Source organism: Oncorhynchus kisutch, linkage group LG12 (assembly GCF_002021735.2).
Source record: "Oncorhynchus kisutch isolate 150728-3 linkage group LG12, Okis_V2, whole genome shotgun sequence".
NCBI classification, from domain to species: Eukaryota; Metazoa; Chordata; class Actinopteri; order Salmoniformes; family Salmonidae; genus Oncorhynchus; species Oncorhynchus kisutch.
The window spans coordinates 44155749-44216696 of record NC_034185.2 but is presented as its reverse complement, the minus strand read 5'-3'; the positions used below and the strand labels follow the sequence as shown (position 1 = coordinate 44216696).

The 60948-nt window shown below is 40.2% G+C and overlaps 2 protein-coding genes across 3 annotated transcripts; both read right to left on the bottom strand.

The window, feature by feature from the left end:
- Window positions 1–2667: 2667 nt before the first annotated feature.
- Window positions 2668–36500, bottom strand: gucy1b1 (guanylate cyclase 1 soluble subunit beta 1). Of its 2 annotated transcripts, none has more exons than XM_020497030.2 (13): window positions 36205–36500; window positions 35753–35826; window positions 33909–34009; window positions 33599–33717; window positions 30825–31022; window positions 29224–29454; window positions 28869–28985; window positions 28505–28638; window positions 26370–26567; window positions 20178–20415; window positions 11924–12064; window positions 4467–4621; window positions 2668–4224 (listed from the first exon to the last, which is right to left on the bottom strand). In XM_020497030.2, the coding sequence occupies exons 1-13, from the start codon at window positions 36205–36207 to the stop codon at window positions 4092–4094; spliced, it is 1842 nt and encodes a 613-aa protein (XP_020352619.1). In that variant the 5' UTR covers window positions 36208–36500; the 3' UTR covers window positions 2668–4091. The 2 variants fall into 2 exon arrangements, with proteins under 2 accessions (XP_020352619.1, XP_031693469.1); XM_031837609.1 differs by having other exon boundaries at window positions 36277–36500.
- Window positions 36501–43410: 6910 nt separating this feature from the next.
- gucy1a1 (guanylate cyclase 1 soluble subunit alpha 1) lies at window positions 43411–56503 on the bottom strand. Its single transcript, XM_020496021.2, has 8 exons — window positions 56011–56503; window positions 55682–55743; window positions 55206–55300; window positions 54156–54940; window positions 50513–50998; window positions 48500–48643; window positions 45565–45719; window positions 43411–44344 (listed from the first exon to the last, which is right to left on the bottom strand). Exons 1-8 carry the CDS (start codon window positions 56251–56253, stop codon window positions 44149–44151), a joined length of 2166 nt encoding a protein of 721 aa, XP_020351610.1. The 5' UTR covers window positions 56254–56503; the 3' UTR covers window positions 43411–44148.
- Between the last annotated feature and the right edge of the window lie 4445 nt (window positions 56504–60948).

The window sequence follows — 60948 nt, the reverse complement described above, 5'->3', positions numbered from 1 at the left end:
CCTTTAATGAAATAAGCCATACTAGCAAGAACAGTGTGCTGGTTTTTATTTTCTTTGAAGTTATCACATTATTCCCATGTAAACCTGCAACGAGGCTTTTTTAAAAACACTCCTAAAATAATTATACTTCAATTATACTGAATGTTTGTAAAGATGATAAAACTGCACATCTGGTGTAAAACATTTTACTCTTTTTTTTACATTTAATTTAGTTGCTTATTGAGATATTACAGCCGCTATTCAATCCAATAGTGTTTTTTCGACAACACGCAATTTAAAGGTAATTTCCGATTTAGCCAACATCTGCAGAATTGACCGTGAGTGTGGTCTCTGCAAACACGGGAGCATTGCCTTCAAAGGGTTAATTGTCAACAAGGCATGAACGGATTGAATCATGGCCTGAGTTACATTATAAAAGTATAATGTCTGACATCCTATTTGGAATTTAAAGAAGAGAAGAGAAAGTAAACCTGCTAGGCTAAAGGCAAAGCAATATGACTGAGAGAGCACTCAGGCTCTCTTTGCTTGCTGATGGATAACATCAGATACTCAACTTCAAAAATATGTGACCCTTTCAGAAAGGCCCCTCTATGTCTATATGTACGGTGCCTTCGGAAAGTATTCTGACCACTTTACTTTTTCCACATTTTGTTACATTACAGCCTTTTTCTAAAATGTATTAAACATTAAATGTTTTCCTCATCAATCTACACACAATATCCTATAATAGCAAAGTGAAATAAGTTGGGGTTTTTTTGCAAAAAAAAGGAAAAAAAGAAATATCTTATTTACATAAGTATTCAGACCCCTTTGCTATGAGACTTGAAATTGAGCTCTGGCGCATCCTGTTTCCACTGATCATCCTTGAGATGTTTCTACAACTTGATTGGAGTCCACCTGTGGTAATTTCAAGTGATTGGACAGGATTTGGAAAGGGACATACCTGCCTATATAAGTTCCCACAGTTGACAGTGCATGTCAGAGCAAAAACCAAGCCATGAGGTCGAAAGAATTGTCTGTAGAGCTCCGAGACAGGATTGTGTCAAGGCACAGATCTGTAGAAGGGTACCCAAAAATGTCTGCAGCATTGAAGGTCCCCAAGAACACAGTGTCCGCCATCATTCTTAAATGGAAGAAGTTTGAAACCACCAAGACTCCGCCCGGCCAAACTGAGCAATCGGGGGAGAAGGGCCTTTGTCAGGGAGGTGACACTGACATAGATTCAGAGTTCCTCTGTGGAGATGGAAGATCCTTCCAGAAGGACAAACATCTCTGCAGCACTCAATCAATTAGGCCTTTATGGTAGAGTGGCCAGACGGAAACCACTCCTCAGTAAAAGGCACATGACAGCCCGCTTGGATTTTGACAAAAGGCACCCAAAGGACTCTCAGACCATGAGAAACAAGATTCTCTGGTCTGATGAAACCAAGACGTAAGTATTTGGCCTGAAAGCCAATCGTCACGTCTGGAGGAAACCTGGCACCATCCATACGGTGAAGCATATTGGTGGCAGCATCATGCTGTGGGGATGTGTTTCAGTGGCAGGGACTGGGAGACTAGTCAGGATCGTGCAAAGTGAAGAGAGATCCTTGATGAAAACCTGCTCCAGAGCACTCAGGACCTTAGACTGTGGTGAAGGTTTTACCTTCCAACAGGACATCGATCCTAAGCACACAGCCAAGACAATGCAGGAGTGGCTCTGGGACAAGTCTCTAAATGTCCTTGAGTGGCCCAGCTAGAGCCCGGACTTGAACCTAATCAAACATACCTGGAGAGACCTGAAAATAGCTGTGAAGTGACGCTCCCCTTCCAACCTGACAGAGCTTGAGAGGATCTGCAGAGAAGAATGGGAAAAAAACAAACAAATACAGATGTGCCAAGCTTGTAGCGTCATACCCAAGAAGACTTGAGGCTGTAATCGCTGCCAAAGGTGCTTCAACAAAAGTACTGAATAAAGGGTCTGAATACTTATGTAAATGTACTATTTCTGTTTTTAATTTGCAAACATTTCTAAAAACCCATACCCGCGATAACATCTGCAGAATATGCAAACAATAACATTTTATTAGATTTATTTTATAGGACATGGCAAGTTTTAATTTATTTTGTTGTCTGTTTGATTATGTACCCGAGTTTAAATTTGTATTGATGTGTGTAGATATCTATATGTTGTGTACCTCAATACTAGGATAGAAAGCCAATCAAATCATTCAGGATCATTAGGGAGGGTGGGTGGTAGGGTAAGACACATGGTACTAAACATTTCCCTCCTTTTTTGTGTACTCTGATCTGTGTACTCGGCTGATGTCAGTCAGTATCAACAGTTCTACAACTGGCCACTTGAGGGCGCATGATGATTTCCTCTGCTCCTGCAAGGTTGACTATTTCAGTTGTAAAGTGACTTTGTTCAAAATGCATGAACTGTTTTCTAATTCCTCTGCCCACTTGGTACAGTATTGTATAGTAGAATTACCTCTTGCCTCACTTTCTCCTTGACAGTCCACTCCTTTTCAAATATTTGATACATTTCTCCTATTATTGTCCCAACTATCTAGCCTGGTGGAAGCAGCCCGATCTCTGCTGGTTCCACCAGCCTACGAACAATCCCCATTACATGCCAGCATGGAAATAAGTAACACAAAACTAACAAATAAATAATACCACAGCTCTGGTAGCCTCTTTTTATTCAACAAAAATCATCAATGAAACAAACAGTGAATTAATTTATGTAAAAACAATAGTCTTTTCCTTCACAATAGCATGCCACATTGTGAGGCACTTGCACATGAACAAGTTTTTTTGGGTGAGTGCAGTTTAAAATAAATGTCACACTTACAGAACAACATATTGGCAGTGTTAGGGAAGCTACTCTGACAATATAATTTATCAAGCTACCAATTACTTCACACTGGAAGAAGTTAAGCTATACTAAATCTACCCTTAAGAAAAATATAGTTTACTTAACTAAAGTCACTTTGAAAAAGTAGTTCTCTACATCCAAATCGTGAAAATTATGAAATGTAAATCTGAAATGTCATAGTCTACAAATTGCAAGAATAGATCAAGTTGGGGTCATATGTTAACAGAATATGTAATTTTGCCTATTAAACACAAAAACGATGTTTCAAGTGAGAATTAGGCAGGTCTGAGGTCGAAAAAAAAAGGAAATGATTACCTACGTCACCCATATTTTCTTTTCTTTTTGCAAAAAGAGTAGTGTTTAGTTCCAGTAGTTAGCTACACCACTACATGGCAAAGAAAGTCATTAACTAACGATAACACCACCTAGATTTGAATGTAGTTCAACTACCACCAAGATACTGCATAATTTAGTTAATTTACTAGTTGAACTACATGTAGTTCACTACTACACAACACTGCTTATTGGTGTTAAAATGTATTTGGACAGTTAAGTGAAATATTTAATGTGTTTATTAATACATTATACCAAAAGTTCAGTATCTCCTACAGAATATGGAATTCACAGTTGAGATTATGATTTGGCCTATACATGTATATTATACCACAAATAAAAATAACAAAGAAAATCAGTGCACAGATACAACATTAGTGAATAAATACATAGAATACAGAACACCTTGAGGGTAAAATACTACTTTAAATGCTGGAATGGATAGAGAAAGAAAATACATGACGTTGTATTACAGTACGTGCCAGTACCTACAGTATATCCATAAAAATAGGTTCTTCATCTTCATCATACTAACTTAAACTTATAATCTACCTTTGTCACTTGTAACAAACATATATACTACCAATAAGAATAACAGTTGGTGAAGGAGAGAACAAGGTATATTTCTAGACGTTAAAATTTTCTTCAGATACAGCAGGTTCTTGAAACTGACAAGTGACCCAGTGAGCAAAACTGGTCAGGCATGAGTTATGGTCCAGTTTTATGTTGATGGTAAAAATGTTATTTTAACTTATCTTTTTAGCGGCCAGAAAAGGACATCTTCTCTTGGTTCTAATTTGGTTATCTGACGTCTCTTCAACCCGTAAAACCAAATTAGAACCCAAAAATTACACTTTTATGCATTTTTCCGGCTGGGGAAAGGGAAATACTTTTGTGATCAAACATCGCTTTCAGTACTTTTGCGAGACAGAAAGTACACATTCATGGGCTCCTTCTTGCCTTTCATGGTGATGGGTCCTCGGTACTCCAAATGAAACTGAGGGTCAGCATTCTCTGCCGACTGCAAACACCTGAAATCAAAGGTATTTCCCACATTTTCACAGATTTCAACAATATGTTTTTTCCAAAGGCTGCTTCAAAATAAGTTATTTTTTCTCCCTTTAGCCCAACCCCCAAGACACACACAAACAGAAGGGTTGAAGGACAGGGTCAGCAACAGTAATATACCATGCCATGCACAATCTTACAAAGAATGGATGAGCACTTCACAGCAATGTCTCATTCATCTAAATAACGGCATATTTATCCTTACCTGTAAGTATATTCTGAAATGTTGATTTTTCCCTTCTCTCCTGTGGTTTCTGTACGGCTGGTGAGGTTGACAGTATTTCCAAACAGGCAGTAGCGGGGCATCCTTTGACCTATGACCCCAGTTACCACCTCTCCTGTGTGGATCCCAATGGTTATCTATGGAGAGAAGAGGATTGTCAAGAAAACTGTGTCAGGGTCGAGTAAGTAACATGCCTCCCCAATGGAGACCGGGGTTTGATCCCCATTTCAAACCAACATGCCTGTGTCCCAGCACCTGTTTTATGTCTGTCTAATAAAGCATGAAACATACTAAAGGTGGAGCGGGATTACACTCGGTTTAAAAAAACTTTTCTTTAATCCCTTGATTCCCACATGCTGAACAATGTGCATGAACCTATTGACTTCATCAAGCTGTTTGGACATTTCAGTGTCTGATCACCTGCCATGTAATAACCCAGTATATACAGTGGGGCAAAAAAGTATTTAGTCAGCCACCAATTGTGCAAGTTCTCCCACTTAAAAATATGAGAGAGGCCTGTAATTTTCATCATAGGTACACTTCAACTATGACAGACAAAATTAGAAAAAAAATCCAGAAAATCACATTGTAGGATTTTTTATTAATTTATTTGCAAATATGGTGGAAAATAAGTATTTGCTCACCTACAAACAAGCAAGATTTCTGTCACCTCACAGATCTGTAACTTCTTCTTTAAGAGGCTCCTCTGTCCTCCACTCGTTACCTGTATTAATGGCACCTGTATGAACTTGTTATCAGTATAAAAGACACCTGTCCACAACCTCAAACAGTCACACTCCAAACTCCACTATGGCCAAGACCAAAGAGCTGTCAAAGGACACCAGAAACCAAATTGTAGACCTGCACCAGGCTGGGAAGACTGAATCTGCAACAGGTAAGCAGCTTGGTTTGAAGAAATCAACTGTGGGAGCAATTATTAGGAAATGGAAGATATACAAGACCACTGATAATCTCCCTCGATCTGGGGCTCCACGCAAGATCTCACCCCGTGGGGTCAAAATGATCACAAGAACGGTGAGCAAAAATCCCAGAACCACACGGGGGGACCTAGTGAATGACCTGCAGAGAGTTGGGACCAAAGTAACAAAGCCTACCATCAGCTAGGGCATTGAAGATGAAACGTGGCTGGGTCTTTCAGCATGACAATGATCCCAAACACACCGCCCGGGCAACGAAGGAGTGGCTTCGTAAGAAGGATTTCAAGGTCCTGGAGTGGCCTAGCCAGTCTCCAGATCTCAACCCCATAGAACATCTTTGGAGGGAGTTGAAAGTCCGTGTTGCCCAGCAACAGCCCCAAAACATCACTGCTCTAGAGGAGATCTGCATGGAGGAATGGGCCAAAATACCAGCAACAGTGTGTGAAAACCTTGTGAAGACTTACAGAAAACGTTTGACCTCTGTCATTGCCAACAAAGGGTATATAACAAAGTATTGAGATACACTTTTGTTATTGACCAAATACTTATTTTCCACCATAATTTGCAAATAATTAAAATAATTCGCATTATAATTAAAAATCCTACAATGTGATTTTCTTTTCTCATTTTGTCTGTCATAGTTGAAGTGTACGTATGATGAAAATTACAGGCCTCTCTCATCTTTTTAAGTGGAAGAACTTGCACAAATGGTGGCTGACTTAATACTTTTTTGCCCCACTGTATCAGATAATTCACACAACATTCCTATCATCATAACTTCCATATAGCTAACCATTTTGGAACCGACTGTCTATAGTAAATGTACTGTTTACATAACACCCACCATGACGTTTACATCTTTGTAACCAAATGTTAAGCCAACGTTAAACAATAGACAGGGTTGATGATTTGTGTTCCACAAAGACATGGATAAACACCAGAGACAAGATAACTAGTCATTGGTCATGGAATGTTTAACAATGTATCTGCTGCAGTGTTGTTGTTTATAACATCTCTGCAATGTGTCTAAATGTGAGCACAGTTGAAACAACTGCGAACATGTTTTTGGAACATGAGTTTGGAGGTGTTACACAGTCAAGGTTTCTCAGGATCTCTACAGTTCTTTACAGCTCTAGGGGACTCAGGGCTGCGTTTGCCCGACCTCCAGGGGGCCCTCAACTGATGAGGTCATATGCTATCTGGGGGGGGGGCCCAACCTCCAGGCTGTTCACAACCTACGTGTTCATAATATTCTGTTTGCAGTGGCCCCATCCTCACAACCTACGTTTTCAAATACTATCTAGGGGGCCCCCAACACTGTGTGCCCATTAGGTAATCCGGCCCTGAGGGACTGTGCCAATAGAATTAGGAATTGAGTGTACCAGTCAAATTGCCATGGTCTGAGTATGTTAGTATATTTATATGACTGTGCCAGCCCCTTCCACCCCTTATTGCATGAGGATCCATTTCATTTGACAAATAAGAAGTCTTTACACTGTTTAAATGTGGCACTGGCTCTGTGTGCCTTGTTAAATGAGGTCATGAAAAGAGAGAACATGATAGATGAAGACTGTTATAACGGTTTGTTTTTGGGGAAATTGCTACGGGCGAGCAGTGTTTTGCAGTATGCAGTCATTTTTGGACTTTCAATTTCCTGTTTATAGTAGACATACCATCAATATCTGGTGCCATGATTGGAACTGTTACACTGGCGTAAATACAGGTCATTTGTTTACATATGCCTACATAATGTAATGATGGTATTTGTCATTTAAAACTATGTGTAACGGATGTGAAACTGCTAGCTAGTTAGCGGTGGTGCGCCGGTAAATAGCGTTTCAATCGGTGACGTCACTTGCTCTGAGACCTTGAAGTAGTGGTTCCCCTTGCTCTGCAAGGGCCGCAGCTTTTGTGGAGCGATGGGTAATGATGATTCGTGGGTGACTGTTGTTGATGTGTGCAGAGGGTCCCTGGTTCGGGCCCGGGTATGGGCGAGGGGGCGGTCTAAAGTTATACTGTTACATATGTGTAAGGTGAAAGAAAGCGCACGTAAAATGAGATTAAATATTTAGACTCTAAATGAAATAACAAATCCATAAACATTCCATTGAATGTAGCAGATCCTCTATTTGGGTCTCTTACGGGTTCAGGACCTTCAGTGCTCGAACAGTGAGAACAGAACACAAGCTTAACACTAAATGTTTAGGATAACGTGGAATGGGGACCTATTTTTTTATACCTTGGGCAGTGAGATGATTGGAGGTTGTTTCTACTGCCAAACTGGGATCCTCTCCACCCCATGCCATGTGTCTGATAAACAATGTTTTGTTAGCCAGATGTGATTTTCCAATGCCAAGTCTCCAAGAGTCACTGATACAATAACAAACTCAATCCGTCAGTTAAACAAAAAGTCTGCTGTTTAACATCCAAGTTACAGCTCTTACAATGTCTTATGTGGACAGTGGCTTTTTTGAAGAAGAGTTTATAAATACTTTACAGCTCTTACAATGTCTTATGTGGACAGTGGCTTTTTTGAAAAAGAGTTTATAAATACTCTATGCTAAAAAATACTAAGGGGTAAAGCGACGAAAACAAATCATTCACTAATTTCTGAGAAGGGACGATAAAAAAGAGATTACTAAATAAGAGTCAGTATTGTATATCGCAATACTCTTATAATTTGTTTCATGTAATATGATACATATTTCATGAATGAAATATGCTTATGATTATAATTTCCTGGGTTTATGATTTGTGATATTTATTTATTTTTATTTCACCTTTATTTAACCAGGTAGGCAAGTTGAGAACAAGTTCTCATTTACAACTGCAATCTGGCCAAGATAAAGCTCAAATATCAAGTATATTGCATCATATCCTTACTATTTACTTATCTCACTTTCTTATTAATAGGACTAACAAAACCAAACATAGATATACATCTACAAACTTGCACATCTCCACATTACAACTGTAGCCCTGACAACTGTAGCTTGTTTCGGCCTGCTCTAGTGGTTGCTTCACACAATCTCGCGCTAGCCTGCCAAGTCAGTGAGTCAGTTGAATGAGTTGAACTGAAAACTGAAGAGAAAAGCACCAGATAAACAAATTATTAACGTTATCATCACGGTGAGTGAGTTATAAAGCATAGGATATGAAACACCAAGTTAAGCGGAGTGTAATGATATAATTGTTATTTTTTATAATGTTAGTTTAATTAATGTATAAAAGACCATTAGCATAGAAGCTAATGTCAGCTAAAGTTAGTGCCAGTCAAGATAGCCTGTCATAGTCATGGCGACAATAAATGTTCAAAGCAGAGTGTAAACAGAGGGAAACACTGTATTTTGTTGTTAGGAATATGTTGAGAATTACATGATGAAAATGTATTTATAAGATAGGATATTTGATACCATTATAAATATATTTTTGTTGTACAGCACAAATATCATACCACCCCCAAAATGCTAACCTCCCCTGTTATTATAATGGTAAGAGGTTAACATGTTTTGGGGGTATGATATTGTGCATCTGTAACTTTCTCACTCATCATTATTCACGATTCATCCAGGACTATCCGTAGTCATGGTAGCATCCATATTAATGCAAAGTGTTTAGAAACCTATTCTATTCTTATTTACAATAAAAGTGACTCCAAAATGACTATATTATTTACTATTAATTTCTATGGAGCACAAAATTGATTATCAAATTGATTATCAATTGCGATACAAGGCCCTTTACTTTCATATCACATCAAAATAATTTCACAAATGCAAAATGTACAGTTACTGTACATTGATTTAACCGGCTTTATCACAGGTACAGTCAACAGTATTTTTCAGTGACAACACTTTTCTGGTGGCCCTCTTCCATTACACACAGGTGTTCAGAGCATGCTAGATAGCTAATTAGCACAGGTGGTCCCTCTGTCTTCCGTCTTCCGTAAACACGCGCTGTAACATGGAGATGTGGCTGTGTGGGAACACTAGCTCTAGCAAGGCGTGTATCAATTTAACCTTTAGTTTTTTTTTTATTATCTCTCGCTGATATGAAAGATGAGGTCCTTATGCTTCCAAAACCATACCGCAAGTGATCCATGTTAATGTTCAGACCGAGCATCTTAACAAAACTCCCCCGAACAGAAGACGCCCTCGTCCAATTACTCTTATGTGTCATGTAATGGAACAGATGAACAACGTGGAACAAAGGGTAATGTAGGATATGTACAAGTAAGTATCCCATATTAGGTACTACTACTTGGATAGATAGGAGGCAGAGTTTGCAAACAAAGGTAAGATACTGCATACTGTATGTTTGCAAGTCATTACAAGTCATTACTTGGCAGTGATTGTGCCACCCAAAGACACATTGTATCACACACTGCGAACAAACTGTGTGTGGAGCACCCTTTCTTCTCATAGGCAGTACTCAAATGTGTTGGACTTGTTGCTGTCATGTTGCTGAGTTGTGTCCCGATACTCTTCCCTTCGCCCGAAGTGTGCACTTGCTTACTCACAAGATGAGGAGTTGGCAAGTGCACACCATAAGAGTTTTGGGATGTGGCCCTCATGTGCTCTCTCAACCACCTCTCTCATACGCCTATTCCTGTAACTGAGGGCTACAGCAATGTTACAATGAGGGAATTTGATTGAACTGGCCCGGATGGGCGGAGATTGCACCAGGAGAAAAGTGATTGTTTTGAAAACCAGGTTGCCTCCCAGGCGCAACCTGGTGGAGTAATAATTTGAATGTGAAGTAATAATTTAGGATTCAGAGTGTTCACATGCAAATTGTTGTTTGCTCTTGGTAAAAAAAGAAAAAGTACTTGATCTGCCTTCCCAAGTAGAATTATTACAATTCTAACATACAGTGCCTTCGGAAAGTATTCAGACCCCTTGACTTTTTCCACATTTTGTTACATTACTCCCTTAATATAAAATTGATTAAATAAAAAATCCTCAGCAATCTACACACAATACAGGACAAAGCAAAAACAGTTTTTTACACATTTTTACAAACGATTTCATTTGAATTTACCTGTGGTAATTTCAATTGATTGGACATTATTTGGAAAGGCACACACCTGTCTACATTGGTCCCACAGTTGACAGTGCATGACAGAGCAAAAACCAAGCCATGAGGTCGAAGGAATTTTCTGTAGAGCTCCGAGACAGGATTGTGTCAAGGCACAGATCTGGGGAAGGGTACCAAAAAATGTCTGCAGCATTGAAGGTCCTCAAGAACACAGTGGCCTCTATCATTCTTAAATGGAAGAAGTTTGGAACCACTAAGTCTTTTCCTAGAGCTGGCCGCCCGGCAATTGGGGGAGAAGGGCCTTGGTCAGGGAGGTGACCAAGAACCCAATGGTCACTCTGACAGAGCTCTAGAGTTCCTCTGTGGAGATGGGAGAAACTTTCAGAAGGACAATCATCTCTGCACCCTTTATGGTAGAGTGGCCAGACGGAAGCCCCTCCTCAGTAAAAGGACATGACAGCCCGCTTGGAGTTTGACAAAAGGTACCTAAAGACTCTCAGACCATGAGAAACAAGATTCTCTGGTCTGAAGAAACTCTTTGGCCTAAATTTCAAGAGTCACGTCTGGAGGAAACCTGGCACCATCCCTACGGTGAAGCATGGTGGTGGCAGCATCATGCTGTGGGGATGTTTTTCAGCAGCAGGGACTGGGAGTCAGGATCAAGGCAAAGATGAACGGAGCAAAGTACAGAGAGATCCTTGATGAAAACCTGCTCCAGAGCGCTCAGGCCCTCAGATTGGGATGAATGTTCACCTTCCAACAGGACATCAACCCTAAGCACACAGCCAAGACAATGTATGAGTGGCTTTGTGACAAGTGTCTGAAGGTCCTTGAGTGGCCCAGCCAAGAGCCCAGACTTGAACCCGATCTAACATACCTGGAGAGACCTGAAAATAGCTGTGCAGCAATGCTCCCCATCCACCCTGACAGAGCTGGAGAGGATCTGCAGAGAAGACTACAGGTGTGCCAAGCTTGTACCGTCATACCCAAGAAGACTCGAGGCTGTAATCGCTGCCAAAGGTGCTTCAACAAAGTACTGAGTAAAAGGTCTGAATACTTATGTAAATGTGATATTTTTTTACATTTGTTTATAAATTAGAAAACAATTCTAAAAACCTGTTTTTAATCAACTTTAGAATAAGGCTGTAACCTAGCAAAATTTGGAAAAAGTCAAGCGGTCTGAATACTTTCCGAAACACTGTATACTGAAATAACTGCAATTTTTCAGACACCTCAATAGATGTGAACAAATTGGTCCCCCCAAAAATGTGTCCCTCAGTTGAATTTCGAAATCCCCATGTGGCCCTCGAGCCAAAATTATTGCCCACCCCTTGTCTAGCACTTTGTTTGTTTCTGGACAAGGCTGCTGATATGGTTCAGCCAGCACTAGCATTTCACGTTTGCTCCATTTCTCAATTGATTTTGGTCAAAATGTTGGAAAATATAAATATATCCCATCCTCACCTGTACTGGATCTTCATCCACTTTGACCTGTCCAGCAATCTCCATCATGTCCAGGGCCAGGTGGCAGATAGATTGAGCGTGGTGGGTACACGGTTCTGGCAGCCCACTGACCGTCATGTACTTATCACCCACTGTCTCCACCTATAGAAAGAGAGATATTTTGGTTACTAGGCATAACATTATATCAGAAAATGCTGTGAGATGTAAGTGGTTAAATGTGAAAAGGACGTGAAGTCTAGAAAACACTGTCATTTTTAACACTATTCTTTTTGACACTTTTATATCACTCATTGTTTCCACCGAAAGGTAGAGGGAGCTATCTATTTCTGTTACTATGCAGAATCTTATAACACACAATATTTTTTCCCCTTAATGTAAATCCTTATGATGAAAAGGATCTTTGGATTTCAGTGGTTCATCAAACTAGAAAGTGCCACTTGAGGTCACAAATAGAGGTCGGCCGATTAATCGGAATGGCCGATTATTTGGGGCCGATTTCAAGTTTCCATAACAATCGGAAATCTGTATTTTTGGTCATCGATTTTGCCCCCCCAAAAAAACTTTATTTTTTTACACCTTTATTTAATCTTTATTTAACTAGGCAAGTCAGTTAAGAACACATTCTTATTTTCAATAACGGCCTAGGAACGGTGGGTTAACCTCGTTCAGGGGCAGAATGAGAGATTTTCACCCTATCAGCTCGGGGGATTCAATCTTGAAACTTTACAGTTAACTAGTCCAACGTACTAACCACCTGCCTCTCATGCACTCCACGAGGAGACTGCCTGTTACGCGAATGCAGTAAGTCAAGGTAAGTTGCTAGCTAGAATTAAACTTATCTTATAAAAAACAATCAATTAATCAATCATAATCACTAGTTAACTACACATGGTTGATGATATTACTAGTTATTCTAGCGTGTCATGCGTTGCATATAATTGATGCGGTGCGTATCATTGCTCCAATGTGTACCTAACCATGAACATCAATGCCTTTCTTAAAATCAATACACAGAAGTATATACAGTGCCTTGTGAAAGTATTCGGCCCCCATGAACTTTGAGACCTTTTGCCACATTTCAGGCTTCAAACATAAAGATATAAAACTGTATTTTTTGTGAAGAATCAACAACAAGTGGGACACAATCATGAAGTGGAACGACATTTATTGGATATTTCAAACTCTTTTAACAAATCAAAAACTGAAAAATTGGGCGTGCAAAATTATTCAGCCCCTTTACTTTCAGTGCAGCAAACTCTCTCCAGAAGTTCAGTGAGGATCTCTGAATGATCCAATGTTGACCTAAATGACTAATGATGATAAATACAATCCACCTGTGTAATCAAGTCTCCGTATAAATGCACCTGCACTGTGATAGTCTCAGAGGTCCGTTAAAAGCGCAGAGAGCATCATGAAGAACAAGGAACACACCAGGCACATCATACAATGTGATTTTCTGTTTTAGATTCCGTCTCTCACAGTTGAAGTGTACCTATGATAAAAATGACAGACCTCTACATGTTTTGTAAGTAGGAAAACCTGCACAATCTGCAGTGTATCAAATACTTGTTCTCCCCACTGTAGGTGTGGTTCCTGACTTAATTAAGCAATTAAAATGTCCCATCATGCTTAGGGCCATGTATACAAATGCCTAGTTGCCTATTACTTTGGCTACCATGGCTAGAAAAAGAGATCTCAGTGACTCTGAAAGAGGGGTCTAAAAGGATCTTAGGGGGTTAAAGGGTGTGTGTGTGTGTGTATGTGTATGTGTATACATACACACACACTACTGTTCAAAAGTTTGGGGTCACTTAAAAATGTCAGTGTTTTTGAAAGAAAAGCACATTTTTTCTCCATTAAAATAACATCAAATTGATCATAAATACAGTGTAGACATTGTTAATGTTGTAAATGACTATTGTAGCTGGAAACGGCAGATTTTGTTTATGGATAATCTACATAGGTGTACAGAGGCCCATAATCAGAAACCATCACTCCTGTGTTCCAAGGCTAATTGATCATTAGGAAACCCTTCTGCACTTATGTTAGCACAGCTGAAAACTCTGATGGTGATTAAAGAAGCAATAAAACTGGCCTTCTTTCGACTAGTTGAGTATCTGGAGCATCCTCATTTGTGGGTTTGTTTACAGGCTCAAAATGGCCAGAAACAAAGACCTTTCTTCTGAAACTCGTCAGTCTGTTCTTGTTCTGAGAAATGCGAGAAATTGCCAAGAAACTGAAGATCTCATTCAACGCTGCGTACTACTCCAGTCACAGAAAAACACAAACGGTCTCTAACCAGAATAGAAAGAGGAGTGGGAGTAGGGCTGGACAGTATACAGTATTTTACTATATATCGGTATTGATGCACAGACCGGTTTGGGTTTTTACTTTACCTTCTATAACGGTATTTGAATGTTTGGTTTGTTAAATGTGATACGCCGTGTGTAACGTCCATTTTTATAGTTTACACCGCTACTTGAGTCAATCATCTCTGCTCTCTCTCTCTCCACACCACATTCCACACAGACCTAGTCCCACCCCCTGTCACTCAAGGAGCGCATTTGTTGTTGCTTGACCACGAGACACTTCCGTTTAGTCTGCATGGTCAATGCAGCACATGTAACACCACGAGACACTTCCATTTTAGTCTCCATGGTCAATGTAGCACATGCAACAATGTTGATGACAACAATGTTGTTTCCAATTTGATCTTAATATAAATCTACAAGCATTCTATAATTACAATTTAGTTTGTGTTTCTTACTTCTGCAAACAGCTAGTTTGTATTATTTTAGCAAGTTAAGCCAAATCGTGTTAGCCACTAATGCTAATCGCTAGGTAGCTGGCTAGCTAGTTGACTGGCTAGCTAACTAGCTAATAAAAATACTGAGTCAGAGCAAGCGTAGCTAGCTAATTCAGCCTGATAATAGTGCTGGTGGAGGCCTAAATCAGCATGTTGTTTGTGCAACAGTATCTTCATTGAAATAATTTAGAATATATGCGTTGCCACCCTAGGGTCACGCACCACTCACAAATTTAGAACTTATTTTTAATCAAAAACATAAAATACCGTCAAATACTGTCAAAAATTTGGAAAATACCATAATATGATATTTTGTCCATATTGCCCAGCCCTAAGCGGGAGGCCCCAGTTCACAACTGAGCAAGAGGACAAGTACATTAGAGTGTCTAGTTCACAAGTCCTCAAATGGCAGCTTCATTAAATAGTACACGTCGCAAAACACCAACACCAAGGTATTCCTCTTGTCCAGATGGGATAGGGCAGTGTGCAGAGTGATGGCGATTGCATCGTCTGTGGATCTATTGGGGCGGCAAGCAAATTGAAGTGGGTCTAGGGTGGCAGGTAAGGTAGAGGTGATATGATCCTTGACTAGTCTCTCATAGCACTTCATGATGACAGAGGTGAGTACTAGGGGGCAATAGTCATTTAGTTCAGTTACCTTTGCTTTCTTGGGTACAGGAAAAATGATGGCCATCTTGAAGCATGTGGGGACAGCATACTAGGATAGGGAGATTGAATATGCCCGTAAACACACCAGCCAGATGGTCTGCGCATGCTCTGAGGACGCGGCTAGGGATGCCATCTGGACAGCCTTGCTAGGGTTAACATGTTTAACTCACGTCGGCCACGGAGAAGGAAAGCCCACAGTCCTTGGTAACGGGCTGCGTCAGTGGCACTGTGTTATCCTCAAAGCGGGTGAAGAAGGTGTTTAGCTCATCTGGAAGCAAGACGTCGGTGTCGGCGGTGGCTGGTTTTCATTTTGTAGTGCGTGAATGTCTATAGAGCCTGCCACATACGTCTCATGTCCGACCGTTGAATTGCGACTCCACCTTGTCTCTATACTGGGTTCGCACTTTCAGTTTCGCGTGAATGCTGCCATCTATCCACGATTTCTGGTTAAAGTAGGTTTTAATAGTCACCGTTTCAGTGTATTCATCTAAATTATTTTCGCAAGCTACCAGGAACATGTCCCAATCCCCGTGATCAAAACAATCCTGAAACGTGGATTCCAATTGGTCAGACCATCGTTGAATAGTCCTTAGCGCGGGTACTTCCTGTTTGAGTTTCTGCCTATAGGAAGGGAGGAGCAAAGGGAGGGCGGGGGAGGGCCTTGTAAGCATCCCAGAAGTTTTAATAGCAGTGGTTGAGTGTTTTACCTGCCCTCCAGTCAATATGTTGACAGAACTTCAGGAGCCTAGTCCTCAAATTTGCTTTGTTAAAATCCCCAGCTACAATAAACGCAGCCTCAGGATATATGCTTTCCAGTTCGCATAAAGTCCAGTGAAGTTATTTTAAGGGCTGTCGTGGTATCGACTTGAGGGGGGAAATAAACGGCCATGGCTATGACCAAGGAGAATTCTCTTGGGAGATAATACGGTCGGCATTTGATTGTGAGGTATTCTAGGTCGGGTGAACAAAAGGACTTGAGTTCCTGTATGTTACTACAATTACACCATGAGTCGTTAATGAGGAAACACACACCTCCGCACTTCTGCTTCCACTTCTGCTTCCATTCTGTAACTGTTTAAAATCACCGTTGGCCTCATGGTGAAATCCTGGAGAGGTTAAGAAGGATGCCTGTATTTTTGTAGTGGCTGAGTGTATTAATACACCATGCAATGTATAATTAATAACTTCACCATGTTCAAAAAAATATTAAATGTCTGCTTTTTTTACCCATCTACCAATAGGTGCTCTTATTTGCGAGGCATTGGAAAACCTCCCTGGTCTTTGTGGTTGAATCTGTGTCTGAAATTCACTGCTCGACTGAGGGACCTTACAGATAATTGTATGTGTGGGGTACAGAGATGAGGCAGTTATTCACAAATCATGTTAAACACTATTATTCACAAAGAGTGAGTCCATGCAACATAAGAACATTTTTACTCCTGAACTTATTTAGACTTGCCATAGCAAAAGAGTTATTGACTCATGATATTTCAGCTTTTCATTTTTTATTAATTTGTCAAAAGTTTGAAAAGAAAATTACACTTTTAAATTATAGGGTATAGGCCAGTGACAAGAAACCCTCACTTTAATCAATTTTAAATTCAGGCTGTGACACAACAAAATGTGGAAAAAGTAAAGGGGTGTGAATAATTTCTAAAGGCACTGTATATATCTCAAATCAATTGAACACTTATGGGAGATTCTGGAGTGGCGCCTGAGACAGCGTATTCCACCACCATCAAAAGATGGAATTTCTCATGGAAGAATGGTGTCACATCCCTCCAATAGAGTTCCAGACACTTGTAGAATCTATGCCAAAGCGCATTGAAGCTGTTCTGGCGACTAGTGGCGGCCCAACGCCCTATTAAGACACTTTATGTTGGTGTTTCCTTATTTTGGCAGTTACCTGTATGTTAGTGGGTATTTGTGTTAAAAGGATGTGAGGTGTTTAAAATAATACTACACGCATTATTGTAATCTTTTAGTAAGTCCACTGTTAATACAATCCTCAAGTGTGCATGTCAATAGTCAAGTGTTCAAGATAAAGCACAGTACAGAGCAAAAACTGTCATGATAGTGCAATTTACAGTAGTATTTCTTTAAGACACTACCCTTTTGGGCTCATCTAGCCCAACTCAGACCCCTTCAGGAGCAGACCGTGATAATGGCAGTTCTTTTAACTTCAGGCAAATGCCCTGCAGTTGAAACATCTCGACACAAACACTTAAACACTTACGTCAGCCTATAGACATTCAAGGCTCTTCGGAGCCAGATAACAACTTGGACCACCTAGTCATTGAGGTTGGTAGCGTAAATATTACTTATTTTGGTGACCCAGTGCTGAAGTCCTTCCCTTGGATGTAGTAAGGTTTGTTTGACTTCTTAAAGTGCATTCTTGTCTGAAAGCCTAAAGTGCCCAGTGACGACGACTATAACATTTTGCTCAAAAACAAAATGGGGTTTAAAGTTTACCCAGTGAGGCTTTTGAATAGAGAAACATTCAAATGAATCAATTCTACAGTACATCACACTTGTGTGACAATACGACATTCGAAAAAGGTTGAATTGGTGCTACTATTAAAGGAGAAATCTGCAGTTCGAACAAAAACACACAGCCACTGATTTGGTAAACAGCTGAGGGATGGGGCTGGAGAAATGTAACCACTCTCACACTCATGGACAGAGCTATGGATACAAGAACTGACTACTATTATAGCAACATTATAGTTTTAACCATGTTTAAAGGCTATACAAGATTTTTTCACATTAACATTGTTTACAAACAAAGGAGATAAAACAAGCTTATATTTTGGATTCTGATAGTTGACAGTTGATTCTGGTACGACAGTTGAACTAAGCTCCTGAGGAATCTGTAAGTAAATTTCTTCAAGAATCAATGGGTATATACCATTGAAATAAAAAGTCTAAAAATGGATGCAACAACTGCAGATTGCCCTGTTTAGTTGAGAAAATACTGTATACCACAGATTCCGATTAATCTCAACCAACCATTCTGCAACATAAACTGAAGCTTAAAATGGACTTGATTTACATAATGAAAGCATATCTTTAATCTAAATGTTTATAGAACATTCTATTTTTCATACAGCCTTATACTGTACATGAATTACACTGATTAGTATCTGAAAGTAATTGAACCCTTAGCCTACAATTTCCACGCCGCCATGGAAATTGAATTAACCTCAATTAACATTAACAATCTCCATCAAAACCCAGTTTTTTGCATGCGCTGCGCCTCAATCCACTGCATCCGCTAATATCACTCTTCTGCACCTGCGGTGAAAGGTGGAAGAGCTAGAAGGTGTTTGTAAGACCATGAGAATTCCCAAAAATCAGTATTCTCACGAAAACATATGTAGCATTAGAATGGTTTGGGCTACACACTAATATGAAAGCTGAGACTCTCACGAACACGATGTTGTTCTCTAGGACGCAAGACTCATCTGAAGGTCCCCGGTACCCGTTGAAACAAATTATGGAAGTATACAGTGAGCACCATAATTAATCGGACAGTTACCATTTTTTCGCAGACTTTCAAGCAGTCATTGCATGCAAAGGATATGCGACAAATATTAACAATGATTACTTTATTCTACATTATGTTACTGTCCAATGTTTTTTGATGCCCGAAAAATGGGGGGGACTATGGACAAAAGTTTCTATAATTTCTAAACGGTTCATCCGATATGTATGAAAATACCCTCAAATTAAAGTGGACAGTCAGCACTTCACCCTCATTGTAATCCTTTCAAACTCAAACTGCTAGAGAACAGAACCAAAATAACAAAAAAAATGGTCACTGTCCAATGAAATGCTCACTGTATATGGAGACAGTTTAGTGCCTAAAACAAGGGGATAAATACATGTCATTTTATTTTATATAATTTCCTGATCTTTCAAATATAGGACAGACACTTCAGAACAAACTTCCTTTTGCTTTTTTGTGGGACTATCTGTTGTTCCATGTAGTGAATCTGTTATTCAAAGTGTTTCTATTGGCTAATAGAAGTACTGCAAAATGCAATGTTTCACCCCCTGTGCGGTACATATCAGAAGATATGTTTTACATAAAGCCAATTGGTATAATGCTTTATAAATGTTTTACATAAGCATGTTATAAGTCCTCATAATGTCTTATACCTGTTGGCTTTCAGTAGTGTGTTGTCCAATTCATTTATGTGAGGGTAGCGAAAGGTCTAGCACCTAGTGACAAAATTAGCCTAAGCTAAGTAAAGGATAAACAACGAGGGGCTATGCGTTCTATGGAAAATAATGAACGACATGGAAGGTGTGTTCAACGACGCACTAGCGGAGTGGAACTGACCTTCCACTGACCTTCCACGGACCTTCCACAATATTATCCAGAGAATGCATAGAGCCACGAGTTGATTATGTCTAGAAATGTGTTCAGTTGGTGGTAGAAATGTGTTCAACATCCACTGAAGTAGCTAGCAAGTTTACCATATAGCTACACTAGTTGCCAGGGTAACCAAACATAGTTAATAGTTTAGCTAACCAAACCATCAGTCCTAGCTTGCTATTATGAAAATCGAATTCAACTATAGCCATTGAATTCTACCGTGCAAATATATTGTGCGTTATAGGGAAAAAATGCTCTAGAATGCCCTTCAAGCCAATCAGAAAGGAGTATTCAACTAACAATGCCATGGTATAAGGTGTGATAATGGTGCAATGCATCTGACTGTTGCACATTCAATGTGTCAATGTAAATAAAAATAAGAAAATATCCCTTCAAACCTTGTACACGTAGGGGTTCTTTCTCGAGTCGGTCAGGATGTCAAATCGGGTGTAGACGTCGTTGAGCAGGTTGACTATCTTGATGGCACCCTCAGCTGATGCGTGTTTGCTGCAGAAGGCGTTGAATCCCACAATGCCGCTGAAGAGGATGGTCACATTGTCGTAGCGTTTGGCAGGGACTGGACGCTTGTGGCGCAACTCATTGGCCACCGATGGTGGCAGGACTGAGTAGAGCAATCTAAAGAAAAGTGAAAAGAAAACATCTCGTATAGATTATTGTTTTTATTCCCCCCCCAAAATCCCCTGTAATACTGATTGTGGTCCTGTATGGCTCAGTTGGTAGAGTATGGTGCTTGCAATGCCAGGATTGTGGGTTCGATTCAAGGGGGCTTCCATAGGTACATGTATACACGACTGTACGTCACTTGGATAAAAGTGTCTGCTAAATTGCATATACACTGAGTGTAAAAAACATTATGAGCACCTGCATTTCCATGACATAGACTGACCAGGTGAAAGCTATGATCCCTTATTGATGTCACCTGTTAAATCCACTTCAATCAGTGTAGATGAAGGGGAGGATACAGATTCCAGAATGATTCTTGTATTTGTGACATTCAGAATGGGAAAGACAAAAGAGTGCCTTTGAACGGGGTATGGTAGGCGCACCGGTTTGTGTCAAGAACAGTAACGCTACTGGGTTGTTCACGCTCAACAGTTTCCTGTGTGTATCAAGAATGGTCCACCACCCAAGGACATCCAGCCAACTTGACACCGCTATGGGAAGCATTGGAGTCAACATGGACATACCAGCTGGCTGTAGTGTTTGCTGACATATTCAATCTCTACCTATCCCAGTCTGCTGTCCCCACTTGCTTCAATGAGAGCCTAGTTAAGGATCATGTCACCTCCACCCTACCCGACACCCTAGACCCACTGCAATTTGCATACCGCCCCAATAAATCCAAGGATGATGCAATCGCCATCACGCTGCACACTGCCCTATCACATCTCTGGACAAGAGGAATAGCTATGTAAGAATGCCGTTCATTGACTATAGCTCAGCCTTCAATGCCATAGTACACTCCAAGCTCATCATTAAGCTAGGGGTCCTGGGTCTGAACCTTGCCCTGTGCTACTGGGTCCTGGACTTCCTGATGTACTGCTCCCAGGTGGTGAAGGTAGGCAACAACACCTCCACTACGCTGATCCTCAACATCGGGGCCCCACAATGGTGTGTGCTCAGCCCCCTCCTGTACTCCCTGTTCACCCAAGACTGAGTGGCCACGCACGCCTCCAACTCAATCATCAAGTTTGTAGGCGACACAATAGTGGTAGGCCTGATTACCAACAACGACGAGACACCCTACAGGGAGGAGGTGAGGGCCCTGGCAGAGCGGTGCCAGGAAAAGAACCTCTCCTTCAATGTCAACAAAATAAAGGAGCTGATTGTGGACTTCAGGAGACAGCAGAAGGTGCACGTCCCCATCCACGTAGACAGAGCCGCAGCAGAGAAGGTGAAAAGCTTAAAGTCCCTCGGCGACATCATTGATATATACAGAGAAAAGAGTCGCCCCGAGAATTGAACCCTGTGGCACCCCCATAGAGACTGCCAGGGACAACAGACGAGGCAGTCATTTGAGATGCCAAGGCTATTGAGTCTGCCGATAAGAATGCGGTGATTAACAGAGTCGAAAGCCTTGGCCAGGTCGATGAAGACGGCTGCACAGCATTGTCTTTTATCGATGGCGGTTATGATATCGTTTAGGACCTTGAGCGTGGCGAAGTTGCACCCATAACCAGCTCGGAAACCAGATTGCATAGTGGAGAAGGTACAGTGGGATTCAAAATGGTTGGTGATCTGTTTGTTAACTTGGTTTTCAAAGATTTTAGGAAGGCAGGGCAGGATGAATTAGGTCTATAACAGTTTGGGTCTAGTGTCTCCCCCTTTGAAGAGGGGGATGACCACGGCAGCTTTCCAATCTTTGGGGATCTCAGACGATATGAAAGAGAGGTTGAACAGGCTACTAATAAGGGTTGCAACAATTTCGGCAGATAATTTTAGAAAGAGAAAGATAATTTATTTTTCAGATATACTACAAATCCTATCCATCCTACTACATATCCTATCCATATACTGTCCATAATGTCTATACATCCCATCTCACACACACACACACACACACACACACACACACACACACACACACACACACATACTCTGTACACTGACATTGCTTGTCCTAATATTTCTATATTTATTAATACCATTCTTTTACTTTTAGATGTGTGTTTTGCTGTGTATTGTTAGATATTACTGCACCAATACAATACAATTTGATTTGATTGAAGGTTGTTCAGTGTGCAAAAGGGGGTGGTGCAAATCAATAATAGGAAGGTGTTCTTAATGTTTGTACACTCAGTGTATATTAATATGCTTTTAAATGACAAGAGAACTGTCTTTGGCTTCTTGTATTGTGTTTTGGGTCATTGGTAGTTGAGCAAGAAAATATAAACAATTGTATCAGTTTAGTAGGCCTATATTCTCTTGGTTTAGGTCTGTAACTGTTTATAATGAAGTAACTAATTAATTAACAAATTAAATAAACAGTATGTATATGAAAAACATAAATATACTGCATAATTGTATATAATATACAGGTTATGAGTACCCCATCGATGTTTTAATGGTCTCCCATTACACATCACCTCATACAGCCTTTGGTAACCTCACCCTTTTCACTCAAGTAACCTCAAGTCTTTACACAAGCTGGTCTCGAACAGGCAGGGTGTGGTAGCCATGGTAACTGACTAAAGCATTACCATCTGTGTTACCAATGGGAAATGTCATAAATGATGTATCAGCATGGCAGGGCACATGGTGCATACAAATACCTCTCTACACTGGCACTCTAAAAGTATTCTCTGAAACACCATAAAAAAAGTAACGCAACCCAGGGATATGTCTGAAGCAGGGGTGTCAAACTAATTTAGCCCTGGAGCCACATTCGGTCTTCACCAAGTTGCTGACCCACTGCTGTGCCGTGCCATGAAAAGTAGAGGGGGAAATGTATTAATCTATCATGTTTTGCTATATCTGAAATCTTTCTAATGCAGTCAAAATCTGCAAAATCTCCTTCCATCATTTTAGATTTTTTCTAGCTTTTAGTTAAGTCGTTTTTATTTTTATTTTACCTAGACAAATCATCTTAAATCGTCTTTCTATTATATACAGTAGTCTAATAAGACATTGTTTGCAACATATTTCAAAGGCCAAATTACACGTCTTATACTTTCATCACCACCCAATTGCATACCTCTAAAATGTGCTTTGAGAAAGCGATCAGTGTACATTACAATACAGTCTACCAAAATGAGAGAGCTTTGAATTCCAATCAAACGTAGTGGACCTGAGTCCTCTCCTGAGGCATACTCAGACCTCAGAACTACATGAAGAATATTAATGAAACCCCACCACGGCCAAGAGAGAAAGCATTTCCCAATAAGAAGATAGGGTGCTACACAGGGCCGGATTACCAAACTCGCACGCAGGGCACGTACCCCCGACCTCCAGAAAGCATATGATAGCAAAATGTGTAGAATAACAGGACATTAGCTTGAAAATTGCTAAATGTTCTCTGAGCCTCATGGCAAAATGTGAACAAAAACATGTGATTAACTATAAAACAGCAATTATTTTCAATGCCCCATGGCAAAAAGTATAGAATTGCAGGAAATTCGCTTTAAGACTGCAACATTTTATCTTGGGAGGGGGACCCCAGACCCCAAATGCCATAGTCCAGCCCTACCTCTAGAGCAGGCTTAACAGTGTGTGTATGTGTGTGTTTGTACAGTATAGTTAAGCTTAAGGGTTAGGTGTATGGTTTAGGGGTTAAGGTCATGGTTAATGTTTAGTGGTCGTTTTTTGGGGGGAGTTAAGGTTAGGTTTAGGCTAAGGGTTAGGTTAGTTTTAAGGTTATGGTTAGGGAAAATAGGATTTTGAATGGTCAAAATTCTTACTCTACAAAAACTACAGAAATGTCACTAAAATAAAGCTGTGTGTGTGTGTGTGTGTGTGTGTGTGTGTGTGTGTGTGTGTGTGTGTGTGTGTGTGTGTGTGTGTGTGTGTGTGTGTGTGTGTGTGTGTGTGTGTGTGTGTGTGTGTGTGTGTGTGTGAACACATGTGTATATGTGTGTTAGAGGCCGTGACCGTAGGTGTGTTTGTCAATGTGCACGTGCACTGTGCGAAACCTCACTCCAACCAAGGGAACTTTAAGTACGGTTCGGTTCGCTAGCACAAACAGCTGCCAGTGTTTACTGTACGGACGCGCGGTTGTCTGTCTGACTGTGGTCGACGTTCCTGACCTCTGTTCTTTTGACCTTTAACCCCCCTCACAAAGCACTTTAAATCGCAGTCAAAGCTGCTGGAGGCATTCTCTCTCTCTCTCTGGGAGAAATAGTGGTGTGGGGGATGGGTGAACAATAATATATGGGCCCTTTGTAAACAGCTGCCACCGAGGAAGCTGTGTTTGGGTTACAGTGAAAGGTTGTTGAGCCACCGAGTAGACAGAGGCAAATCATACAAAGGGGGAACCTACCAGACAGAACGTCCACTGCGGAGAAGTAGCCTAGTAGGTACAAATATTACATTTGTTTGTGGTTTGACATAGAGGTCTTCACCGATATACACGAACCCGATAACCTGAGATCCGATCTGGTATGCAAACATGTCGGATCCAAAATTCAGTAGTTGACCCTTGGAAGCCGGATTGGATCAAGCTAGGTGGCTACTGAGCTCGGATCTGCCTGAAGATTCCTAAAATATATTTGAAGAAAAAAGTATCCAGAGGAAAATAAATATCCTCTATAAATAACATTTGCTATACATGGCAGTTGGTTCAGTCAATAGCATTAATCTCTTAATGCTCCGCCTGTCTGCTTCTCTCGGTCTGGTTTGAGCTCTCCCTATTGTAAACTTGCAACATTGTTTCAACTGGGCGCTCACTGTTTCCCATGCCAAGGAGCTCGGAACAGACACAGCAAAATGTTGCTATAGCCCACCGAGGTGCAGTGGTTACTTAGGCCTATCAGGAAGATTTTGGAAAGATGTTACAAATTACAGTGATGAACTATTGTCATTCGCAATGGATGTAAAACACTCTGTTGACTGTGTGAGGTGATGAAAAAAAAAAAATTCTGATATTCTCAAATGCAAACTTTTATAGGCCTACACTTGTGCACATCAGGCCAGGTACTTCTATGAGTGCTCAAGCAAAATAAACATGAACAAACAAAGGGCAAACAATTCACACAATGAAACAATGAATGTGCACAAACTAGCAGGAGACAGAAAGCGCATTCTGGAGAGAGACGCTCCTATAGCGCGTCTTCGTCACACACCCCTTCCCTTCTTCTTGTGTTGACATTTTAAATTAGGGATGTCATTTATGAAAATACTAAATAACTAAATAATTTTAGATAGGCCTACAACAGAAAATGCATGATATACATTAACGTTCACTGCCCGCCACACAAGTCAAAACAATTCTACTAGCTTGCACATCAATAAAGCTGCATTTTTTTCTCTTTTGGATCCATTTGGGTTTGATACCAACATTAACCAATTTGGATCAGATTCTCCCTCATTTCGGACATATTTTGGGTCGGATCTGGTCCACCTCTGATCCGTATTGGATCGGGAATTTAAAAAAAACTAATTATGGCCGGGTTCTGTTGGTGTCAGATTAGAATTTCATGGATCCAGTTTTAATGAGGGTACTTGACCAATTTTTTTTTAACCTAAATGGTTAATAAAATTGGACTTTGGATTTGACTTACAGTACCAGTCAAAAGTTTGGACACACCTACTCATTCCAGGGTTTTTCTTTATTTGTACTATTTTCTACATTGTAGCATAATAGTAAAGACATCAAAACTATAAAATAACACTGGTTGAGAGAATGCCAAGACTGTGCAAAGCTGTCATCAAGGCAAAGGGTGGGTAATTTGAAGAATCTCTAATGTAAAATGAGTATGTGGTCGGAATCGGGAGTTTAGACCGCTACACCAAAGACTTCAACACAGCTGAAATTCTATTTGGAATGAACCATCCCTTTACGTAAAAAAATGGAAATGGGTGAAGGATTCTATCAAACTATGAGGGTGAGGGCGATGGGTCGGGAGTCTACGAACCTGTCCGTCTTCTTCTTCTCATCCTCCAGGGCCCGGAGGGTGTGCTGCAGACGGTCAGTCAGGATCTCCAGTTCCTGGGTCAGCTTGTACTCCTCACGGAACTGTTCTCCCAGCAGAACCAGGTCACGTGTGGCATCGTGCAACGGGATGTCGCTCAGGTACAGGCCTCTCCGCGTCAGGTCATCCAGGTTCATCACACTGAACACACAATGTTGGTGACGCATCATCAGAGGCCGAACACTAAACAGTGGCTGAACACAACTCAACAGGGGCCGTGATCAGCAGGGCACAACATATAATGCATTATGATTAGCATGTTACCCCACTTATAATAACTATCATCTTATAATGATTGACTAAATAAGTAATTTGGGTCAATTGAGAATGTTATACATAAAGACACATCATAAAGGCTTGTCCTCTTATGAACGCAGGAGAGCAAGTTACTATATTTTTCTATCCCTTTGTCCAGTATCAAGAGCTCAATTCTCTCATCATAATCACTTTCAATAAACTTCAATCAAACACATTTCAATGAAAGGTCGAACAGACAGAATGCCCTCTAGATGCCACGCTCTCTGATCTAGACATAATATTCAGCTGTAAGGACTTGCAAGACTGACTGAACATGGCCAAACTGATAGTCACTGGGGAAAAAGTCAAGTGTCTTTCCTTCTGTAAACGACAACACCAATGTTGTTTCACCACCTGCTGGCACCATGCAGGGACACTACTTTCTCTAGATGATCACTTGATAGAAATAAGGTTTTACCAGGTACATGGTGTGTGTTCCAATTATCTGTGTGAACATGTTCACTTCCCTTCATTGATTTGAAAGGACATTTAACCCATGACAACCAATGCTTCTGGTTGGCATGGGACAATATTTTCATGTTACACCTTTTAGGTTTCTTATTAAATGCTTTCAATATTTTACATGAATTTGTACAATTTATAGTTGGTTTGAGGTTTTTACATCACTAAAATGTGGAACTATTGAAATGTCAACATATTGTCCCATATAAATGATGTAATTTATTGACGGTCTGTAACTAGCCTCATAGAGATATCCAACATGGTCAGTTTGTGGGCATAACTTCAAATCAAACCCAACCCTCTGACATTTTGGGGGGGAAAATACTGACTTTATTACTTCGGTTATCCTATTTACACTTTTTAGTCACTTCTGGGACTAGAAATGGTGTATATGACTATTACCAACAGGCCGTTTTCAACCAGAAAATGTGTTTTTTTTTCAACTAAATGTACTGAATTGTTAGACTTCATTAGCCTGTCTTATAAGATGCTCATAATGATGTGGACTAAATACAGTAACAGCTTGTTTGAGACATATTATAAACCTTGTTATAAAACAATATATAAATGGATGCTTTAAGTAAAGTGTTACCAAAGATTTTATAAAAGGGACAATCTGTATAAAAGGGACAATCTACATCCAATTAATGATATACACTCATTGATTCTTGAAGAATATCACTTATACATTCCTAATGAGCTTAGTTCAGCTGTGACACCCTGTCAGAACCCAAATAGAACCTTGTTTTACTTTAATGGTTGGTCAGTCATTGCATCCATAGCTCTGTCTTTGAATCTGAGAGTAGTTAAATTTTTCCAGACCCATCCCTCAGCTTTTTACCAAAACAAAGGCGGGGTGTCACTTTGTTATTGTTTCAACTGTAGATTGGCCCTCTAAGGCCAGACCACCTGCTGCACTACAGTAGCTGTGGTTTTGAATCCAATTAGGTTTCACACACCAACCAAGAGACATCCACCCCACGGCATCCATCCAGCACAGCCATCCATCCGAAGGCTAAGACTAAATCCCAAAATGCACCCTATTCCCTACATAGTGCACTACTTTTGACCAGAGCTCCATGTGCCCATTTGGGACGCAGCCTAGAACAGCACATTGTCTTTGTCTAACGCCACAGCAGCAGGAAGGCAGAGACAGACTGAAACAGACAAACGATCTGGAACCAATGACGTCTCGCACTCTCAGAAACCCGACATGATCTTTAAGCTTTCCGTGCACTATGTAAGGAAAAGGGTGCCATTTTTGATTGGGACACAACCTTCGGACAGCACATAGTTTTCTAATTCCACAGCGGCAGAACCTGGGAGAACAGAGGAAGAGGATGTTCTCCGCCTCGGGCAGGTAGATCATCTGTCCCTTCAGCCTCAGGCAGCTGATCTCAGCACCAGTCAGCTCGTCCTCGTTCTCTGAAGTCTCCACGTTCAAGAGGCCCTCCTGGAAGGACGTAATACACATGCACACACAAACAGACAGAATCACACGCACATGTATGTATGCATGCACATGCAAGCACAGACAAACACACAAGCAGCCAGGACACAGAAAATATAAATGCAGCTTTCTATCCAGTTTTTCTATTATAGTTTTTATAATAATTTTTCTGATGTAATTTTAACGTTAAATTAAAAAGCTAAATGTTTAATTAGTGAGTATTCTTGGCGTACCTTGCTTCGCAGAACGAAGACAGTGTTGATGTGGGAGAGCATGCCTTGGAAGCTGAAGTCTATGTGTGGACGCACCAGAGAGAACACGGAGGGCAGGTTACAGATGCCTGGCTGGAGCTAAGGAATACACCAGCAAAACACTTCATAAGTGGGTCATACATGCTAATGACAAGTCTTACAATATATTACAACCACATCATAATGCATTATAATTGCAGGCTACCTGTGAAGCCCATATCTGCAATGCATTATAAACACACTCATACTGAGTTATAATGTAGTCATAATGCAGTATAAGAGTAGTTACTTACACACATAAAATCTCATAACGTCCTATAACTAAATAGACATAAACCTGCGGCAGCACACGGAAGATGGCATTGCCGCACTGAGTGAGCATCAGGTCCCTGTCGAACATGAGGTGGAAGGGGAAGGCCTTGCAGAAGGTGTAGGGGCTGATCCGGGTCTCCTGTGTGCCATTCTCCTCAAAGCCGTCCAGATCCTCATAGAAGGCCTCCTCCTCCGAGTCCTTCTCCTCAATCAGGAACTTAATGTGGTCACACTCCTCACTCTTGTGCTGGATCACCTGGTGAAGGAAGAATGGATTTCATAAAGGGAGGAAGGTACAACCATAAAATTAGAATGAGTGCATGCTACAGTATTTCGATGCCTATGCGTTTACCAACCACCCACCAGTATCTCTTACATTATCTCTTGCCATAATGGGTGGACTGGTGGCCATTTTGAGTGTCCCCATAAAGTAAAGCAGGATATAAACACAGGAGCATGCACTCTGTGTTTATATCCTGCTTTACTTTATGGGGACACTCAAAACGGCCACCAGTCCACCCATTATGGCAAGAGATAATGTAAGAGATACCGGTGGGTGGTTGGTAAACGCATAGGCATCGAAATACTGTATGTCTTTATATGAATATCTAAGGTTTGGTGTGATGGTTTTAAACACAGTGATGTTCTGGTGAGGTTTAATGTTTAATGCCTGGCCACAACAAGTCCTTTTAAGTCTATACACTGACGTCAATGGCTTGACTCTGACGCACACGGTTGCCGTGGCAACGGCGGATAACATTTCCAGAAAAGCTGGTGTCACATTTGGAGGGTCTGTCAATTCAGCTCCCCCATTTAATTTTACGCTGAGCCTGGAAGAGAAAAAATACATACTGACATCTCTATCTCTGCGTTATGATTAGGTTTGATAGTAGAGTTGGCTTTCTCTGAAAATGAGAAGGTATCGTCAGAGACAATATTTTTGAAAGGACTATCCAAGTCGATACCAATGGTGTATACTAATTCCACCTAGTGTTTGCTGCATGGACAACTTTGCTATTAAGAACGTGCATAACTTATTCACACATCCCTAGCTTGAAAATTAGAATGACAGATATCAATAACTTATTCACATACACCTAGCCTTAAAACTGTCATCACACATATGAGTCCAATAATGGTTAGACACTTTAAAATACACTATCGTACACTATAACTACTATCTATTTGTTAATTGCGTTATGTCACCTTCTGGGTGTACGAACATTCTGCCCCTTCAATAGACATCTGACCCAAGTCGACAGAGACCCACCAGCATCTCAACAAATGCCCACTGTGGGTGACAAACACCTAGCAGTTGCTAAGACCCAAACAACTCCTGAATTTTAATAGTCGACCACTGTCCCATTTATGGACTGAAGGCAAGATCCCCAAGAATCCGAATAGCTACCAAGGCACCCAAAAAAACAGTGCCAGAGTTAGGTCTAGGTGTAGTTAGCATTGGCTCGCAGAACTACCTCTTAACTTCATTCATACTGAACACAGAGACATAGAAATGGTATCCACGAGTTCATCTGATTCTGGGGAAGTAGATAAAGGGCCTCATTGCCAAAATCCTGAACTATCCCTTTAAGTAATAAGATACTTATTTTCTTTAAAACAGCATACCTTCATTTCTATTTCGGTGCCGTGGATCTGTTGGGCCACCGTCTTGATGATGCCGATCACGATGTCCTGGAGCCCCTCCCTCTCCGAGTAGTAGTGCAGGATCAGATTGTTGCCCTTCTCCGCATCCGTGCAGCGGAAGGACGGAGCCCTCATCCCAGGGTAGATGGTACCTAGGTGGTCGTGGAGGGCATCCAGATTCTGTATGGGGGGTTGCATAAATGATTGAAAGGGGAGTTTCTCTCCATTAAGATTCCACATAGACTGGTCCCATATCGGTTTGTGCTGTATAGCCAACTCATGTGGTCATTGTCATGCCAAACACCATAGGAGTTGGCTACACAGTATAAACAGATCTGGGAGCAGGAAAAGTTCCTTTAGAATAAGGTTGCATAACTCCAGTCCTCACTCCTTTATTTCAGTTTCCACCCAAAGCGATGCCCTACTTTTTGTGTTTGTAAACAGAGCGTTCGGTCTTGGCAAATCTAAGCATTAAACTTTCAAATAGCTATTTTTTGACTGTTGCTGGGTGCCATCGTCCTCCATCAGCACAGGCCTGTACCCTACCTGCCCTAAGCTCTCTCCTAGCCCCTAAATCTGAATTTGTCCTGCTAGGTGACCTAAACTGGGACATGCTTAAACCACCTGACCAGGTCCTAAAGCAATGAGATTCCCTAAATATTTCTCAGATTATGACCAATCCAACAAGGTATGACTCCAAACACCCAGAAAAGGCTACTCTCCTCGATATTATCTTCACAAATAATCGTGATAGATATCAAATCAAATTGTATTAGTCACATGCGCCGAATACAACACCTTACAGTGAAATGCTTACTTACGAGCCCCTAACCAACAGTGCAGTTTCAAAAATATGGATAAGAATAAAATATAAAAGTAACAAGTAATTAAAGAGCAGCAGTAAAAAGAATAACAATATTTACAGGGGGGTGCCGGGACAGAGTCAATGTGCGGGGGCACTGGTTAGTTGAGGTAGTATGTACATGTAGGTAGAGTTATTAAACTGACTATGCATAGATGACAACAGAGAGTGGCAGTGGTGTGGAGAGGGGACGGGGGACGGGGGACGGGGGGCAATGCAAACAGTCTGGGTAGCCATTTGACTAGATGTTCAGGAGTCTTATGGCTTCGGGGTAAAAGCTGTTTAGAAGCCAGTCTGGTGTTTTATGTAATGACCATAGTGATCACTGTTTTACAGCCTGTGTTCGTAATGGCTGCTCAGTGGAATGTCCTGTCCTGATTTGTCATAGACACTTGCTAAAAAACTTAAATGAGCAAGCCTTCCTTTATGAACTGGCCTCTGTAAAATGGTATAGAATGAGCTTGATCTCTGTCGAAGATGCTTGGACCTTCTTTTTTGATATTTTCAAAGGTATTGTTCACAAACACGCCCCCATAAAGAAAATGAGAATTAAAAACAGGTTCAGCCCCTGGTTCGACCGTGATCTTGCAGAGTTACTCCACCTCAAGAATGTAACCTTGTTCTGAACACCTCCAAAACAAAGGTCATGTGGTTTGGTAAGAAGAATGCCCTTCTTCCCACAACTGTTATTACTACCTCTGAAGGTTTAGAGCTTGAGGTAGTCACCTCATACAAGTTCTTGGGAGTATGGCTATACGGTGCACTGTTCTTCTCTCAGCACATATCAAAGCTGCAGGATAAAGTTAAATCTAGACTTGGTTTCCTCTATTGTAATCACTCCTCTTTCCCCCCTGCTGCCAAACTAACCCTGATTCAGATGACCATCCTACCCATGCCAGATTACGGAGACATAATTCATAGATCGGCAGGTAAGGGTGCTCTCGAGCGGCTAGATGTTCTTTACCATTCAGCCATCAGATTTGCCACCAATGCTCCTTATAGGACACATCACTGCACTCTATATTCCTCTGTAAATTGGTTATTTCTGTATACCCGTCGCAAGACCCACTGGTTGATGATTATTTACAAAACCCTCTTAGGCCTCACTCCCCCCTATCTGAGATATCTACTGCAGCCCTCATCCTCCACATATAACACACATTCTGCCAGTCAAGTTATTTTAAATTTCCCCAAAGCACACACATCCCTGGGTCGCTCCTCTTTTCAGTTATCTGCAGCTAGCGACTGGAAGAAGCTGCAACAGTCAAACTGGACAGTTTTATCTCAATCTCTTCATTCAAGGACTCAATCATGGACACTCTTACTGACAGTTGTGACTGCTTTGTGTGATGTATTTTTGTCTCTACCTTCTTGCCCTTTGTGCTGTGTCTGTGCTCAATAATGTTTTGTGCTGCTACCATGTTGTGTTGCTACCATGTTGTTGTTATGTTGTGTTGCTACCATGCTGTGTTGTTATGTGTTGCTTCCTTGTTATGTTGTTGTCTTAAGTCTCTCTCTATGTCGTGTTGTGTTGTCTCTCTTGTTGTGATGTGTGTTTTGTCCTATTTTTATATATATATTTATCCCAAGCCCCAGTCCCCGCAGCAGGTCTTTTGCCTTTTGTAGCCCGTCATTGTAAATAACAATGTGTTCTTAACTGACTTGCCTAGTTAAATAAAAGTTAAATAAAATAAATAAATACATTTGAATTACAAGGTCACCTCCCCCAAATCCAAAGATGAGAGGGCGGTCACAGAATTTTTGGGGCACTGTACAATTAAAATACAGGTCATATTTAACTTACTTTGAAGCATTCATGACATTGAAGAGTACATTGTTTTACATTAGTTTCTGTTAACTGAAGAAAGATTAAGAAGGGAACTGGAGTGCTTACCTGCAAGAATTCACGGACATTGGAGCCTAAAACACGCAGGATGGTGTCATACCCTGATTCTTGGCAAAACTCAAAAAACATCTTCCCAAACATCTGTAGGATACACCCTGCATCAATCTCTGCAAGATAAAAAAAAAATGTATCCACTTGTTGCATACACCAACTCAGTCCCATTAGTAACACTTTACAATAAGTTATCCTTTATAAAGGGTACCATATTTTAAATGTGTTGCCGTACAATTATGTTATGAATAAACTGGTTCAAATAATATATCTTGTAACTCAAAACATTATTAAAAAAAAAACGTACTGAGAACTTTGCTTGCAGCAGCAACAAGGTCGTATGTTTTGGCATCTTCATATATGATTCTGACAAGGAACTGACCCTCTACATCGAGTTGCGCCTCCCTCCTAATAACAAGTAAGAAGAAAATAGAATTATTAGATATCATATTAATGTGATTATTACCTATGTAATAAAGAGGCTGTTGCCAAGAGCACATGACAACATATTTGTTGTCCTCTATAGTATCCATTAAAACTAGATTCATAACATTGTATGCTGTTGTTTCTGCCTGTGACTGACAGTATAGCGTCTTATATAGTTGTTATAAAGGCTTAATGAATGCATACATAAAGTGCCTTCAGTAAAGTGATACCTACACTTATTGGGTCCAAACAAAAACAATCAGTAACACTTTACTGTAGGGGGGTATACATAAGCCATTCATAACACCGTTATGAAACCAGTCATGACACCTTCATGAATGTTGCAGTACCATTAAACTACCATTGAGCATTAACTGCATTGTAGGATTATCTATATTTAGAAGTTACAATGAGAAAATGTATTTGGCATGCTAATAAATAAGACTGTTATATATCCTAATGAGGTCTATTTGACCTGATTACTGAGTTGATCTGAGAAAACAATACTGATTTGCTGTGCTGGCTAGCAACCCCTTTTTCTGAGCATGTAATCAGCTGAACAAACACACCAAGCAATGTAAAAATGTAGTGAAAATAAGATTTCATTTTTCAATTGCCCTGAGCTGCAATCTGAAAGTATAACATAGCTTGAATAATTAGGCATGTAATAATGTTGAATAACGTCGGCCAAGATAAGGTTGAGATAACATTAAGATAACATTGTGCTGCAATATTTCTTGGGAGATTCCTCAAAACACGTTTTTTGGAGAGGCAGCTGTGCATCTGTTCTTATAGGATGGGATGAAAGTCTGGGTCCTGGAAAGCGAAGACTGAGGAAGAAAAATAAATGTGGATCTTGCCAAATATTTGAGCACTTTGAAAAGAGGGGATTGTTATCATAATGCAACAACATTCACAACCTCTCATTATCACCACTATTATAAGGCTAATGAAAATGAATGATGGAGTAAAAATATGGCTCGCCTTCGCATAAGGGTGATGTAATTTAAGAATGAATTGATTAATTATATATTGTTTTCTTTTATGTTTGCTGGTGATTTATGGTCACATGTTTTAAGTTACAGATTGGCCAACTACCACTATATCTGCTGGTCATGTATCATCAGTGGAATATCTTGACATGGCCATTCGTTATCCACTCTGTTTAGCGATAGGGGGAGATTATTCATTTCAAAACTATAATATGGTTAATGGACGTAATTTTAGGACATATTTTTCTGTCATATTAGTAGGTTATATACGGTTGTGGTCAAGACAATGTAGTAAACAAAATGAAAGTGTAATAACAATGTGAAGTAACAGCAATTGTTATCACATGGTAATTACATAGGCAGTAGTGTAATTTGCTTGTTGTACTTTTGTCTTCATTAAGCAAAATATAAGGCAGTTATATACAATTTAAAATATTACATGACATTACATTTCACAACACATTAAGTGTCTGCACCTCAGGCCACCACTCTCCTACCACATATCCACAATACACAATCAATGTGTTCTGTGTCATGTGTGTTACTACAGTTATAGGAGCAACTTAATGTGAAGCGTTAATAACATATCTATGTAATGACCATATCTGCTAATTCTTTGTTTTGCTTTTGCAACATGGCCACATTGAGTTTTTAATTCTCATTTTCTGCTTTGAATTATGATATGCAAATTCCCTGTGTCATTCACAAATACAAAATAAATCTTTAAACTTACTTGATGTCTTCCCACACTTCTTCGCCATAATTTCTTAACACAAGTAGTTCCAAGGCGTGGTTGACAAAACCATACTAAAACAGAAATAAAACAGAATACCGAAAGAATAGAGAAACATAAATCTGAAAATACTGCGAATAACAAGTATGTAAATAAATGCCTTAGAGTGATGATAGTGTTATGATTCCATTGTAATTGCAAGGAAAGTATGCTTAAATTGTACAACAGCAAATCATGCGTTAATTGATGCAGCATGATTATTAGAACGATACAATCGCAGTCGAATAACGAATTTCAGTGGTAATTTACAATAAGTAACGTTAGCATGGTGAACGAATATTGTAGCCATAGGCTGATAGCTCGTTCTCATACGGAAAACACACCACTAAACATCAAAATAGCCAAGGCAATCAAATGTCGCCGTGGAATCTAATATTTCGATGTTTACATACCATTTTTACGACCAGTTCTTCCCGATTCCCTATCAATGTAAGTAAGCTGTTATGTCTAAATTATCACCGCACCTTCACAGTTTGCAGATGTTACGTTGCGTCTTCATTCCTGAAAACATTCCCTAAATTGACGTCGAATATGTCCAATGAGAGCTCAAGGAAAAAAATACTCACTCGGCAACCGACCACTGAGGAAGAAGTGAGGGTTGCCCGTTGAAGACATCGTTGTTTATGAAAACAGTCCCATCAAACGTTTTATTTATCCACTGCAAAATAAAGACTACAGAACGAAACCAACCTATTTAAATTCCACAATCAAATGATAGGAACAAATATTTGGTAGAATAGATTATAAACTGGGTGGTTCGAGCCCTGAATGCTGATTGGCTGAAAGCCATGGTACATCTGACCGTTTACTATATATATGACAACAACAAAAATATTTGTACTGCTCAAATTACGTTGGTAACCAGTTTATAATAGCTATAAGGCACCTTAAAGGGTTTGTGGTATATTACCAATATACCACGGCTAAGTGCTGTATCCAGGCACTCCGCATTGCGTCATGTTTTAGCCTACTATTTTACAATGGTTTTTAGTTATACAGAAATAACAAACATGCCAAAAGGCTACTGTGTTGTTCAATGTACATGTAACCAGGTCAGAAATCCCGATCAATGGTTCACAATGCTCCCAAGTAGGGGAAAAGAAGTTGCAAGAAGAGCCCTGTGGCTTCAGGCTATTCGGCATGGGAGAGTGTATATATGTGTGGAAAACATTTAATCACAGGTAAGACATTTAACTTATTTAGTATAATCCGTTTGTAACTCCACTCACTACTTGAAGCTGTATAGTCCATTTGTTTGTGTTTTTGGTTTTGGCTAGCTCAATGTTCTAATCAGTAGCTAGCTAACACTTACTCACGTGGCTTCTAGCTCCATCATGGAATGGGCAGTGGTGGAAAAAGTATCCTATTGTCATACTTGAGAAAAGGTTAAGATACCTTAATAGAAAATTACTCACGTAAAATTGAGTCACTCAGTAAAATACTGCTTGAGGAAAAGTCAAAAAATATTTGGTTTTAAATATACTTAAGTATTGCAAGTAAATGTATCAAAAGTATAAATAAGTATAAATAATTTTGAACTCCTTAAATTAAGCAAACCGACACCATTTTTAAAATGTATTTACAGATAGCCAGGGGTATACTCCAACACTCAGACATAATTTACAAACGAAGCATTTTGTGTTTAGAGAGTCCATCAGATCAGAGGCTGTAGAGATGGCCAGGGATGTTCTCGTGATAAGTGCGTGAACTGGAGCATTTTCCTGCCCCGCTAAGCATTCCAAATGTAACTAGTACTTTTGGTTGTCAGGGAAATGTTTGGAGTAAAAAGTCAATTATTTTTATTTGGGAATGTAGTGAAGTAAAAGTAGTCAAAAATATAAATAGTACTTTACAGTATCTGTAAAGTACAGATAACCCCCCCCCCCCCCCCCAAAAAAAACAGACTTAAGTAAAAAAGTTTGGGCACACCTGCTCATTCAATGTTTTTTTTCTTTATTTTTACTATTTTCTACATTGTAGAATAATAGTGAAGACATTACAACTATGAAATAACACATGGAATCATGTAGTATCCAAAAAAGTGTTAAACCAATCGAAATATATTTTATATTTGAGATTCTTCAAAGTAGCCACCCTTTTTCTTGACAACTTTGCACACTCTTGGCATTCTCTTAACCAGATTCATGAGGTCATCACCTGGAATGCATTTCAAATAACAGGTGTGCGTTGTTAAAAGTTCTTTATGCTTTTGAGCCAATTGGCTGTGTTGTGACAAGGTAGGGGTGGTATACAGAAGATATCCCTATATGGTAAAAGATCAAGTCCATGTTATGGCAAGAACAGCTCAAATAAGCAAAGAGAAATGACAGTCCATCATTACTTTGAGACATGAAGGTCAGTCAATCTGGAAATTTTAAAGAACTTTGAAAGTTTTTTCAATTGGAGTCGCAAAAAACATCAAGCGCTATGATGAAACTGGCTCTCATGAGGACCATCACAAGAAAGGAAGACCCAGAGTTAGCTCTGCTGCAGACGATAAGTTCATTAGAGTTACCAGCCTCAGAAATTGCAGCGTAAATTACACTTCTCAGCATCAACTGTTCAGAGGAGACTGTGTGAATCAGGCCTTCATGTTCTAATTGCTGCAAAGAAACCACTATTAAAGGACACCAATAAGAAGAAGAGACTTGATTGGATAAAGAAACACGAGCAATGGACATTAGACCGGTGGAAATCTGTAATTTGGTCTGATGATTCCAAATGTGAGATTTTTGGTTCCAGCCGTTGTGTCTTTGTGAGACGCAGAGTAGGTGAATGGATGATCTCCGCACATGTGGTTACCACCGTGAAGCATGGAGGAGGAGGTTTGATGTGTGGGGGTGCTTTGCTGGTGATACTGTCTGTGATTTATTTAGATTTCAAGGCACACTTAACCAGCATGGCTACCACAGCATTCTGCAGCCATACGCCATCCCATCTGGTTTGCGCTTAGTGGGACTACCATTTGTTTTTAAACAATGACCCAAAACACACCTCCAGGCTGTGTAAGGGCTTTTTGACCAAGAAGGAGTGTGATGGAGTGTTGCTGTCACGGATTTCCCCGGTACTGCTGCTCACCAGCTCCGGAGGTCTACATCACCGGCCTTCTAGGCTTCACTGAACTGGATCATTACTACCAACCCCGGACTGTCTTGTCTCATTACGCACACCTGGTTCCCATTCCCCCTGATTAGTATGTGTATATACAGTTGAAGTCGGAAGGTTACATACACCTTAGCCAAATACATTTAAACCCAGTTTTTCACAATTCCTGACATTTGATCCTAGTAAGCATTCCCTGTCTTAGGTCAGTTAGGATCACCACTTTATTTTAAGAATGTGAAATGTCAGGATAATAGTAGACAGAATTATTTATTTCAGATTATATTTCTTTCATCACATTCCCAGTGGGTCAGAAGTTTACATACACTCAATTAGTATTTGGTAGCATTGCCTTTTAAATTGTTTAGCTTGGGTCAAATGTTTCAGGTAGCCTTCCACAAGATTCCCACAATAAGTTGGGTGAATTTTGGCCCATTCCTCAAGGCAGAACTGGTGTAACTGAGTCAGGTTTGTAGGCCTCCTTGCTCGCACACGCTTTTTCAGTTCTGCCCACATATTTCCTATGCGATTGAGGTCATGGCTTTGTGATGGCCACTCCAATACCTTGACTTTGTTTCCTTAAGCCATTTTGCCACAACTTTGGAAGTATGCTTGGGGTCATTGTCCATTTGGAAGACAAATTTGCAACCAAGCTTTAACTGATGCTTGAGATGTTGCTTTAATATATCCACATAATTTTACTTCCTCAAGATGCCATCTATTTTGTGAAGTGCACCAGTCCCTCCTGCAACAAAGCACCCCCACAACATGATGCTTCCACCCACTGTGGATATAGATACTTTTGTACCTGTTTCCTCCAGCATCTTCACAAGGTCATTTGCTGTTGTTCTGGGATTGATTTGCACTTTTCGCACCAAAGTACGTTCATTTCTAGGAGACAGAATGCGTCTCCTTCCTGAGCGATATGATTGCTGCGCGGTTCCATGGTGTTTATACTTGCGTACCATTGTTTGTACAGATGAACGATGTACCTTCAGGCGTTTGGAAATTGCTCCCAAGGATGAACCAGACTTGTAGAGGTCTGTAATTTTTTTCTGAGGACTTGGCTGATTACTTTTGATTTTCCCATGATGTCAAGCAATGAGGTGCTGAGTTTGGAGGTAGTCCTTGAAATACATCCACAGGTACACCTCCAATTGACTCCAATGATGTCAATTAATATCAGTATCTTCAATATCAGAAGATTCTAAAGCCATGACATCAACTTAGCGTATGTACACTTCTGACCCACTGGAATTGTGATACAGTGATTTATAAGTGAAATAATCTGTCTGTGAACAATTGTTGGAAAAATTACTTGTGTCATGCACAAAGTAGATGTCTTAACCGACTTGCCAAAACTACAGTTTGTTAACAAGAAATTTGTGGAGTGGTTGAAAAATGAGTTTTAATGACTCAAACCTAAGTGTATGTAAACTTCTGACTTCAACTGTATATCCACAGTGAAACGAGTACTACATCGACATAACCTGAAAGGCCATTCAGCAAAGAAGAATCCACTGTTCCAAATCTGCCATAAAAAAGCCACAATTAGGTTTTCAACATGGGGGATTGTTTTTGTTAAGAAATGTCCTCTGATCTGATGAAACAAAAATGGAACTGTTTGGCCATAATGATCATCGTTATGTTTGGAGGAAAAAGGGGGAGGCTTGCAAGCCGAAGAAAACCATCCCAACTGTGAAGCATGGGGGTGGCAGCATCATGTTGTGGGGGTGCTTTGCTGCAGGAGGAACTGGTGCACTTCACAAAATAGATGGCATCATGAGGAAGGAAAATTATGTGGATATATTAAGGCAAGATCCCAAGCATCAGTCAGTAAGTTAAAGCTTGTTCACAAATTCATCTTCCAAATGGACAATGAAACCAAGCATACTTCCAAAGTTGTGGCAAAATGGCTTAAGGACAAGAAAGTAAAGGTATTGGAGTGGCCATCACATAGCCCTGACTTCAATCCCATAGAAAATTTGTGGGCAGAACTGAAAAAAGCATGTGCAATCTAGGAGGCCTACAAACCTGACACAGTTACACCAGTTCTGTCAGGATGAATGGGCCAAAATTCACCCAACGTATTGTGGGAAGCTTGTGGAAGGCTACCCGAAACATTTGACCCACCTTAAACAATTTAAAAGGCAATGCTACCAAATACTAATTGAGTGTATGTAAACTTCTGACCCACTGGGGATGTGATGTATGAAATTAAAGCAGAAATAAATCTTTCTGTCTCCCATTATTCTGACATTTCACATTCTTAAAATAAAGTGGTGATCCTAACTGACCTAAGACAGGGAGTTTTTACTAGGATCAAATGTCAGGAATTGGGAAAAACTAAGTTTAAATATATTTGGCTGAGGTGTTTGTAAACTTCTGACTTCAACTATATATATATATGTATAATGTTTAGATATAAGCCCATTCTTATCATGTCACATGCCCTTTTGGAATCAAACATTTGATCAAATGTCCACTAATAAAAGCTTTTATTACTGTTTTGAGATAGCTTGTGAATCTCTATGATGTTCCAAAAAGAACAAAGAACACATAATCCCCTTCGTTTAGCCAAAGCTGCTGTGCTGTTGCACTGGTTTTGACTCACAGGTCAACTTGGATGGGCCTTGTAGTTTCAGGACAGTGCACAAAACTCATGCACTGTATAGGTAATGGGGTGCTGTTTGGGACGCAATCAGTGTTTCTGTAGCTTTTTATTTATGTTGAGGGGTGGACGGGTTTTACCTCCTGTTTACTGATCCATGTTTCGAGTTGTGGAGCCTATAATGACCAAGGGCTACATGATTGTAATAATAGAAAATAACACAATAAATGTTTTCTTCCTTACCTTTTTCTCGACCCCCATCCACTCTATTAACATAGGCCGAATTGCATCTGATCTCCTCTAGGCCTACCATCACAACTGTTACAACCAAGTCTGTGTCTGAAATGGCATCCTATTCTCTGTGTACTGTAGTGCACTATTTTTGACCAGGGCCACTAGTGGCAGGTAGCCTAGCGGTTAAGAGCGTTTGGACAGGAAGATCTCTAGCTTGAATCCCTGATCTGGCAAGGTGGGAAAATCTGCTGTTCTGCCTTTGAGGAAGGCAGTTGACCCCCAACAACAACTGGTCATCGTCAAATAAGGCAGATAATTAATTTACACCCACCTAAATCAGTCCCTGGCTTTGAGGTCCAGAGATGGAATAGAGTGCCATTTTGGACACAATTTCCTTCCTGTGGAAATGCAAAACAAACTTGAGCAAATGTTTGATCCTCACATTGTTGCAGTGTAATATCAATTGTGAGAGTGAAATTGCAAGATTATGTTATAATACTGTTATTGCATCAAATGGTTGTTTTATGGAGTAGAATAGGGTTCTTAGAACACCCTCATCTGTGCATAGTCTTCTGAGTTGGGCCTCTGGGAGCTTAATGCTGACAGTGGATTTACGATGCCTTTGGTGATAAAACCTAAAGACCGCATTCCATAGTTAGTGTTTGTGTGCTGGGAGGTACCGGGGTGGAGATGGCTAGGGTATGGATAATGATGAGAGGAACTTTGTTTTGAGGGGCAGACCCTGGTTTCCACAAAATGAGAACAGTCTTTACAGCAGATATTTGCTGTGAATTAATAATTTCTTTCATATAAATCCTAACCTTGTGACCCATTCCACACAGCTGTTGGTTGTCATGAACATTCAGGAGGATGTACTTTGCTATAAAATGCTGTGGCTCAAATCAGCTCGTTGGGCTCTCAATGAATCATCTAAGGGTAGTTTGTCGACCAGCTTCAGTATTGCAATAATTAATCAATGTTATTAATGTTTTGAATAAAGAAATATCCTGATTGGTGATTGACCTTGTCTCTCCTCATTATTGATTACATTTTCCACGACACAATCTACAGGTAACTTCTAAACTAATGGAAACACTTGAGTAAATAAGGGATACAAAGTATATTGAAAGCAGGTGCTTCCATGCAAGTGTGGTTCCTGAGTTAATTAAGCAATTAACATCCCATCACGCTTAAGGTCATGTATAAAAATGCTGGGCAGGCCATTATTTTGGCTACCATGGCTATGCTCCGTAGGATGACAATGCCTCCATCCACAAGGTAGGACTGGTCACTGAATGGTTTGATGAGCATGAAAACTATGTCAACCATATGCTCAGTCACCACATATCAACCCAATTGAACACTTACGGGAGATTCTGGAGCGGCACCTGAGACAACATTTTCCACCACCATCAACAAAACATAAAATGATCAAATGTATCGTGAAAGAAAGGTGTTGCATTGGATAGTTTCCAGACACTTGTAGAATCTATGCCAGGGTGCATCTGGCTCGTGGTGGCCTAATGCCCTATTAAGGCATTTTATGTTGGTGTTTCCTTTATTTTGGCAGTTACATGTACTATGACTATGCTCACAGGAAAACTGAAAATATATTCCAAACATCAGAGTAGTAGAAGTGTAGACACACAAACCTGTTAATCACAATATTTATTGTCGCTTGGACAATACAAAAATAATCACAGTAATAAATGCTAATTGTAATGGAATTCATTGTGTTCTAGCCATGCCGTGACATTAGATATTGTGTAATTCTCTTTAAAGGGATAGTTTAACCAAATTACAAAATTACATATGTTTGTATGCAGTCTAAGGACAAGGTGAGAGACGAAAAATGCGGGGATATTGACTTGCATTTGGAGAGCAGTTAATTCAAATGAAAGTATGGATTGCTTTCTTACCTTGTCCACAGACTGCATACAGGGTAAGGAAACTGATATGTAATTTGGGTGACTATCCCTTTAAGTCCCAATGTGTGATTAATTCCTATGTATTTACATGGTAGTTACATAGGCAGTTGTAGAGTAATTACAGTGTAAGAAATTATGTGAATCTGGTGAGGTGAATAAATCAGTGAAAGCATACAAAATGTACATCTAGCGATTTTGTAAGAGAATAATCAACATTTCTACATCACCTAAAGAAATCTACAGCAACGGGTGCTAGCTGTATTTAGACCTGGGTACAAATATTAGTTTTCTTTCAAATACTTTAGCTCTGCTCGATTGAGCTTGCATTGTGCAATGAATCCAATGGAATATTGCTAAAAGTGCAAACTCTGCCCATTTGGTGCTCCAGGCAGGCTCAATCAAACGCTCAAAGATTTAAAATATTAATTGAACCCAGGTTTAGCTGTGTCTCATCATACCATCTATGTTTGCTCAGCCATGAAGTTTGTATTGCTGTAGCATGGTTCTTCGGTCTCACAGTCACTTGTGGTTTTGCCCGACCATTGATCAAAAGCCTCCAAGAAGTAACAAACACCAGGAATATCCGGTGGGAAGTTTGGCGGAAGATCCTGTCTGGTCCGGGGAATGAAGACGAACTCTGGACAATCTTTCAGCAATCTGGAAACCCAAAAGGACAAATGAACCATCTTGAATGTAAATACAAGGTTTTAGTATGTGCTGCAGATAGAAATGGAGGCTACGGGGCTCTCTATTCAATCAACATTGGATCCCGTTTCCTGTGCAAGACCACATAAACAATTTATCTTGTACTGTGAGAATGTGTGTATGAATTTATTGTATAACACAGTTACTGTCTGAAACCAAAAAGCAACAACTGGATAGGAAGTTAAGCACGTTCTCTTGAAACACACAAACAAAGTTGTTTTGCCTTCCTTACAAAAAATATACAGTAACATAATCAACCATTACACTGCAATTACACTAGTAATAACAATGTATTAACTTATTTTTACATCTTACTTTAGTAACTGCATTTTAATAATAAAGAGCAACGCAGAAATTTGTAACAATGTTAATGTAGTAATTACAGTGTTATTACACAGGTGCAAGAAGGACTTTATTGAAAGTGCTACCAAATACCCATAAATGTTTTGGACACACATTTCAGAGGCCCTACACCAGGGCTATCTTATTACAGTCCGAGAGAACAACCATAGCCCTTCTGGTTTTCATTCTTTCCTTCCAATCAGGGACAGATTTAGACTTGGGAAACCAGGTGGGTGAACTTTCTGGCCAATCAAGTGTTTTGTGAAACTGTTTTCAACTGTGCCCCTAAAGAGACCACACTGAACATCCTAGAATGTGTGTCGTAAAGACCTTAGCTTTATTGACTATGACAAATGTTGGGTAGCCAAATCAGGGTTCTAATTCTATGCCCAACAGTGGACGTAGTGTAAGAACGAAGACTAAATAGTACAGATCCAGGCAAGACCTGTTGACACTATAGGGTTTTATGGTCTATCTTCTGATGAATGCCAGTGCATCTTTCATTATTACGGTGAGTTATAGGTAGCTTGTCATTTGAAGAACACCAAACAAAACATAATTTACTGTGTGACTTTTGTGATAAACAGTGTGATCCAAATTAATGAGACATTCAAATAAAGACATTATAAATACATACATGCTAATGACATGTCCAACGATGCATTATAACCAGATCATAATGATACATGTGATCATCAATGCAAAGTGTAAACACAAGACTCTTCAAAACAAAATATAAATATAAAACATTAGCTAGTGGCTGAGCTTAGGGAGATCTGGCAGTGAAATTAACTATAAAATATTTTGGTAGTGCAGAAGTGTTAAGTCACCTGTGGGTTGTGGGGCTAACGTTGATTCTTCTAGGTACGCTACAGGACTCAAACTTATTTGCCAATGTGACGTTGTTGCCAAACAGACAATAGCGCGGCATCATCACGCCAACAACACCGGCCAGAACTGAGCCAGTGTGCAGGCCAATTCTCATCTGTAAATATAAAAAAAGATAACTTGCATTGACGGAAAAAATTGCAACATTAAATCAAAGCTTCATTGATTATATTATGTTTTCCTTTGAAGTGACAGCTATAAGGTGAAATCAACTTTAATCCAATATAAATATAAATGTTTGTGTATTCGAAAAGTAAAGTTCACCAAGGTGACTTAAAGGAACAACAAATTGTGATTGTTTTTCAAAGACTGTCTTGGAAATCACAATCAAGTCATTGCAACTCCTATCTTTTTGGGGAAATCACATTTTGACTGTAGTAAATATAATTTAAATGTAATTTGATGACAATAATTCAAGAACATTTCCCATGCTATCGACTGTGATGCTTTATGTGATAGAACCTTATCCACATGTTCTACTTCTGAATGGATTACTTAGCCAAATTATTACTTTGATTTATTGATTGAATTTATATATCAATTTTCCAGATGCTGCTTTCATAGTAGGGAGGACACTCACCTCATCCACCACCATCAATGTGTGGCACCCACTTTGGTCATGCAAGGCAACCATCAGGTAGCATGGTGTAGAGGTGAAGAGTGATATATGCCAATTAGGAATGATAGGGATGATTAGGTGGCCATGATGGAAATGGGGCCAGGACACCCCTACTCTTACGATAAGTGCCATGAAATTGTAATGACCACAGAGTCACCACAGAGTCAAGATATCCGTTTAACGTCCTATCCAAAGGAGTAGGGCAGTCGCATAACTGACAGCAGAGAGCGTTGGATTTGAACCCCTGCTCACAACATTACATAGTATGTGTGTTCTCTGTGTATTCTAGAGGCAGCGGCTTAGACCGCTTGACCACCCAGAACACAAAGTTGTATTTGAGAAGTTACTTGAATGTGATTTAGGCCTGCTTTCTGGAGCATTTTAACCAGAGGGGTATACAAAGCAGGATCTATGAGTTAGCCAGCTACTTTGGAAAATCAACCTGAAATAACTATAGATTTTCTAGTTCATTAGAGGAAAGCTAAACTTAGATGTGTTTTTGGTTGTTTAGTATATAAGACAGTGCACATTTAAAGCTTATCTTCCTAAAGAACTGGCTAACTCCTTGATCCTGCTTTTGTAGTATACCCCTTGTTTTGTGTTCAATGATGCTAATGCTAAACTGTAGAAAAGTGAACAAATCCAAATCATGGTTTGGGTCCGTAATCTGTGTTCTAGGTATTCATAAAATGGGGTCAACTACCTCTAAGCTTTCAATATAATGTCAAATGTCAATTAATATATAAAAATACAGAAAGACAGGAACAGCTGAAGCTTTCTCATTATAATCTCCAAATTTGAGATGTTGATGAGACACTGTCAGGTTGCTAGGGAGGTTACTAGCCGGCCTGACATCTGCCCATCCTCTTGACTCTGCAGGTCACACAATACACAGTCTCCCACAACATCTCTGTCTCTGCTCATCAACAACTGGACTCATTCATACTATATCTCTGGACTTGTGGGTTGGTGTGCATGACCAAAGTGAGTGTGACATGCATATACTGTGACATGTATATAATTCCTGCTTGATGTTCTTATAGTTGTTATATGCTGCCTTTGTGTATAGCTGTATTGTAATATGTGCAGGTAGCATATACATTCATACAGTCCTTCCCTTGTTAATAACCTTGTTACTCTACTTGTGCTATCACTTTTTGCAGGGGTTCCCAACCTGGGGGGGGGCACCAACGTTTTGCGGGGGGTAAAAAAATTACTACAAATAACAATAGTAATAATAATAATAATCATATAAAATAATTTACAATTCCCGATTGTTTATACCAATCTAAGATTATGCATAAATCTTCAATGCTTTTGGCAAGAAACAAGCTGTGAAATGCCAGAGGAAGACACGACTCTGATGCCAATGGGAATATATTTAGTTTGTCTCCATGATATTCAGAAGTTGAGCTACAACCTTCTAAAGTCGAGGAGTCAAAGAAATTGGACTTTGCTTGGGAAGTAATCTTATACGATGTGTGACTGTCGCTACCAATTGATCTATTCACTTTCTGAAAAAGAGAACATGTATAATTAAATTGAGGGTTTTATAAATAAAACATATTTGGTAGCGGAAAAACATTTGGGTAAATCGGGTCTAGAGTTCCATATCCATTATTATTATTATTATTATTATTTAGCCTACCGAAAAGATGTAATGGGTTTTGTTAAACTACGTAGAATTACAGGAAATGAGCTACAACATTGTCCTAGGTCCGTCAAGTTAAACAAAATCAATTATAAAAGCTGTATTTAATATAGGCTATCTCAATAAACATGAATTAATAAAATGTGAAAAGGGGGGCCCTGGGGGAAAATGTTGGGAACCCTTATTGCATTGTGTACAGTGTATTCATTACCTCTGTTTCTCCTGTTTCAGAACCATTACCATTCTTTATCCCCATGTACATCTCCGTCTGTGTGTGTGAATAAAATTCCTTGTGTGTAACTCTTGAGGTTGCCTCATCCCCCTCTTAACGGGGGAGGTGCTAGCGTGTCATAGATCAGCACAAACGGAGAGTCACTCTCTTTCAGATGAACAATATTGTCATTCTAGATATAAACAAAAACCAGCTACCAGGGAACAACTTTGTCTACATCTTGAGCAAATGGCGTAACAGTAGAAAAGCCTGAAAATCAGTTTTGTGTAAAAAACTCTCTTGTCCAGGCAACTTCCTGTGCTACTCAGTGCCATTCTGAAAAGGGCTTTCCATTGATGGTTTCACACTGTGAAGAAGGTAAGTTGTAACACTCACCTTGATTGGCTCACCAGTGGGCGTCCTGACCTCATCGGACAGCTCCATCATCTTCAGCGCCATGAGGGCAATCTGCACTGCATGAGTCTCGCTCTCCTTGTGCAAGCCACCGGCCACACAGTACGCATCACCGATAGTCTCCACCTAGATACAGTCGAAAAGAATAGTTTAATATCCCATAGACAAATTACATGGCATACAGTTAACTTCATCACAAGATTTGTATAATATCAGATAGCATAGATCAGAGAGGGGAACCATTCAACCTTTTTTTTTTAAGATGTGCCCCCATTGTCTACAGACCCTCTGATCTTAATTTCTACATCGACTGTACAGAGAGAGAATAGTTGTATGATGTATGCATAGGACTTTAAGTTGAAGGATTGTTTTTCTAGCCCTCTTAATTCCTGTATTTGTGCGTTAGACCATTCCAATTCATATACTCCTAATGAAAAGCACAAGTAATGGAAAACACGTCAAGTGAGCAAAAACTAATGTTCCTATTTTTCTTCCCCTACAGGTAGATGTTGACACATTCGAACACAAACACATTAAAACAATCATCAGGGCCAATTTAATCAGTGTGAATTAGCATCAAAATAGTTCTTCTGGGAGGTGTTTGTTTATGTTTTACTCCGGAGCAGGAGAGCACTCGACAGTGAACAATGTGAGGTCAAATTTGATGTTCCAAATGGCACTCCATATAGTGAATTGTAGTGCACAATTAAGGGAATAGAGTGCCATTTGGAAAGCAGCCATATCTATTTTTGGACCGGGAATGGAAACAGAGGTCCTAAAGGAACCTCTGACTTCCCAGTACTTTACGAATGATCCGTCAGACATGCTGCTCTCCTCTGTTATACTTCAGTGACACACTGATTACATTAGCCAAACTCCCCGCAGATTACAGGACAGTTGGCTGAGAGCAAGCAAGTTTGGCCATGAGACAAGTACAGTCTGTTCTTTAAGAAATATTAAACCTAGATAAAATGGTGGAATTGTGTCATTTTTGCCCAAGACTTGTGTAATCTATGAGAGAACGCAACGGAAATAACTTTCTACCATGAATTTAAAGTACTTTTGTGCCTAAATCACATAACAGTCTTATCCTGACAAGGTCAAAAACAACCATGGTCTTTCCCCTTTTTGGAGAATGTGCATCTCTTTTATATTGCAGACTCTTATTTTGGAGTAGACCTTTTAATTATTGATGGACTGTTAAGAATGCACAACTATTCTCTCTAAATTGCTTTGGTCAAGACATAACTGCTAAGTATTGTCTATATTAATACATTGATTAATTATTGCTAAATTATGCAAAAGAAAGAAATAAACAAGCCTCCACTCTCAAATGATTCATATCAGTTAACACATTCTTATAAAATGCTATCGAAGAGTAACATAAGGCATATCTAACCTTATTACCTCCATGGCTAAATTAATTCAAATTAAGCCGTATTCATGATGGGATGAACATGATATGGGAATGCCAGCAAGGGTCTGCAGTCAACAAAATAAATTGTTGTTCTAAAAAGAATCTGTTGATATAAACATAATATTATATAGAGTGCCTTCCCTATTCAATCCAACCCCGTAACGGGATGTGGAATAAGACTAAAGAAACATTTTGGGCACATTTGGAGTCCATTTTCCCAATAATGTTCATTTTAGCTGTTACATTTTAAGGCACTTTTTGCTGTTTCATTTAAACTGCTGTTTAACTTGTGTTTTACTGAGAAATTATATTATATCCTGTTACTTTCTGGTACTTAATAATTGATAACTGCATTGTACCAAATGTTGCGTAGTGTTTCAATTAATTCAATCGATCCCCATAAAAAAATACATTCAGTGGTTATTATTCTGAATTTAGTTTCACCTTTATCAGTCCAAGTAATAACCAGGCACTTTGCAAAATAAAGCGTAACCACTAAACAATGTTTAGTTTTATCTGGTAAATCCAGTTTTGATTGAGAAGTTCCCTGAGTTTCCTTGGGCCTTGCTGTAACACACCTTGTATACATCCAGCTCCCCGCAGTGATGGTCAAAGCGTGTGTACAGCTCATTGAGCATAGTGACCACCTGCATAGGTGTGCAGCGTGAACACACGGCCGTGAAGCCCACGATGTCAGAGAACAGCATGGTGACATTCTCAAACTCCCTGGCATCCACCGTGTGGCCTTGCCAAAGTTCCTGGGCAACCGTCCCCGGGAAAATGGTGAAAAGCAGATCCACCGTCCTCTTTTTCTCTTCCTCCAGGGCGAGGTGAGCGTGCTCCAGGGCCGCCTTGGCCTTGCCTAGGCGCTTCTTCAAGCCGTCTTGAGCCTTGGCCTGCTCACCCACCAGGACTACGTCGCGCAGGGCGTTGTGAATGGGGATGTCAGACAGGTAGAGGCCCCGGCCAGTCAGCTCCTCCAGCTTGTCTACGCACGGGGAGCCCAGGAAGAGGATTACATTGGACTCTGAGATGTAGATCATCTGGCCTTTCAGGTCCATGAGCTAGAAGAGAGGGAAACAAGGCATGAGATAAATGTCTTTGTCTAGGTTCTCCATGCTAAATGGTACATACACAGTCAGGTCCAAAATTATTGGCACACTTGATAAAGTTGAGCAAAAAAGACTATATAAAATAAATAATACAAATACTGAGCTATTTTGTATTCTCAAATTCAATTGCTCAGAGAAAGAGATTTGGTTTAACAAGTAATTTAAAGCCTTTTTCTAAAATGTTTAATGAGATTGGAGAACACTTTGGGAGGGATCTTAGACCATTACTCCTTACAGAATCTTTCAAGACTGTCTAGGGGTTTTTGTAGATTTATGGGGTTGTTTTCAGCTAGGTGTTTATGTTGGTCTATGGTTGCCTAGATTGGTTCTCAATTAGAGGCAGGTGTTTATCGTTGTCTCTGATTGGGAACCATATTTAGGCAGCCATCTTCTTTGGGTATTTTGTGGGTTATTGTCTATGTTATGTTGCACGTTTGCACATTGTTTATAAAGTGGTCATGATCGTTTTTTGTTTAAGTGTTCTTGTTCTTCATTTCAATAAAGAAAAATTTATTCACACTGCGTTTGGTCCCCTCCATACGACGATCGTGACACCTTCATCTGCTCTTATGGACTGCCTTTAATTCCTTCCACAGGTTTCCAATGGTACCTGTACTGTAGTATGGATACTGGGGATATTTTGCTTCCACTGGTCCTGGGGCCATTGTCAAGGTCAACGGCATCATGAACTACCAAGTACCAGGACATTTTAGCCAAAAACCTGGTTGCCTCTGCCAGGAGGCTGAAACTTGGCCTCAAGTGGATCTTCCAGCAAGACAATAACCCCTAGCACACATCAAAATCCCCCCCCCAAAAAAAGGTTGATTGACCACAAAATTTAAATGTTGCAATGGCCATCTCAGGACATTAACCCCATTGAAAACCTGTACATAAGCGCAGACAAAGGATTTGAAGGATCTAGAAATATTCTAAATGGAGGAATGGTCTGAGGTCCCTCCCAATGTATTCAATCTCATAAAACATGTAAGGAGAAGTCTCAGTAGCCATTATCCTCTCAAGGGGAGGGTGGCGGAGTATGGAAAACAGTGGTGCCAATAACTTGGACCCCTATCTTTTTATGATTTGTTTGTATTACTTGTTAAACAAAAATAATTTCTCTGAGCAATTTTATTAGTATAAAATAATATGATTTTCACAAAAAAAATGTGCATACAATATAGCTAAGTATTATTTCTCTCAGATTTTGTGTACAAATTTATTTCCATCCCTGTTTGTCACGACTCCCACCGAAGTTGGCTCGTCTTCCTGTTCGGGCGGTGCTCGGAGGTCGTCGTCACCGGTCTACTTAGCTGCCAGCGATCCCTTTTCCCTTTTCTCTTGGTTTTGTCTTATTTGTTAACTGTTTCTTGTTTAGGTTTTAGTTGGGCTATTTATGCCGGTAATGCCCGCCTGCTCTTTGTGCGGGCTTATTTTTTCCTCTGTTCATGTTAGTGGTTGTGCGATCTCCTTTGTTTTTCTCCGAGCTGGTTGGGTCCTCTGGTTTTGGATCGGTCTTGTTATTGCGCCTGGTGTTTTGGCGTGACCATTTTACCTGCGCCGGAATAAAACATTGTTCTTTACCCTCTGCTTCCTGCGCCTGACTCAGCACCCATTACGCATAGAGTGCGTTACACTGTTAGTGAGCATTTCTCTTTGCCAACGTAATCCATCCACTTGACAGGTGTGGGAAGAAGCTGATTAAACAGCATGATCATCATCATAACTATTCCCCAGGTCATTGTTGTAAATGAGAATGTGTTCTCAGTCAACTTACCTGGTAAAATAATGGTAAAAAATGTATAAACTCAGTAAAATCTTTGAAATTTTTGCATGTTGCTATTAGATTTTTTTCAGTGTATTTACTTTATACAATTTTGCTCATCTTTGTCCAGGGTGCCAATCATTTTGGACATGACTGTAAGTATTGTCTTTAGTTGTTCAGGCTCTGGACACTACTACAAGGTACACAAAGAAAACAGATCTGATTAAATCATCTGTCATTGAATGGCATATAATTGCCCAAATTACTAATCAAGGGTGAGTTTGCCGAAAGCATTGTAGTTTATGTAGCTAGATAGCACAAAGTGAACAAAATACTCCAATTGATGTTAGGTTACGAATTTGTAAATGTACAATATGTTACACATTTTCGAAATGTACATGTTACAAATTTTCAAAACGTATGATGTGTTACGAATTCCAGCGAGCTGGCTAACATTTGCTAGCTGTCTAACATTAACTAGGCTAGGGGTTAGGGTTGGAGGTTAAGGTTAGAGTTAAGTTTAGGTGTTAGGTTAAATGTTTATGATTAGGGTTAGCTAAAATGATTAGGGTTAGCTAAAATGATTAGGTTAGCTAAATGGTTAGCTAAAGGGAAGTGTTATCTAACATTCTAAGTAGTTGCAAAGTAGTAACTAGTTGAAAAGTTGCTAATTAGCTAACGTTGTCTGTAATGAGATACGAACTCGCAACCTTTGGGTTACTAGACATTTGCTTTATATGCCTGACCAACCACCCTACTTTTGTTTTTTGCCTTAAGTAACCATATGTCTTATGTAACCAAATCATACTAATTTGAGTGTCCCGGATTTCAATTTACTATATTAAATCTAGTCTATGAGACCCGGCTGTCCAATTCCATCCTGGGCTTATGTTGTTCTCTACCTCAGGGGGAGCATTCCGCTAATTAGCACATAAGAATTAACAATGCGGCATTTTGCCTTTCTGAATCTGAATCTTTCTAAATCTGCATTTAGACAACCTTCGATTCCATGTGAGTCATTCGTCTCAACTCCAACGGGTCATATCCAGCAGACCTGAGTTCAAATGGTTTTGGAAATCAAAGACTGAGTCTTTGCTTGAGCCAGACAGAAAGTAGATGTTTCAAGGATATAGTATTTTCCACTGAAAATCGATAGTGGGAACTCCGCTCAGTCGTCTTTCTACGGCTGCTACGTTAGGTTAGCTTAAACATGACTGTACTGCCAAATGGGCGGGTTTGCACCTTTGGGACTGTTCCATTGAACCAGGCGAGCTCAATGAAGCATCACTCAGGACTTCAAATACCATTTGAACACAGATCTGATATTCAGTTGAAATAGGGTCATACCCTCCCTGTGTTATCGGCCATGGAGCCACCTTGGTGCTTTATCCGAATGATGAACTGTGTGTTCAGCATAGTCAAGATGCCTTGGAAGGTGCACCTGATCTGGGGCGTGACGATGGCAAAGTGCTCCAGGAAGGCAGTGGGCCGCCTCGGGCCGTCCTTCCGGCTAAGTCTCTTCCGGAGGCCATCCCCGATTTGCAACAGGCCCAGGTCCTGATCCAGAAAGAGGTGGAAGGGGAAGGTGGAGGAGAAGAGCGAGGTGGGCATGGTCCCAACTGACGTGGCCCTCATGGGACTGGGGCTCAGGCTCTTGGCGTTCTTCACCACCACCGAGTAGAGCAGGCTGGGCTGCCGGGGCCCAGCCTGAAACTGCAAGGGGCCTACGCTCTCCTTGGTGCCTCCTTGAAGGTCCATCTCCATGTCCATCAACACCTCCACGGTGGTGTCGTAGAGCAGGCGGGCGGCCGCCTTGATGACCCCAGGGAAGAAGAGCTCCGTGGTCTGCCTGGGGTTGAAGTAGTAGACGGTGAGCAGACCCAGATCCTTGTCCAGGCACAACACCGACGCTTCTTCATTGTTGACATAATCTGTTCTCCTGTCTGGTTCGGCTTGCAGAGCGGCTGGTGCTAGCGGGTTTGGGCTGCAGCTCTGTTTCAACAGGACATTGAAGCTGTTCAGGAAGTCGCTGAGGGCTCCCCCCACTACCCGCAGAATATGGCCGTCCTCGTCGAAGCACGTTTGGAACAGCTCTTCACCAAGGGAGACTTTCAAAGCGTCCATGTGAATACCTGGTTGTAAAAAGGAGGGCAAAACTGTTATTAAATGTAATAGAATAGAATAACGCTATGTAAATACAAAATGAAATACAATACTGTATATTAGAAAAGAAAATAATACAAACGAATAGAATAAAACATTTTTATTTTCCACACAAGGTAAAAAAGATGTGCTTTTTGTTTCACAGAGGCATTAATATAACAGACCTTAAAAACATCCAAAATGGAATAAAAGCAACTCATGTTCAGTGTTTGAATTTGATCAGCTTTACAATACCTGTTTTTAGAGAATAATTCTTCATGATCTCCATTAAATTCTCTGGTCGATCAAAGCTCCTATCTTGACAGATGTCTGCGTAACACACAGAAGGGCTGTGGACAGAAGTTATATTAGTATTATATTAGTAAGCACTGCACTCCCCACATTAAGAAATGGGTCTAGATATCGTATTCCTTGAAATCCCATGCATGTTATGAAAAAAAGTTTCTAACCTACAGTTTGTCTATTTTTCCTATTCCTTGTATTGCCTTCAAAGCCATCGTGCTGATTGACCATATACAGGTCGTGATACATGGTGCATCCATGCATGGCATGTAGTCAATAGGTCTTCAATAAAAATAATATCTGAACGCATTCAATTGAACTGAACATTGTCATTTATTATAATCATGACCTTTGACAATAATGAAATATCAGGGCGGCATAGTTTAAAATCATTAATTTCGCCAACATTTATTAGACTTATTTCTTACCATTTCGTGTCTAACGTATGTTGTTTCATCATTTGCAGAAAGGCAGTATGCAGTCTTTGAAACTGTAAACAACAAGTCGAGAAGTTTATTGACAAGATATTTGTATAGGAAATCTTATAGTTTGGCCCATTGCAATCACATCAACACAGCAGCAAACAAATCATTTGGTTCGAGATAAAACCAGCAAAACAGACGTTTTTTTCCTTCGAACTGTACATGTTCCACGGTGTAAACTGCTCTCTTCTGAGACTACACTCAACAACAGTGCACAAATCAATTCTGATGAATGTTTTGAGAAATTGCTTTATTGTAGTACAATCTCAATTTACCTCCGGACATGCCAATTTGCGGATGCTCTCCCCTAATGAATGAAGATTGACTCTAGTCTTGCTTGTCTTCCTTTGAGGTAGCACCTCCGATACATTTCCATACACATCCTTGGAAATTGCCAGTACATCCCCGGTATGGTCACTTATACATTCCTCAAAGTCTCCGGGTTCGTCCATACGACCGATACCGGAGAACGGGCATTCTCCAGAGATTTTCAGGTCTTTCAATTTTGCGCAAAACATTCTTAGTGCTTATCCTCATCTCTTGGTTACATGCAAATGTCTACATTTTGGACACGCATCTCCTGTCTCAGTTGGAAACTCCATTCCCACATCATGGCATTCGCAAGGGAGCGAGGAGACAAAAATGTATTATTTTATGCGCATCCTCTCTTGTGGACACCTGTCTTTCTCCCTTTCGTATGTTATAAATGATCCGCACCTATGCCAGCAACCACATACAATATCAATGGTAAATTACATGGGCAAAATATGAGTGAAATACCATTATCATAAACCAATGAAAACCGACAGAAGAGTCGACCTGGCCAATCGATGCGCGAGTAGGTTGGGCTCTTAAAAAATATATCAGTATGAAATGCCTTGTAGACTACTCCGCGCGTGCAGTGGACGGTTAAAGATTTGGATGATGAAATGTGCGCAATACCGTTACGCACGAATGACTAACTGTGACTTGTCATTGGTATTTTTGGTTGTGACACCCCGAAATACAGGCTTTAAATTCAGGCTTTTAATTATTTTAGTAAAGGTATTTATTATGACGGGCGGTGTTATGTTTTTTGTTTTTACAGACGGGCATTTAATCGTATATTCTCGGCCTACACGACGAAATTCCATGTTGATGTCAAGGGGAAAATTGGGTTGGAGATACGATTAACGTTTTGTTCTTCCAGCACATATTTGTAAATCCGTTTTACAAATGATGGTAGTCCTATATACAATTCATTTTATACCATTTATCCATCCCAAAACTGCGTATAGTAGGCTAGACATGACAGATGCATGTTGCATAAGAATTCCCATTACTGCCCAAATTCTAATTCTCATTTATTGTGCTTATAATAGTGTACCTGGAATAATACATAGGCTACTTTAATTGTATTGCTATTTGCTGGAAGGCCTAAATATATATTGTGTGGTCACGTTGACAGACTTGTTCTTATAGAACAACAACATACAATTACATTGCAAGAGTTGAACACAATTTGAAGTAGCCTATAGGCCTATATTTATATCTCACAAAAAAATCATATTTATTTTGCTATTATATCACCCTTCCCACTTGTATCAACAGGGAATCTGTTGTAACCAACAAATATCACTACATATAGAAGCCTACAGGGGAGAGCCTTGCCAGTAAATTGCCTCATAAGATTTTGGTGCTAAAAATTTCACATTCAGCAATGACAGTTATCCAACGGTGTAGGCTACTTGTGATTCAAGGAGAACTGTATGGGGACTCAAGATAGTAGACAGACAGTAATCAAATTAAGACTCTTTAATCTCTTTCAAGACTCCTTTTAAGGTCTATTTAAATTGGAATTTATTACGGTTTACAAAATAACATTCCTATTGTAAATAATATGGTAATATATAACACACAATAACCCATATCTATCAATTAATCACCAACATGTAAGCTGTGGCAATGGCACACCATTTGGACTGTTTTACTTATTTCCCCTTAACTCCTTGCTATGTCAGCTTTGAATTACATCAGTGACCCTGGTTGCTGTGGAAACGCCAGCAAACCCCAGAGTACATTTTATGGGGTTTAGACAGAATGAGAGAAGACGAGGCAGGACCAGAGAGAAGTGAGTCCTCCAAATTGGGCACACGATGCTTACTCTTTCTTTTTACAAGCCCCAGTCAACATCCCTTCTTTTTATCCATGTCTATTACACCACAGGCTTTCCTTAGGTCTTCTCTTGGAAAACAGAATTACCAAGGATAAGAAGTAGGCTATATGCATTCGGAAAGTATTCAGAACCCTTGACCTTTTCCACATTGTTACGTTACAGCCTTATTCCGAAATGGATTCAATAGTTTTTTCTCTCCTCATCAATCTTCACACAGTTCACATAATGAAAAGCAAAAACAGGTTTTTAGAAATGTTTGCAAAAATAAATAAATGAAGTATGACATTTACATAAGTTTTCAGACCTATTACTCAGTACTTGTTGAAGCACATTTGGCAGTGATTACAGCCTCTAGTCTTCTTGGGTATGACGCTACAAGCTTGGCAGACCTGTATTTGGGGAGTTTCTCCCATTCTTCTCTGCAGATCCTCTCAAGCTCTGTCAGGTTGGATGGGGAGTGTCTCTGCACAGCTATTTTCAGGTCTCTTCAGAGATGTTAGATTGGGTTCAAGTCCGGGCTCTGGCTGGGCCGAAGCCACACCTGCATTGTCTTGGCTGTGTTCTTAGGGTCGTTGTCCTGTTGGAAGGTGAACCTCTGGAACAGGTTTTCATTCTCTCGGTACTTTGCTCTGTTCATCTTCGCCTCGATCCTGATTAGTTTCCCAGTCCCTGCCGGTGAAAAACATCCCCACATCATGATGCTGCCACCACCATGCTTCACGATAGGGATGGTTCCAGGTTTCCTCCAGACGTGACGCTTGGCATTCCGGCCAAAGAGTTCAATATTGGTTTTATCAGACCAGAGAATCTTGTTTGAGAGTCCTTTAGGTGCCTTTGGCGAACTCCAAGCAGGCTGTCATGTGCCTTTTTCTGTGTGGCTTCCGCCTGGCCACTCTACCATAAAGGCCTGATTGGTGGAGTCGTCTCCACAGAGGAACACTAGAGCTCTGTCACAGTGATTATCGGGTTCTTGGTCACCTCCCTGACCAAGGCCCTTCTCCCCCGTATGCTCAGTTTGGCCAGGCGGCCAGCTCTAGGAAGAGTCTTGGTAGTTCCAAACTCCTTCCCTTGGGGACCTTCAATGCTGCAGACATTTTTTGGTACCCTTCCCCGAGATCTGTGCCTAGACACAATCCTGTCTCGGACCTCTACGGACAATTCCTTCAACCTCATGGCTTGGTTTTTGCTCTGACATGCACTGTCAGCTATGAGACCTTATCTAGACAGGTGTGTGCCTTTCCAAATCATGTCCAATCAATTGAATTTACCACAGGTGGACTCCAATCAAGTTGTAGAAACATGTCAAGGATGATCAATGGAAATAGCATGCACCTGAGCTAAATTTTCGAGTCTCATAGCAAAAGGTCTGAATACTTACAGTTATTTCTATTTTTGGTTTTTAATACATTTGCAAACATTTCTAAAAACCTGTTTTCACTTTGTCATTATGGGGTATTGTGTGTAGATTGATGAGGGGAAAAAAATATTTAATACATTTTCGAATAAGGCTGTAACGTAACAAAATGTGGAAAAAGTAAATGGGTCTGAATACTTTCTGAATGCACTAACAGTACAGTGACATAGTGCATCATGTCTTAATTATTGTTTCAAAGTGCATCCCAACCCTCATAACAAGACACACCTGGAGACAAATTAGGACAGACGCATTAATCTTATGCGATTTACAGTAGCGTGTGCATACATTTTCATACAGGTGGCCCAGACAGATTCGAACCCACATTAACCCACCCTCAAATGTATTTACATAATTACATAAATAATAATGTATCTCCCCTGGGTTAATGCCTAGCTATGTAGGCTATAATGAAGTATTACTGTGAGCATCACCATTAGTGTTCTGCATGTGTATGCCGCCAACTTGTATTGGCACCGAAGTAACAACCCCCATTAGCTAATGGAAAGCCCCTCCCACCATCTCCCCCTCTCTTAATCACACTTCTTATCTTCACTGCCTAGACTGCCAAGTCACACGCGCACAAACGTCGACTCCCTAGCCAAGCCTGCCCTCTCCCCCTCATCATCTGCCCATCTTGCATGCCCACTTCCATGCCCAAAATCTGTCTGAGAATCCCACAGGTATAGCCGACACACTCCCACACACTGTAGGCTGATTTCCTGGACCAGATTACTCTTGGACTAAGAAGAATGTTCAATAGAGAATCTCCATTGAAAGTGATTTCTAATCCAGGACTAGGCTTTATCTGTTTCCAGGACTAGGCTTTATCTGTTTCCAGGACTAGGCTTTATCTGTTTCCAGGACTAGGCTTTATCTGTTTCCAGGACTAGGCTTTATCTGTTTCCAGGACTAGGCTTTATCTGTTTCCAGGACTAGGCTTTATCTGTTTCCAGGACTAGGCTTTTCTGTTTCCAGGACTAGGCTTTATCTGTTTCCAGAGACAATACTGATATGTCTTGCCCATGCTTGGGCCTATTCACAACTGGACTGGTCATTATACTTTTTATACCATAGTGCTGCATGTGAAGGTTGCTAAGGAATCCGAAATGTAATGTAGCCCACACCACAGTCCAGTGTGTTTACACAGAGTAGGCAATGTGCATCTGTTTCAACCGTTACCAGACTCAAACACTCCAGCAGACATAAGTGGCTGTGGGGTCCCGAAAATAGAGTTTAACTTAAATAATTTTGTTGCAATTTTACTTTTGGCAGGTATACTGTATAACACGGTTACCTTCCCAATGCTGTCACAAGCTCATACTTTTAAGATAACTAAATGTTTATCTTCTTGACATTATGCTTATCTTGTGTAACATTTGAGAGTCTAAACTGGTCAAATAATGGTTGAATGATAATAATGTAGGGGCTGCGGTTCTGAATTCTCTGGAAGCCTCTTCTCTACAGCTAAAACTGTATGGGATTCCCTACTGTACAGACTGAGAAATATGAAGGGAAGGTGGCCACAAAAATATGTAAGTAAAGTAGAGGTAACGCCTCGATTACACCAACAGCGTCATTGCACAAAATGGTATACAGCATCATCTTGATATGTGTGCAACAAACATCACCTTCTGCTACCGT

What these genes read in the sequence shown, in the direction of transcription:
- gucy1a1 (XM_020496021.2), bottom strand. Translation starts at nt 56,253, where the DNA reads ATGTTTTGCGCAAAATTGAAAGACCTGAAAATCTCTGGAGAATGCCCG. An exon ending in GCAAATTGGCATGTCCGGAG is followed by an intron (nt 55,744 to 56,010) that starts GTAAATTGAGAT and finishes TGTTGTTTACAG; the next exon opens with TTTCAAAGACTGCATACTGC. An exon ending in GAATTATTCTCTAAAAACAG is followed by an intron (nt 54,941 to 55,205) that starts GTATTGTAAAGC and finishes TTTTACAACCAG; the next exon opens with GTATTCACATGGACGCTTTG.
- gucy1b1 (XM_020497030.2), bottom strand. An exon ending in AGAACCCCTACGTGTACAAG is followed by an intron (nt 12,065 to 20,177) that starts GTTTGAAGGGAT and finishes CTCTTTCTATAG; the next exon opens with GTGGAGACAGTGGGTGATAA. An exon ending in ATTTCAGAATATACTTACAG is followed by an intron (nt 4,225 to 4,466) that starts GTAAGGATAAAT and finishes CTTTGATTTCAG; the next exon opens with GTGTTTGCAGTCGGCAGAGA.